This window comes from Carassius carassius, chromosome 24 (assembly GCF_963082965.1).
Source record: "Carassius carassius chromosome 24, fCarCar2.1, whole genome shotgun sequence".
NCBI classification, from domain to species: domain Eukaryota; kingdom Metazoa; phylum Chordata; class Actinopteri; order Cypriniformes; family Cyprinidae; genus Carassius; species Carassius carassius.
Window position 1 is genome coordinate 21,675,558 of NC_081778.1, and position 69,841 is coordinate 21,745,398.

At 37.7% G+C, this 69,841-nt stretch overlaps 7 protein-coding genes across 11 annotated transcripts in view; 6 read left to right on the top strand and 1 right to left on the bottom strand.

The window, feature by feature from the left end:
* Nucleotides 1-557: 557 nt before the first annotated feature.
* On the top strand, nt 558-8,611 carry LOC132103671 (transmembrane channel-like protein 7). Its single transcript, XM_059508768.1, has 16 exons — nt 558-687; nt 2,007-2,181; nt 2,400-2,542; nt 2,765-2,929; nt 3,567-3,652; nt 4,244-4,389; nt 4,480-4,627; nt 5,244-5,402; nt 5,651-5,805; nt 6,097-6,223; nt 6,860-6,957; nt 7,039-7,222; nt 7,311-7,441; nt 7,560-7,715; nt 7,946-8,024; nt 8,287-8,611. Exons 1-16 carry the CDS (start codon nt 645-647, stop codon nt 8,467-8,469), a joined length of 2,178 nt encoding a protein of 725 aa, XP_059364751.1. The 5' UTR covers nt 558-644; the 3' UTR covers nt 8,470-8,611.
* A 604-nt stretch (nt 8,612-9,215) lies between these two features.
* LOC132103177 (leukocyte receptor cluster member 1 homolog) lies at nt 9,216-12,173 on the top strand. The gene is made up of 4 exons (XM_059508063.1): nt 9,216-9,639; nt 9,929-10,120; nt 10,241-10,542; nt 11,577-12,173. Exons 1-4 carry the CDS (start codon nt 9,508-9,510, stop codon nt 11,788-11,790), a joined length of 840 nt encoding a protein of 279 aa, XP_059364046.1. The 5' UTR covers nt 9,216-9,507; the 3' UTR covers nt 11,791-12,173.
* A 587-nt stretch (nt 12,174-12,760) lies between these two features.
* LOC132103176 (uncharacterized) lies at nt 12,761-30,155 on the top strand. Of its 2 annotated transcripts, none has more exons than XM_059508062.1 (16): nt 12,761-13,637; nt 15,600-15,733; nt 15,901-16,045; nt 16,177-16,247; nt 16,630-16,748; nt 17,212-17,299; nt 17,714-17,862; nt 17,992-18,076; nt 18,516-18,637; nt 18,954-19,103; nt 20,770-27,133; nt 27,208-27,371; nt 27,669-27,802; nt 28,145-28,482; nt 28,579-28,657; nt 28,789-30,155. In XM_059508062.1, the coding sequence occupies exons 1-16, from the start codon at nt 13,550-13,552 to the stop codon at nt 28,914-28,916; spliced, it is 8,358 nt and encodes a 2,785-aa protein (XP_059364045.1). In that variant the 5' UTR covers nt 12,761-13,549; the 3' UTR covers nt 28,917-30,155. The 2 variants fall into 2 exon arrangements, with proteins under 2 accessions (XP_059364045.1, XP_059364044.1); XM_059508061.1 differs by having other exon boundaries at nt 12,762-13,637; nt 27,666-27,802.
* A 666-nt stretch (nt 30,156-30,821) lies between these two features.
* prpf31 (PRP31 pre-mRNA processing factor 31 homolog (yeast)) lies at nt 30,822-36,444 on the top strand. 2 transcript variants are annotated; one of them, XM_059508064.1, is made up of 14 exons: nt 30,822-30,963; nt 31,068-31,280; nt 32,373-32,433; nt 32,523-32,606; nt 32,717-32,814; nt 32,996-33,102; nt 33,346-33,515; nt 33,774-33,931; nt 34,024-34,113; nt 34,254-34,381; nt 35,044-35,116; nt 35,215-35,343; nt 35,677-35,775; nt 35,987-36,444. In XM_059508064.1, the coding sequence occupies exons 2-14, from the start codon at nt 31,068-31,070 to the stop codon at nt 36,104-36,106; spliced, it is 1,530 nt and encodes a 509-aa protein (XP_059364047.1). In that variant the 5' UTR covers nt 30,822-30,963; the 3' UTR covers nt 36,107-36,444. The 2 variants fall into 2 exon arrangements, with proteins under 2 accessions (XP_059364047.1, XP_059364048.1); XM_059508065.1 differs by lacking the exon at nt 35,677-35,775.
* A 3,432-nt stretch (nt 36,445-39,876) lies between these two features.
* LOC132103179 (CCR4-NOT transcription complex subunit 3-like) lies at nt 39,877-49,326 on the bottom strand. Of its 2 annotated transcripts, none has more exons than XM_059508067.1 (18): nt 49,169-49,326; nt 48,478-48,538; nt 48,304-48,371; nt 48,133-48,207; nt 47,787-47,876; nt 47,454-47,582; nt 47,266-47,361; nt 46,861-47,074; nt 46,641-46,768; nt 46,419-46,469; nt 45,191-46,118; nt 44,270-44,375; nt 44,026-44,167; nt 43,769-43,868; nt 43,340-43,517; nt 43,063-43,195; nt 42,852-42,977; nt 39,877-41,228 (listed from the first exon to the last, which is right to left on the bottom strand). In XM_059508067.1, exons 2-18 carry the CDS (start codon nt 48,500-48,502, stop codon nt 41,130-41,132), a joined length of 2,688 nt encoding a protein of 895 aa, XP_059364050.1. In that variant the 5' UTR covers nt 48,503-48,538; nt 49,169-49,326; the 3' UTR covers nt 39,877-41,129. The 2 variants fall into 2 exon arrangements, with proteins under 2 accessions (XP_059364050.1, XP_059364049.1); XM_059508066.1 differs by having other exon boundaries at nt 46,861-47,080.
* A 3,281-nt stretch (nt 49,327-52,607) lies between these two features.
* Nucleotides 52,608-62,372, top strand: LOC132103180 (sphingosine kinase 2-like). 2 transcript variants are annotated; one of them, XM_059508069.1, is made up of 7 exons: nt 54,032-54,165; nt 54,845-54,919; nt 55,066-55,215; nt 55,334-55,428; nt 59,465-59,580; nt 60,114-61,818; nt 61,907-62,372. In XM_059508069.1, the coding sequence occupies exons 3-7, from the start codon at nt 55,080-55,082 to the stop codon at nt 61,967-61,969; spliced, it is 2,115 nt and encodes a 704-aa protein (XP_059364052.1). In that variant the 5' UTR covers nt 54,032-54,165; nt 54,845-54,919; nt 55,066-55,079; the 3' UTR covers nt 61,970-62,372. The 2 variants fall into 2 exon arrangements, with proteins under 2 accessions (XP_059364051.1, XP_059364052.1); XM_059508068.1 differs by lacking the exon at nt 54,845-54,919 and having other exon boundaries at nt 52,608-54,165.
* A 5,613-nt stretch (nt 62,373-67,985) lies between these two features.
* LOC132103181 (G-protein coupled receptor family C group 6 member A-like) overlaps nt 67,986-69,841 on the top strand; it is a 4,236-nt gene continuing 2,380 nt past the window's right edge. The window contains exons 1-3 of the mRNA XM_059508070.1: nt 67,986-68,266; nt 68,668-68,965; nt 69,290-69,841. The exon at nt 69,290-69,841 is cut by the window's right edge and continues 204 nt beyond it. Of these exons, the coding sequence (XP_059364053.1) occupies nt 68,058-68,266; nt 68,668-68,965; nt 69,290-69,841 (1,059 nt within the window). The 5' untranslated portion in view covers nt 67,986-68,057. The remainder of the gene's footprint in view (nt 68,267-68,667; nt 68,966-69,289) is intronic.

Sequence of the window (69,841 nt, forward strand, 5' to 3'; positions counted from 1 at the left end):
TTTAATGTATAACGTAGCCTACCAACTGTTTCGTTTTCGCTCTTTTTTTCAACCCCATTTTAGTTAATGTTTTATAAGTTGCACTGAGAGATGGACGTTTTTAGTTTTTAATTATCTTGTTTATTAACAATGTGTGATAGTTATAAGATTTGATAGTCTGTTAATATAAAGAATGGCTCATGCAGCAAGGTTATGCCCCTTGTCTCCATGACAACACTTTTAACAGGCAATAAACCACAGGAAGACGCTGACCAAAGCTCATAACAAACTAGAATTTTTATTCAACAAATAAACTTCGTTCTTCAATTATTCATCATTTAAACTGTGACAACGAATTAAGTAAATCTGATATCGGTGCACAGAGAAAGAAAAATGCTTTAAAGATATTCACGCATGGTAACAGGATCTATCAATAGGTTGCCTGTGAAGCTTGTGTTTTGGTGGTAATATGTACAAGGAAGTGTTTCCAAAGTTTATTTCCATGAGACTCAAAGTTCAGATGACAGAGTCCTGACACACCTGTGTTCTTATACGTCAGTATAAATTCGTCTTATCTGCACTACTGACAGCTGCGGCTTCCGGACTGTGCTTTTTGTCTTTTTGTTTGTTATATGTGGAATCCACGCTGATTGTACCCGTTTCTGATGGAGCTGAGAGAATTCAACAATCAAGTCCATCCATCTCCAGGTAAGACAGTGTGAATGTGTGTATAACTGAATTAATGTTGTACATGTGTAAGGGGGGTTAGCTGGCAATTATTCCCAAGTAGGAGAACTTCAAATGTTTGTCTACATCTATACACTTTTTACATTTTATTTACAGTCAAATAACTGGAAAATCATAGGCTCTTATAAGACATTATGTTGGTGACACTATATTTGACAGTTCCATAACCGCTGTAAACTGTCAATAATTTTACCATCCTGTATATTATGTTAATATACTGTATTGAGTTTATGTTTCTTGCTGTAAAATGTATTGAAAGTAACACTACAGTGAAATAATAATTTAATCTTTTGAATAATCTTAAAAAATGTGATTTACACACATTTAAGATTTACATTTAAGATCTGTATGGTCTTGTAACATTTATTACACTGAATAGTGAAAATCTAACAGAAATTATAACTGACCCTAGTTTCACCCCTTTTCAGTGTTAAGTCTAGGGGTAAAGTCTATGCTATTTTAGAAGTGTTAAGGAGAACTGATAGGGATATGTACTGTGTATAGGACTTGGCTATATATAGAAATGTAGTGCATATCAGAGCTGATGGGAAATGCTGCTCCATTTTGTTCTCAGTCCCAGTTTTAAACACAACCATTACTGTACTTGACTATAATGTCTCCCAGTACAGTTAACTGTCAGTATTATTCTTTCTTTGCAATATATAGTTTTACATTTAAATTTACATTACCATTACATTTAGTCATTTAGCAGACGCTTTTATCCAAAGCGACTTACAAATGAGGACAATGGAAGCAATCAAAAACAACAAAACAGCAATGATATACAAGTGCTGTAAGAAGTCTCAGTTAGTTTAAACACAGAATACATAGCAAGGGCTTTTAAATAATATAATAAATAAAAAGAAAACAGATGATATAGAAAAAGAATAGAGCAAGCTAGTGTTAAAGGTCTTTTTTATAATTTATTTTAATAAATGAAAAGAAAATGGATAGAATACAAAAAGATTAGAAAGGTGATTAGATTATTAATTTTTTTTTAAGATTAGAATTAGAATAGTGAGTGCTAAAGTTAGAGGGGCAAATAAAGATGGAAGAGATGTGTATTAAGCTGATTCTTGAAGATGGCTAATGACTGCTTGGATTGAGTTGGGCAGGTCATTCCACAGGAGGGAACATTTAATTTAAAAGTCCGTAAAAGTGACAGTGCTTCTTTGGGATGGCACAATCAAGTGGCGTTCACTTGCAGAAATATTTTAACATGCTAACTTTTGTAATTGTGATTGCTTTGAAATACATCTGCTTTCTCTCAATGCCCACAGACTACCCTAGTCCTTACAGTTCCCAGCATTCATTGAGGTTGCGGACAGGGCCAGCCCAAGACACAAGTGCGGTTCAGTTTGATTGGTCCTCCCCACCTGAAGATGCTGAAGACTCTAATGAACCTCAAAATCTCCGAGAGCTGCCGCTGCACATGAGTCTGAAGAGAGCAGTATGGTATACCTGCAATATTGTATTACATACGTGCACCAGTGTCAACTTTTACATTTTTACATTACCAAAATTTAGCTAGGGATACACTTGAATTGAAGAAAAACTATTTTTCCTCTGTTCTAACTCCAGCTCCTTAAAGTTTCAGACAGAAGTATATATTAAAACTTTTAATTTTAGAAAGTTCATTCATAATAGGGCTTGTTTTCGCTGTCTTCTTCCAGGCAGGTGCAAAAGATGAAAGTTCCAGTTGTTTCTAGGTCTTGGAACATCAAACGATCAAAGACATTTCATCGTTTCTGTGAGGTTGCCATATATATTCTCAGCTATTTTGTTCTGTGGAAGAGGGGAATCCAAAGGATAGGAGGTGATGAAAATATGAATTAATTTACAAAAATGAGAAATACTGCTCTCATTTGCACATACATGTGATTTTTTTTCAGCTAAAATAAAATAATCTGAGTAAAGACGCCAAGAAAGAGATCAAATTTAGGCCATCTAGTGGAGCTGGAAGAAACAAGATAATAAAAAAAATAAAACAAAGATGGGTTTAATATTTGATTTCCTTCATCCACTTGTTTTCTTGTAGGTCACTTTGGCGGAGGAGTCCAATCCTATTTCTTGTTCCTGAGATTTCTTGTCATTCTCAACTTCCTGTCCTCCTTGTTAATCGCAGCATTTGTCCTCATTCCCAGCATTGTGTTTCGCTCCATGAAATTCAACTCCACCATTGCTCTCACAGTCAATCTAACCGGTAGAAACACAGTCTTTCTGGTATTCAACACAACAAAAATTTATCATGCTTGATTACATCTTATGAGAACTTTCTAACTGGTTATCGGATAACAGTATACAGTATTTATAAAAGCAACAAGGCCAGTCTGACAAGTTTAGGTATATTAAATTCAAAAACAATATGTCATGTCAAGTTTAAAATAATTAGTTTAAAATCCATTATAATAACTAATCTTTTCAAAGAAAACCTTATCACTTTATAAACAGGTTAACTGTTGTATCTTTAACCGACTAAAATGGGTCTATACTTCCCTGTTCTGTTCTGTTTTCATAGTGCAATGTTTCCTGCAATTAGTAATAATAAGGGTTGCTGGGATTCTTCCTAATTTTACTTACCCTTTACTACTAATATGATTGGATTTAGGGTAAAACACTATTAGCAATTAACCCTCTTTGTTGAAATATACTATTCACAATATGCATACAAAAATATATTTGTAAAAAGAAACAAAAATTGTTAGTAAGTACATATTATTACATTTTAAGAAAAATGTGCTTTGAATGTTCATTGTTTTTTAATTAACTAAATTAAGTTCACTTTAATGGTACTGTTTATTTTTTTATGTTCAGTCAAATGTATTTATTTATTTAAACAGGCGTTGAGACATGCTTGCATTATGATCCAAAACCTGATGCCCTGATGGTGTTTTACACATACTTTCTGGACCTGGTCTCAGGAACGGTATGGACACACATTCAGGTTTTTTTTTATTGTTTCCTGAAAACATAATCTCTGACTACTGTTCAAAGGTTTGGGGTTGGTAAGATTTTTTGTTTAAGTGTTTGAATTTATGCTCACAAACACAGCTTTTATTTGATAAAAATACAATAAAACAGTAATATTGTGAAATTGTTGCAGTTTGAAATATTTTTTTTCTATTTTAATGTTTTATTTTATATATATATATATATATATATATATATATATATATATATATATATATGTGTGTGTGTGTGTGTGTGTGTGTGTGTGTGTGTGTAATGCATTTGTGATGGAAAAGCTGAATTTTCAGCAGCCTTTACTCCAGTCTTTAGTTTGGGCAGCTGGCAGGGCAGCTTTTCAATTTAAACCTACAACTTTGTAATTTAAACTTTGAATTAAAATAACTGAGAGACAACAAGGCAAATAGAATGAGAATTAAAGTAAATGTGAAGCAAGGTATGTGTTTCTTAAGGTATAATTTTACTTATTTGTGAGCCTGAAATAATAATAAAAAAATAAAAACAAAAATGGTGAATGATCTTTATTCATCACAATTATCTTTTTGTTTAGGGTTTTATGGAGTATTCATACCTGTTTTATGGATATTATAATAATTCAATGATTGAGAGTAATGGATTCTCTTACAACATCCCTCTGGCCTATCTGTTGACGGCAGCGTTCTACTTCCTCTTCTGCTTGATTTGTTTGATTATTAGGTGAATCTTGTCAGCTTTGTCACATTTTCTCCCAACATATTGAAAACACATTGCTGATGTATTTAGTTAACATCTCTGATTGACCAACAGAATGGGCGGCACGGCTCGTCTTGTCGTAGTGACGGGTGGAGGAGCAGTAGGGGGTTACAGTATGCTGGTGTTTACAGGATGGGATCATGGTCTCCAAGGAGATCGTACAACAAAACTTAAACAAAACAATCTTCGCCACAGATTACAGGTCTGTGTATTGCAAACAATAATTGTCTTCAGGTATTTTATATGAACATACTGTGAGTAATTGTGTTGGGGAAACTTAAACATTTGCTTATGGAAAAGAAATCTTTAAAGGAATGGTTTACCCAAAAAAAAAAAAAAAAGAGTGAGAGAGAGCAATATGTTTAAATCAAGTAAAATTTACAGATGAATACAGTCCAAAATAGTTCTAAACAAATATGTCAGTGGATTTTGATGTGAGGTGATAACAGGGCTTGGAATTTTCCACTTGAGGAAGTGTTATTATGGATTATGGACTGGTATTTGGCCAGAAGCAATGGTTCTCTTTTTTTGTTTTTTTTACAAACACGGTAACTTACATCAATTGATAGACTGGAGTTGTGCCAGTTAATTGTTAATTACTGAGATGTTTTCATCAGCTCTTTGAACTGTCAGTCTGATAGCATCCATTCATTGCAGAGCATCCATTGCTGAGCAAGTGATATAAAGATTACATTTTCATCGCATTTTCATTTTTTGGTGAACTATTCCTTTACAAGGAACTGCTAGTGCAGTATAATGTTTATCATTTTTACTTTTTTCTCTCTTTCTCCCTCTCTCGCTGTGTCTGTCACACCTAGGTGGATCTAGAAGAGGAAAGGCTTAAAAAAAAGGCTGCCTCCTTAACTTTGGGCCAAACAGTGTCTCTCTATGCACTACGTGTTTTCCTTAACCTAGTAGTCTTAATACTCATCGGTGCAGCTTTCTATGGCATTGCAGAGGCAACTCAATTCAGCCAGGTTAGCTAAAAAAAAACCCCAAGAAATGTATCTAAAACTAAATAATATCATAACAATTTACGTAAATCCCATATTGCCTTTGGCCATTAAATTCAGATTAACAAATTAGGTCTGTGTGCTGTTTTTTTTAAAACGAAAGTTTAAAAATAAAGTAAAAATCAGTTTTTATTAATTTAGTTGAGGTTCTGTTCACCCTGTCTAGCTTTGATTTACAATAATTAATTGGATAAAATCTCTCTTTCTCTCAGTCTAGGAAAACAACAGGCTTTGTGGGGCTGCTGTTGCAATACTTACCCTCCATGGTGATAACAGCAAGCAATTTTGTGGTCCCATTGCTGTGTGACAAGATAGCATTACTGGAAAAGTATTCTCCAAGTACCACTGTTATCCTGGCCTTATTGAGGTTCGATCAACGCTCACACCCACACAGAATAAAGATATCAAAGAAGACAAGAGCAGATAGATGAAGAGCAATACTCGTTTAGCCTTGGATCAATCCTCAATTTCTATTGTGACCCTCATTAAATAGCTTTCAAAGTGAATGCTTTCAAAGTGAATGCTTTCAAATGAAGCGCCATCATTTTCTCTAAATACTCACACATTGTCTATTCAACCACTGCTCTCTTACATTTGGTCTTTGTCATTATTCTTCTGCTTGCTGAATTTTAGTAATTCTTTGTATTGGTCATTGTAGGGCAGTTTTCCTGCGTTTGGTGAGTTTGGGTGTTTTGCTGTACACTCTGTGGGAGCAGATTACCTGTAAGGGAGAAATCAAAAGTGAAAACTGCAAACCCTGTAATTATTATTACGACCAATATAAGGTAAGCAACTAAGATATGCTCTCATTCCTAAATTGGTCAGATACTCTACCATTTTTGGGTTCCATAAGATTTTTTAAATGTTTTTTTTTTAAAGTCTCTTATGCTTACCAAGGCTGTAAATACAGTAAAAACAGTAATATTTTAATATTTTTTAGAATTTAAAATAACAGTTTTCTATTTTAATATATATATTTTTTAATTTAATGTATTCCTTTGATGATAAAACTGAATTTCCAGCAGCCACTTCTCCTGTCTTCAGTGTTACACAATCCTTCAGAAATCATTCTAATATGCTGATTTGATGCTCAAAAACATTTCTTGATACTAATGTTTGCAGCTTAATGTTTTGGTGGAAATCTATTTTTTTTTTCAGGATTCTTTGATCAATAGGAAGTTCAAAAGATTTATTTGAAATAGAAATCTTTGCAACAATGTAAATTGCTTAACTGTTGCATTTGATTGATTAAGGCATTCTAATGCATGAATAAAAAATAAAATCCCAAACTTATGAATGATATACTGATTGTTTTACTATAGATGTGTTACAGTTTAATGCCTAAATAATCTCAAAAAGGTCCCTTTTTCAATTTTATTTATTTATTTTTTACTTTAAATCTCTTTCTTACAACCATGTAGTGCTGGGAGACACGGGTTGGACAGGAAATGTATAAACTAACTCTTTTTGACTTCCTGATCACCATCACTACACTAATCCTGGTAGAATTCCCACGCAGGTCTGTTTGCACATTTGTGTATTGGGTCATATGTTCTTATATTAAAAATGTAAGTCTATAACATTTTTTTTCCATGTTCAGGATCGTGGTTGATCATTGCTCATGTAAACTAACTCAATGGGTGGGACGGCAGGAGTTTTTGGTTGCCCCGAATGTTCTTGCTCTAGTTTACAGTCAAACAGTAGTTTGGACTGGAGCTCTTTTCTGTCCATTGCTGCCATTCATCAACACCGTCAAATTCATCTTCTTTTTTTACTGCAAAAAGGTACCACGACCACGCCTTTCTCAGACACACACATCTACATTTGCAATTAATTGCAATTGCTAATTTTCTTTCTGTTTGCTTGTGTCAGATAACTCTCTTCCAGAACTGTCAACCAGCAACAAGAAACTTCCGATCCACCACCTCCAATTTCTTCTTCCTGTTGGTTCTGCTCTTTGGATGGATGTTGTCCAGTGTGGTTCTCCTTTACAGTTTGGCTAAGTGAGTGAGGCCTGTCACTTTCCATGTTGTAGCACATTGTTTTTATTGACAGAATATTTCTGTATAATCATGTATATGTCAAGTGTTATGTAGACCTTCTCTCTCCTTTTTTTGGTAGGATCCATCCGTCTTATGGCTGTGGGCCTTTCCGCTTTTACCCAGCAATGTGGGAAGTTGTACCAGAAGCTGTTGATATGCTAAGCAGCACCAGTAAAGAATTCCTGTTTTATATCGGCTCCCAGAAATGCTCTATACCACTCTTCATCTTTTCCTGGTCAGTATAAACCACTTTGGTTCAGTTCAGGATTACTTTATGGTTTCATGTAAAACTTTAATCAACATGCATTCAAGTACCATATTTAATATTTCCATAAACGTAATTTGTCTAAAAACATTGATATTCTTATAATGAGTTATAGATTGCTTAAGAGATAATGATGCGCAAGTAATATATTGCTGCAGGATTCGGACTGATTTTACATGTATTTGATATTTAATATACAGTGTGCTCCTGTGCTATGTGTACGCTTTAACATCTGTCCATGGGAAAAGTGTAGCACTGCTGAAATCACAGTGTAAACTGGTAAGTTCTTAGTTATTAGCAATCCAATTCACAGACTAGAATGGTTTTGCATATTTAAATTGTGTAATTGTACGATATACAAATATTTAATTACAGTGAATGTCCTTTGTATACCTTTTAAGCACAGAAAAAAGTGTTTGTGGTTTGAATATTATAGAAATATCACTAAAGGTATCACTAAATCTTTCTTGTTTCCAATTTATCCTCTGACTGGAGCCATTATTAATCTGTCCTTTAATCCATATTTATCTGGGTTTAACAGGAACAGCGTGACAAGCAGTTCCTGGTTAGACAAATTGAAGAGTTAAATGCCACAATGCAGAACTTACACCGTGAACCACAGCAGCCCCTGAGAGAGACTGAGCCCTTCTACCACACATCAACACAGTGGAATCAATATAACAATTATGCATTTGACCCCAATGAAGACCCAAAACCATATTAAGACTAGTATAAGTTTATACTAGAATTCTGAAAACTGTGCACTCCATTGTTTTACAGAAATACAACCAATGATATTTTCTCACCATTCAAAGATTTAGGGTCAGAAATATTTTTTTTAAGGAGATTAATACTTTTATTCAGTAAGGATGAGACATGAGACAAAATAAAGACATTTTTAATGTTACAAAAGATTATATTTCAGTGTTCTCTATTAATCAAAGAATATATATATATATATATATATATATATATGACTTTTTTTTACTGCATATTTGATCAATACAATGTAGCCTTGTAAGCATAACAGTCTTCTTTATCGAAATAAATGCATGTTCATGAGCCAGTGTACCTATTAAATATTTTATAACTTCTGTGATGCATAATGTACACTATGCATAGCATCCCATGATTTATTTTGCTGCACCTACTAAAGCATAAAGTAATATTTATTTATTGAAGTCTTTGTTAACCATTAAACCATAACACAAAAAAGTAAAAGACCATTACAACGTATTTTGTTGTGCATTCTTTACAGCATTTTCAAAGAGGAATAATTAAAATACATTATCAGTATAAATTGCTGAGCGTTATAATATTCAAGTATTACATAAATTATGAAAATTGTTTTCCCGGCAAACAAAAGGCTGTCGTTGAGGGTTTTAGCCGCGCCCTCATGTGGTAGCCTACATGTAGAACATGACTATTCACTGCGTCACAAAGGTTTTACGTGTGACGTTGTCACGCCACGGCAACTTCCGGTATTTCCTAATTTTTTTTCCACCTGTACCGTCGAGTTGGTATATATTTTTTTCGAAAGCTGTTTTGTTGTGAATATTCAGTATGGATGAAACCGATTTAAATTTACTAAGGGATTCATTGGCGAGTTTAAAGTTCCTTGCGTAGTAAGTCGACGAGTCTGTTTCGTGCCATTTAAACTAAACTGTGGCCTCATTTATTGGATCTTGTATGTGGTCTGACGAACTTGCTACGAGACTAGAACTACATTAGTCTGCTTCACTGCTCTCTTAACTATTACATAATGAACATTTTGCCCAAAAAGAGCTGGCATGTGCGCAATAAGGACAACATAGCGCGCGTGCGCCTCGACGAGGCTCAAGCAGCAGAGGAACAACGCGAGATTCAGCGGCGAGTGGAACGCGCAGAGCAAGAGGTAACCATAGCAACCCAGCATCCTTCCACTGTTTCTAGTCCATTTACTACATTCTCATCCCCTCCTGTACTCAGTGACTCCGACATTACGTGTCGAATTTGACCTCACAGCATTACTTTAAAATAAATTAAATGTGTATTTTGTCTTTGTTTGCATCGCATGTGCCATAAATGGAATGCACGCTTAAAAATGTGTATTCTGTCTACAATATCTAAATGTCACCTTATTACCTTGAATTTTGAGCTTAATGTTGATTTCTGATCTATTCATCTTTCACATGATCCCTCAGGCTCGAACCGAGTATTTGAGAAAGAAATCTCAAGCAGCCCTTCAGCAGACAGGGAAAGGAACAGAGGATGGAGAGACGGTAGAGGCAAGCCGAGGGGCCCGAGAGATAGAACATCTAAATCTGTTTCCTCTAGAGGACTCCTCTGAAAAGAAAGGAAATGCAGAATACCTCAAAGAGAAGAAGGAAGAGAAGGTGTGACAAAAAGACACTAAAACACATCCTTACCTACAATTTTAAGATTTGATGTATTTTTTTGTATATTGCACATAGATGGCTCAAAACTGTAATTATTTTTGTGATATTTTGTTTTAGGAGAAGCAGGAACGTGCTATTGGTCTTTTAGTGTCTTTAGGTCCAGCTCCTGGAACAGAAGCAACTCCCTGGTACATGAAATGTGGAAAAGAACAGGAAGACGATAAAGAAAAGAAAGAGAAAGGCAACAACAAGCCAAGAACCATAACTGAAGAGGAGAAAGAAAAGAAAGACAGGAATCTAAAAGACAGTTTGGATCCTCTTAAAGAAATGAAGAAAGCACTGGCAGTGAAGCACGGGAAGGAGAGAAAGCATAAGAACAAGGAGAAGAAATACAGAGGAGAGAAGAGGAGTGGAGAGAGGTGTGAAATAAATTTTCTATTTCTGTCAATGCCGCTAAAGCCTCTTCCCTGGCTACACAACAATTTAGTCTTACTTCAGATGTCAGAACATTCACTGAGTGGTTTCTTGAAAGTGAAAATGTGACCATGATTATTTGCAATCAGTAAGAATTTGATGTATAGATGTTTATGTATAGGTGAAAAAAAGTCTCTTGTGCTCACCAAAGCTGCATATATTTGATGAAAAAATATATAGTAAAATAACTTTTTTATAATGTATATTTCAAAATGTCATTTATTACTATTATGGTAAAGCTGAATTTTCAGCAGCCACCAATCTTCAGTGTCACATGATTCTTTAGACACTATTCTAATATACTGATTTTATGCTTAAGAATTTTTTTTTGCTGGCGCCAATAACCTTGTGGGCAGTGTGCCTACATATAACGCTGTTGCGCTTTGGGCATCCTGAGTATGAGCCCCGACTCACGGCTCTTTCCTGATTCCCTTCACCTCTCTCTCTCCCACTTTGTTTCCTGTCTACTGACCTATCATAATGAAGACAGAAAAAAAATCTTTAAAAAAAATATCAATGTTGAAAACAGTTGTGCTGCTTAATATTTTTGTGGAAACTATCATACATTTTTTGCAGGATTAGTTGATGAATCAAAAGAACAGCATTTGTTTTTTTAAATAGAAACGTTTTTTAACAATATGAATGTCTTACTTTCACTTGAATTTAATGCATTCTTGCTGAGTAAAAGTATAAATCTTGCTGATCCAAATCTTTTAAATATATGCATTTATAATTGGTGTGTTTTTGCCTTCAGATATCTTCCTGATGTCAGGTTTAAATAACTTAAACACTTTTTCTGTTGTGTAATGCAGTCTAGAATTACAAACAAATGCAAAAGTATTATATAAACTACACTCGGAGTATTGTTCCCCTTGCAAACTTGTTCAGATATGCATGAGTAGATGCCCACTGCAATAGTAACTTGTGTACATTTGTCAACCTTTTCATCCTAAAATAATTTCTCTTCCTCTCATGACAGTTCAGTTGAGAGATTACGGGCTGAACGACTGCAGAGAGAAGCGGAGGAGAAGAAAAGGACACAGGCTTTACTGGATCAGAGGAGCGGAGGCGGGAAAGAAAAAGAGCAAGAGCGAGAGATGGGGGATAGAGACAGACCATACAACAGTGCTTACTTTCCTGAATTGGCACGGAAAAGGCAAAGGAGAGACCGAGATCAGTGTGGCTTTTATTAGCTTACAAAGGCATTGATTCAATAAGTCTAGAAACTGCAGAACTGTTTTGTTGTCGGACAAGAAATTAGCCACATGCAAAGTGTGAAGAGCATTTAAAATGACTGATTACTAATGTACCTAAAAGCCATCGATCTGGCCTCTGCAACACTTTTATTGGCATCAGATGTCTTGGAAAAAATGGTCAAACAAGAAATCCTCCTTTTTGTTTGTGCTCACAGCACAAGAGTGATTATAAAAATGTAATCTTATGATTTGTAGGATATGAAGGTTTTCCTGAACAATTCTAAGGCATCAGCATTAAAACGTCATTTAAGCCATTATTCTGAGACAAAGAACATTTTCTTTCTGCTGCTGAAATTGGAGTCCATAAACTATTTTGTTCCACTCTTGTGTAAAGACTTCATTAATACCCCATTATCGCATTGCTGGGATAAGCAGCAAAATGTCATTTTATAATTTCTATCTAAAGCAAACTTTGAAACCTTAATATAGGTTTTTAAAATCGCTATTTTATACTGTTTCAGTTTGTTTGTTGTTACATTAATATTCAGGGAAGCTAGCATGTCAATCAATCAACCAACTCTGATGTGAAGCGATTAAATTTTGTTTTTATGTGACCGTTTAGAGGCAGGTTTATCTGAGATTATACCACAATGATATGTATTTGTAAAAATGTCACATAATATGTGCGGAGACGCTAAGTACAGTGAAGAAAAGATGTATAGACTATTTAGCAGAATATACAATTTTGTGCAATATGTATCAGTCACATATTGTGGAAATGCCATCTAAAGCTGCCACTAGAAATACTTCTTATGCCATTTGTCGCTATTGTTTATCCTTGGTGGTTCTTATTATAAAGTGCAATAATTTTGTGAATTAATTCATATGCACTTTTTTTATTCCAAGATAATATGTTTTTGTAAAAAAAATAAATAAATAAAACCGACTGCTTGGAGGATGATATTATAAAAGTAGTTGGTATTTAAGGCATTTAATTGTATTTAAGGCACCTTTAACCTTTCTGGTGAAAACATTTGGCCTTTTCCAGATACAGACAGAGATTTGCATGTCATTAACTGGAAGGCTTCAACTGCGCGCTCCGTGTACCTGTCCTCCCAAACGGATCATGTCACCGCTCGTGGAGGTGCTCTGATTTAGGGGGATTTTGATGCAGTGATAGCCAAAGCAAAATTTAGGGGGATTTTGATGCAATGATACCCAAAGCAAAGACACGGGGGCGTTGACGTTCTCTCCAGTCTCACAAACAAATGCTTTTGTTGGCCCACAGCAGGTACCTGAGCGAAAAGCATGGTGTAATCGTTCGATTGCGAGGCAACGTCTACCTACGAAAATCGACGCGAGGCGCGTGCAGCTCCTCAGGGATCATAGCGCAAGCTCGGTTGCGTCTGACGTAGAGGGGTTTCTTGGAAGAAAACATAGCTGGACCACTCACATGATACTGACACAATATATAGGATCGGATATAGAACCAATAGAATGACTTCACTGGTATTTTCTGCCCGTTTTCGACCGATGGGACTCGATGAGCGTGGAATAGTAGTAACAGCGCGCTGAGGATGCGGATCGTGGGATTAAGCTGACACAAAAGAGCGTGCACACCGTGTTTAATTGCGGATTAATCGAGAGGATCGTCTTTACACAACAAGGGGACGCTTCTTTATTAGCGGGGAGCCAGACGCGCGGCGGGGAACGTTGACCGCGTCGCTCGGATGGTGGTTCCGTGGACCGCGCGACTATGTCACTGCAGTGCTGGGTGATTGTTCTGCTTGGGCTAATGTCGTACTTCAACCCGGAGAGAGCACTGGGAGCCCCACAGAAGGAAGGTGAGCGTGTCGTTTAGACGGCGTTATTGATGCGCATAATGTGACAGTCTGATTGGAATATTTTATATATCTCGATGGGGTAAATCATGTGTGGCGACGCTAATTATTATTTCATAATTCAATAATATCTATTAGATCTAGTTTCATATTGGCACTATATATTGAGCCCAGTAGATCCCGCACTGATGATAATAAAGGTGTCTGGCTGGTATTCTGGTACGCATGTTTGATTCTTCATTGTGGGCCTAAAAAACATCTCTCCTCTATGTTATTTTACCTATGGGGCTGGGGTAAATCATAGTTTGTACATAACGCAGTTTTTCCTGTTTGTACCTATTTTAGCTGTCCGCAGATCTGCATCACACGCGGCGTTTTATTATGTCGGATGTTTTATTCCGCGCGTTATTTTAGCAGTAGCATGAACACAATGTGCCAACAGGGCCGTGTGTTTATTTGTGTGTTCTCGTATGCAGTATGGATAACCATATGGTCAAAGAAGGGAACTGCGCACAGGTCCGTGTCTGCCAAACTCTGGCCACTGTCCCTCGAACAATAAAAGGTTATCAGATGAATAATATTACCCTTCATTTATTTTCACTGCTACCTGCTCAGTAGCCTATACATTTCCATATAGATAAAGTAGACTAATTCCGCAGGGTGATTCTTGAAATCAAAACGCGTGACTATTAATTGCAAACGTGGCATTTGTGGTTGTGATTTGTAATATGCATTTACGCTTTTAACTTTTTTTACTACTAGCCTATGCATTGATCTTTAGCAACACAAATAATGTTCGAGTGTTCTGACATCATGTGATATTTTGAAATTATAAAGCTGTACTATTCTCCATTAAACGAGAGCAAGATAGGTTCCTGACTTTTGAGATATCTATTACTTTTTTATTTGTAAAAAATAAATATAAAAATCATAATTATGTGTTATAATTATTAATATTATATAATGTATATGTAATTTTCCTGAAAATACCTTCTAAAGGTTTAAATGGGCACAACCTCAAATAACCTGCACCGTTTTCACACAACAGGCCATAATGACTGCTTGTGACTCTTTTTAAACAGCCTTGCCCAGCTTCAACCAGGTCCTTGCTGTCAGTCCTTATGTGTCCAAAAATGTCTTTGCGGTGCCTATGCTATTTTAGGAAAACCATGGCCCATGGCCTCTAGAAGTTACATTAATTATTGCGAATGAAAAAAGCTAATAAAAGCGAAATAAAAGGGAGGTGAAGATTCTCTAGCAATGGCATGTGTGCTAACATTGATCAATAAACAATGAGGTTTCAAATCAATTGAATACAATTTAGTACTGGATTGTCTTAGCAATCACAATGCCAAAGGAATTTAACCTCCTTGCCCTCCTCCCCACCTTCTCTTCTCCACAGATGGCTCTCCTAAAACAAATGGCCCAATTGAGGTACAAAATCAAGTATGGCACCTTTCCTTTTGACCCAGCAACCCTGCAGAAACAAGAATCTTTTTCAATAATCCAGTCCCTTCCCTTAAAAAAGGCCCACCCCCAAACAAAACTCCAAAAACCTTCCCTTCTTCTTCAATAGTGACGAGTACCATAAATGTCTTGTATGATGACTCTCTGTTTTCTGTCCTTTGCTTCCCTTAAACTTTAACTCTCAAACCCCTCCCGAAACCCATTCTGAAGGTGATCTATTATGAGTTCCTCTGCTTTTCTCTGTACTTTCTCCCCTTGTGCAATGAAAACACTTCATTGGATTCCTGTGCTATTTTCTGAATGTAACGCTGCCCTTTTCAGATTTTCCCTGTTAGGAATATTTACAAGTTATCTTTAACTCTATCTATCTATCTATCTATCTATCTATCTATCTATCTATCTATCTATCTATCTATCTATCCATCTATCCATCTATCCATCCCTTCGTATTTTTAAGACTGCATATGTAAAACTCTGCCCTCTTTTTTTTCCCCTCAGTCTCTCTGTCCCGGGACAGCTCTCTCTCTCCTCCCCCTTATGTGATTATTCTCATCTCCTGCTCTGGGCTGGTCTCTTTTGTTCTGTTGCTTCTCACCTGCCTTTGCTGTAAGAGAGGAGGTGTGGGATTCAATGTAAGTCCCTTTAGTGTGTATTTTTTTACATGTAGGTGTATGTGAATTTTGCATAACGTGGGTGTTACTAATATGAATCAGCATGAAACATATGTTTTCTTGTTCATCTGATGGTGGTTAAATATCTTCTTTTTTTATATATTCCCTCCTCCACCTTTCTCTTTCAGGAGTTTGATAATGCTGAAGGGGAAGAATGCTCTGGGGCGTCCAGCCCTGTTCCTGAGGACAGTTTGTCCTCCTGTCCATCACTGCCGGAGGTCTACACTCTTCCACTGCGGGATAAGAACTGCCCCATTCTACCGACTGGCACAGGTAAACCCATTTACTAAGGGAAATATGCACATCAAACTCCATAACATGTTCATAAGTGACAAGTAAATTGTCAATGTACAGTTATATATATATTATAACTCTCTTTAACACAGTCTTATTGAAACCCACAGATACCTCCCAATGTTTCCGAAGGCACACTCTCAACTACCTGCAAGAGATTGGAAATGGCTGGTTTGGGAAGGTAAACAAAAGATTTCTAATCTCAGGAACAGCTTGAATTGTAACTAACACTAATGGAAACCTATGTTGGTGGGGGTTCCCAAGAAATTGTAAAGGTGTAATATTATAATTTCTTATAGTTTCAGGTAAACATAAAACCGGAAGAAAGTAATTTGTATATTATGTATATGCACTTGAAACTGATGTTTCTGAATCAGTGTCTCAGAGTGTAAATATCGGTGAAATTGATCATTCTACACAAGCAAGTATTATTATTATTAAATATTACACTTAAAATATGATTTTTATGACTTTCTCTTTCTTTTCGTCTTTTTCATTTGTACAGATATAGCATAGTAAACTTTTTTTTTCTCTGGTATAACTGTTTGATCTGTCTCTGGTAGGTGATACTGGCTGAAGTGCTGTGTGACTACAGCTCCTATCAGGCTGTGGTGAAGGAGCTGAGGGTCAGTGCTAGTCCTCTGGAGCAGAGGAAGTTCCTGGCAGAGTCCGAGCCATACAGGTCAGAAAGACTGGGTCGCTCTGGCTGGCATCATGTCTTGCTGATTGTTGTATTTCCTAGTTAGTCCATGCTTTTTTAAAATTACAGTAGTGAAAATGAAATGAAAATTTCTGCTGCTTTTTATTGAGGCTATATTTCCCCACTTATCTAGCAATCAGATTGCTCACTCAAGCATTGGATTACCTTATTTTTGTGCTCGTTTATTTGCATTACAATGGCTTGTGTTGGCTAGGAAGGTTTCATTTGAACGCTGGGCAAGAATACATAAACACATGATGTGTTTGGGCCCAGATGTGTCCGGGAATGCTAAAAAAATTATAGATCTCTTTATTAGACCAAAGTTTTAGTTTAATTACATTTGCAATCTCCATTTCTCTTCTCCCTCTAACCCTTTATAACTTATGTTTACAAGAACTTTGACATCACAGCTAATATTTATCAATTTGTTTTTCTCATCTCACAGAAGCCTTCAGCATCCAAATATACTGCAGTGTTTGGGCCAATGCAGTGAGAGCGTTCCTTTCCTCCTGGTCATGGAGTTTTGTCAACTGGTGAGAACCAAGATTTGGACATTGAGACCGATTTTAGATAATGTTTTTAAGAGAAAACAATTACTGCCTTGGATGATGTGTTTGTCTCTTATCGGTAGTTCAGGGAAATACAGCTAATGATGTATTCATGAATTACTGCAAATTCAGTTCAGTGAAGCAATTTATGCAAGAATGAATTCATGATGTATTGGATTATATAGTGAATGTGTCTTTTTTTAAAAAATTTTTTTGCAAAAGTATTCTGCATGTTTCATGAACAAGGCCCATTGTGTACTCATTAGACTGAAATAAATGTAAATAAACCAGTGTATTACGCAATCATAAATTGTCTTAATGCTTTTAATTATAAATTTGATCCTATTTTCTGTATCAATTAAATTTCTGGATTTTCAATTTTTGTGTCTTTATCCACAGGGTGACCTGAAGAGGTATTTAAGAGCTCAGATGAAGTCTGATGGGATGACCCCTGACCTGTTAAACAGAGACCTCTTGACCTTACAACGAATGGCATATGAGATCACCTCAGGACTCTTGCATCTCCATGAGAACAATTACATTCACAGGTAAAACTTAGGAAATCTTTAACTTTAAAAGTGTTCAGGATCATGTGACTGACAGATATAAAGCATTTGTAAAAAATGCTTGATCAAAAAATGTTGATACTATTCTTTGTTTGTCTGTGTGTTCTCCAGTGATTTGGCACTGAGGAACTGTCTCCTCACTTCAGATCTTACTGTTCGGATTGGAGACTATGGCCTCTCGCATAATCAGTATAAGGTACTTAAACAATTACTAAACGTCATTCCACTTCACACAGATTTTATAGAACAGGACCTCAATCAGTCGGTATCTTTGGGTTTCTTATAGTATAGAATTTTTTTTTCTGTTCACTATAGATGATTTGTCAGTATTACATTTATTCATTTAGCAGACGCTTTTATCCAAAGCGACTTACAGATGAGGACAGTGGAAGCAATCAAAAACAACAAAAAGAGCAATGATATATAAGTTCTATAACAAGTCTCAGTTAGGTTAACACAGTACACGTAGCATGGGATTTAAATAATACAATAAAAAAAATAAAAATAATTATTAGTATTAAAAACAAATATTTCATATTGCATAATCAGCATATAGATGCATAATGGTTTTAGAGCAGCTTAGCCTCTTTACTAGGAACTTTGATAATGTGGTTTTCCATATTTTACACAAACAGGAGGATTACTATCTAACACCAGACAAACTGTGGATACCTCTCCGCTGGATTGCCCCTGAACTTCTGGAGGAGTTTCGTGGCAATCTGATTGTCACTGATCAAACCAAAACCAGCAATGTGTGGTATGGAAAATTATAGACAAATATGTTTATAATGGAAATGTAAATGGAAAGACCAATAATAGCAGATAAATAAAAAAATAACAGTAATGGACTTTTTTATTATTATTATAAAAACAGTTTAAGGGACTTTGATAAAACAATATGATACAATATAATTAGACTTTAGTAATACTGTATAATATTTTGACTTTATATTCTGAGGAGTCAACTTGTTTCATTTTCAGAATTTTATCCCAGTCTATCTATCACTTGTGCTACGCTTGTTTTTTTTTTCTAAACTTCAACCACTTTTTTCCCTTCATGTGACAACTGACAGGTCTCTGGGTGTTGTGATATGGGAACTGTTTGAATTTGGGGCTCAGCCGCACAGACACCTCAGCGACGATGAGGTTCTCACCTTTGTTATCAGGGAACGACAGATCACTCTGGCTCAACCTCGCCTCAAACTCGGTCATGCAGACTATTGGTCAGTATTTTTAATGGCTTTAATTAGATAAAACACTATCTGAAGAAATAGAGTTCAGTGAGTGTATTTTGTCTAACTGCACTAAAAATGAGAATAAAAAAATAAAATGAGAGAAAAATGAATTTAATCTAAATAAAGTAAAATATGTACAGTCATGGCCAAAGGTTTTGAGAATTACATAAATATTGGAAATTGGAAAAGTTGCTGCTTAAGTTTTTATAATAGCAATTTGCATATTCTCCAGAATGTTATGAAGAGTGATCAGATGAATTGCATGGTCCTTCTTTGCCATGAAAATGAACTTAATCCCAAAAAAACCTTTCCACTGCATTTCATTGCTGTCATTAAAGGACCTGCTGAGATCATTTCAGTAATCGTCTTGTTAACTCAGGTGAGAATGTTGACGAGCACAAGTCTGGAGATCATTATGTCAGGCTGATTGGGTTAGAATGGCAGACTTAGCATGTTAAAAGGAGGGTGATGCTTGAAATCATTGTTCTTCCATTGTTAACCATGGTGACCTGCAAAGAAACGCGTGCAGCCATCATTGCGTTGCATAAAAATGGCTTCCCAGGCAAGGATATTGTGGCTAATAAGATTGGTCCTAAATCAACAATTTATAGGATCATCAAGAACTTCAAGGAAAGAGGTTCAATTCTTGTAAAGAAGGCTTCAGGGCGTCCAAGAAAGTCCAGCAAGCGCCATGATCGTCTCCTAAAGAGGATTCAGCTGCGGGATCGGAGTGCCACCAGTGCAGAGCTTGCTCAGGAATGGCAGCAGGCAGGTGTGAGCGCATCTGCACGCACAGTGAGGCCAAGACTTTTGGAAGATGGCCTGTTGTCAAGAAGGAGAGCAAAGAAGCCACTTCTCTCCAAAAAAAACATCAGGGACAGATTTACCTTCTGCAGAAAGTATAGTGAATGAACTGCTGAGGACTTGGGCAAAGTCATGTTCTCCGATGAAGCCCCTTTCCGATTGTTTGGGTTGTCCTGAGAAGAAAAGGTGAGCGCTACCATCAGTCCTGTGTCATGCCAACAGTAAAGCATCCTGACAGCATTCATGTGTGGGGTTGCTTCTCATCCAAGGGAGTGGGCTCACTCACAATTCTGCCCAAAAACACAGCCATGAATAAAGAATGGTACCAAAACATCCTCCAACAGCAACTTCAAGAACAATGCATTTTCCAGCACGATGGAGCACCGTGCCATAAGGCAAAAGTGATAACTAAGTGGCTCGGGGACCAGAATGTTGAAATTTTGGGTCCATGGCCTGGAAACTCCCCAGATCTTAATCCCATTGAGAACTTGTGGTCAATCCTCAAGAGGCGGGTGGACAAACAAAAACCCACTAATTCTGACAAACTCCAAGAAGTGATTATGAAAGAATGGGTTGCTATCAGTCAGTATTTTGCCCAGAAGTTGATTGAGAGCATGCCCAGTCGAATTGCAGAGGTCCTGAAAAAGAAGGGCCAACACTGCAAATACTGACTCTTTGCATAAATGTCATGTAATTGTCGATAAATTACAACTGAAACAAAGATCTAAAAGCAGTTTAGCAGCAAACTTTTTGAAAACTAATATTTATGTAATTCTCAAAACTTTTGGCCATGACTGTAGTATTTCATGTCACATACTAATATGTGAACTATTTTTGCATGTTTCATTAGGTACGAGGTCATGCAGTCTTGCTGGCTACCCCCATCCCAGCGGCCAACGGTCAACAAAGTCTTCCTCCTTCTCTCCTCTCTCCTTGCCGCAGAACAAGGAAGTCGTAAGAGTGCTAGAAGGGATGATGATGAGGAGGATTATGAGGAAGACAGTGGAGAAGGAAGGAGAGGAGAGAGTGATGAGTCGTTTGAAAGACGTTGGGATGCCCTCCGGCCCCCAGCTTTTCAGTCAGCCGCACACAAACTTCTGAGGGAGAGAGAGTATGGGAGGGAGGATGGCTGCCTCAGAGAAAACAGAAACTCCTTTCCACTTTTGGACCCTGTGGACAATATGATCTCTCCTACATCTGAGCTAGATGACATTCTTACTGTAACAGAGACAAGCAAAGGGTTAAACTTTGAATACTTCTGGGAAAGGGCCCATGGCAGGAGAGGGTACAAACCACTTCCTCCTCCTCAACCAATAACGACACCCAATTCTGGCCACAGACAAACCTTGGACACCCCGACCGTCGTCCCTGTGATCAGTGCCCGCAGCCCTTCACTGGCCAGCGAGTATTACATTCGCCTGGAAGAGCATACTCCCCAGGATAAGTCCCCTAGTCTAGGAAAAGGGCGCTCGTTTAAAAAAAAAAAGGTGTGTTCTGGGGATCTGGAGCTGGTCGAGCTTCAAACAGGGACTACTGGAAAAGACAGGCCAGCTTTCAATCAGCAAGATGGCTTTGTGAGAGGCACCTCTCAGACTGTCAGATCCAGTGAGGTAAAGGTTATGGTTCCAAACACTGGCTTGGTTGAGTTTAGTAAGGAGAGCTGTAACCGAGTGACTGATTACGCTGTTATAAACATTGGAGAAGCAAACCAAAAGTCCCTTGGTCCTCAAACACCGATTCTCCAGCCTAAACCTCGTTCAATGTCCATGTCCTCTGGCAGCCATCTACACTCACGTCCCCTGCCTGTTCCTCCACTAGGTTACGCAAGAACATACGGGTTAGACATCTACCCTGGATCCTCGTTCCCGACAGGTAAAGTTGAGACCTCTGATTCTTTACTAATAAGTTCACTGTCAAAAGTCAATTTTGACCATCTGGGCTTAAATCGCACTCATCAGACACTGCCCCCATCTCCATCACTCTCTCCTTCTATTCCACCATCTTCTGGCAGTCACTCCTTGTTCCTCCCACCTCAGACCTGTCCTCCACCTCTCCCTCCCCACTATAGACTCCAAAAGGGTCAAAATTACTATTCAGAGACATATTCCAGATACAATGTGATGCACTTACAAAGAGACCCACTAAGCTGTGACCATACTGATGAGAGACATGCTGACAGAGGCATGACACGGTCTCAGTCTTTGTATAATTCAAGAGATGGTCCAGAGACATACACTACAGACAATGAGTCCTGCTCCAGAAGGACTAGATCCCAATCCACAGTTTTAAAAATTGAGAGAACATCATCCTCTAGTCCAGAGCTCTCAAAGGTCTATGAAGATGATGATGACAATTCACCTTTCATGTCACCACATAGATCCAGCAGTGGCACAACAATTCAGCACACCAACCTGGCTGATGAACCCGATCCAGCTACGGCTGAGCTTTTCTCAAGGGGAATGAAGCGAACACAATCCCGCCTCGCAACCATCCTGCCGGCCCTATGGAGGGAAGACGCAGTCATGCAACGTGAGCGAGTTGCAGCCGCTAGGAAATCTCCCATACATTTGTTTCTGACTGAGATCTCCAATGACCCTGTGAACATGAAAGATGGAGAAAGCCTATGGGAACAAGAAAGTGATGGAAGGAAAGACAAAGGAATGCAGAGATCCCAGTCTCTTCTCTCAGAACTCGACTCTTCCACACAGGTTTGGGCCTCAGAAAAAAACTCCATGCCTGGGTATGAAGGCAGTACCAAAAAGAGAGATTTGTTCCTTACAGAGATTGAGACATCTGTGTCAGATTGTGAGGATGCATATGATGGCGAAGGTGGCACCCCGGTTTCCAGATTTGGAACTACTCCTCATCCTTTTGCACATCCCTCAGATTTGCCAGTGTATGCAGAAGCTGAGGAGGCTTTTTCATCAGGGTTGAAGAAGTCTCATTTCGGGCTCTCTGAAATATCCATTGAGAGTGTTGAACTGGAGCCGAAGAAAGGGGAAATGACGAGAGAGGAATTTCTGAAGGAGATTCAATCTGCTGAAACATTTCTGACTGAAATTATTACAAGGCAACGCCAAAAGGAAGAGAGTGTATCACCTACTCCATTGTCTCCTGAGTATGAGTCAATATGCATTGACCCAGAATTGTCTCAGACAATACAGTTTGAATCAGAAAAAGAAAGAGCAGGAAAGCCGCCAGGTGACACAAAAGAAGCAATTTATGCTCAAGTCACCAAGCGGGCTAAAAGGAGTGAAATAAAAGTTGCTATGCGTCCAGAAATTCCAGTACTTCAGATTGCATCTGATTTACAAAATCTTGAATCAGCTCAGAAATTAACTCCAGTCAGTCACTTTTCACCTGAAATGGAGCTGGAGAAACATCCCCTTAATGATTTTTCTTCCTCAGAAGTACTGCCTAAAAATGGGCCTCTATCGGAGCAGATATCGCCCATTATAAAAGAGAACCATAATTCTCAAGTGTCTCACAATCAGCATGAATGTGTAAGTGATGGTCCAGTAGAACCCAGAAATATGCATAATGTTAATGGTACACTGAGTTGTGACAAAAATCAAATCACTGATGATACACAAATTGGAAGTGTAGATGAAAATTATTTGAAGAGCATGTTTATGCAGCCAAAAGAACTAACAAAGAAAAACATTCACAGTGTTTCAACTGAAATTGAGGTGATGACATCAAATGCAACATTTGAAAATGTACACAGTGAGAAACTGCCAGAACATCTAAACCAGAGGCCAAATGAATCAACTTTCCTTGATCCTTCACAAAAGAGTAATTCTGCAGGTGGCCCAAGCCCTACAAAGGAGAGGGAATACAATTCAGATGTGAGTCAAGACTGCCCCACAGCCAACTTGCAAATGGAGACATCCTCTAAATCCCTTGAACAAACCGCTTTGCCTGACAAGGACACTAGTTCAAGGACTGGGTGTCATGATAAAGACATGAAAATGGAAAAAGAGCCAATACTTCCAAGTGACTCTTCATTCTCCTTGAATGAATCAAGCACAGATGCATTCTATTCTCCTATGGTTCATGAACCCAACTCTGATCAGTCACTTTCCACCATGACCCCCACAGATTCTCTATTGTCACCTTTGACCTCTAGTTCACTGGACTGCCTCACACCGGGAGATTCCTGGTTGGGTGGAGGAAACAGTGGATGGAGAGCCCTGGGAACTGAAACACCACATCGGGATTCAGCTTACTTCTCTGACAGTGACTGGGAAGGTGGAGAGGGTTTAAGCAGAAGAGGCAACGATGTACTTGGCCCTTCTCGTCCAGGTAGCGTTCAAACAGGAGAGCGAGGAATATTGATGGGAATTGAGGAAAAGATTGAGGATGAAGGACTACTGGAGAATTTAGAAAAGGAAGTGGAGATGAAACAAGATATGCAGGGATTGTGGGGTTTGAATGAGAGAGCTGATGTAGAGAAGGGTTTCAAACAAGGTGTTGTCATTTCAGGAGATTCTCAGAGCGAATGCAATGCTGAGTTTATTGCCAGGTTTTTCTCCAATGGACAGGGTGAGTCAAATAAGGGCGTTCCATTCAGCAACGGCTACCTTCACATCCAAAACTCCTCTTTAGTTAAAAATACTGAGCTGTTCATGTCTCACACATTTTCGAAAGAAAGAATGCTTCACGATTCAGGTGCTACAGATCCTAGACTGCTCGCTGACATGGTCTCAGAGCCTCAAAAACCCATTTCTGGACCAGTTTGTCAACAACAACTCATCGAACATTGTTCATATTTGCAAACAGCGGAAAATAAAGAGGAACGTTGTACATCACCTGAATTCCCAATTGATGAACAGTCATCAGACAAAAGTAAATCCAGGTTATCACAGTTTTACAGCTTTCAATCTGATTATTCGAAATGCATCACCAGCCCTGATATAAACACAGAACTCAGCAATGATGACACCAAATGCGGCTTGAACCAATTCATCTGGTCTGAGGCAAAAGCTGAACAATCTACAGGAGAAGAGAAGGGTAAGCTTGATATCCAAGATGCAGATGCAAATGAACTAGGCTTGAGAAACCTCTCATATTTAGAAGAGTGTGAGGATGAACAGGCAAAGGAGAGGTCTGAGAGTCAGCTAGCTATAGGGGAGCTCTGCTTCACTGTCAAGGAATCCCCCCAAAGTGCTGCAGATGAGAATGCCAGCAGTATGGAGATCTCAAAAGATGAACATTCTGATGAATTCAGCAGAGGTGCCTCAGTGGGTCTTGAACTGAAAGAGAAGGAGTTGTGGAATGCCCTTGAGGAAGATTACAGTACGGAGGTAAATATGAGAGGGGAATTCAGCTGCCAAACATTTAAGCAGGGAGAACTTCACCTTTGGCCTGTAGAAAATGACCAGTGGGCTGCAGCTGAAGCTCAGACACCAGAAGCAGGGCTTGGATCAGAGCTCTTCCCAAATTTTGGAAAAAAGGCCTGGGGGGAGGAGGAACATTTAATGGTGAGTCATGAATTTTGGGAATCTGAAGCAAATGATGAACTTGCAGATAGTGAGTCACATCCCTCTACTCAGAGAATATGTGAAGATGCATTTAATGACGAGAAGCTAGGACGGGCTGATTATCCACCACATGAGATCCTTTCTAGTGGGGCAAAGGAAACTCCGCAGGCACTTGTAGAAAGGCTCGACTTTCAGCAAGAGGAGAACATGGAAAATCCAGACATGGAAAATAGAACACCAGAGTGCTATTCTAGCAATATAAAGATGGAAGCTGAGAATCTGGAGAATCCAGAACTGGAGGCACCTGTACAACACAGACCTGTTGAGGTGGTGATTGATATCCAGACATGTTTACAAAATTATGTGGGAGGTGAATTGTTTGGGGACAAAGATAATAAAGAGTTTGATAGTCACGAAAACATAGTGGGTGTAAGAGGTTGTATTACTCACTCTTCCTCATTTTCTATTACAAATGCTTCAACTGATGAGTTGAAACCTCTACAATGTCACAAAGAATCTCTTTCTACTCATAATAACAATGTACAAATGGACCAAACCGAAGCCACACAGACACCCAAAACTGAAGCAAGCAAAACGTTGGTTGCAGCCCTTGAAGACCATCAAACCTGCACAATAGATATGTCAAACTCAACCACTGACTTAGGTGATAGTTCTCACATCATTTCACTGTATCCAGAGTGTCTCAGTACAGAAACTATTAGACGTAATGTTGACTGTCCTGCCACAATCAGTGATGTATTTTTTGAGAAAGGAAGATCAGATTCTCCATCTTGCCCAAATCTCACCATTAGCACTGATCCAGAGCCATGTAAGATTCATAGTAGCAACGTTCAGTGTTCAGCCCCTGCACTAATTTCAATGGAGCTTTCTGAATGTGCTGCTTCCCCATGTGCAGGAGTGGGTAAGTGCCAAGGCCCAAGTACGTTCCCGAATACAGTACACCACATAAAAATCAAGACCAGTTCAAGTCCGTTCTGTGCTGCAGATCAAACATCTAATAAAGGACATGAAGAGCTGTCTGACTCTTCTGATGATGTTAACTGTTTAGATCAGTCTTTTGAAGAACTTGCCACCAGTACCACCACACACAGCAAAGGTATCACCGCAAACCTGGGAGAAAAACTGCACACATCTCTCGTAAAAGAAAACCACATTCACCCAGAATCAAAGGCTGTGGATGACAAAAATAGCCTGTTCAAGAATGTAGCCCATCCACCTCTCTCCCAGTGTTCGCTGAACTCCATCCCTGAGTTGTTGATCTCTGATTGGAAGGACATGGATGAGGAGCCTCTAGAGGATTTTGAAAAACTGGAGCAACTGTGCTGCATTTCTGGAGATGAAGAGACCCTTGGAGATCTGTTTTTAGGAAACTTAGATCTGCTTGAATCTTTGAAGAGAAATCCAGAGCAAAGAACTAGTGCTGCTGGTGGCATAATAAATCATCATGACTCAGCAGATGCAGAGAGGAAGATTAGAGTAGAGCTAAAAGAGGAAGTTGACGGGATATCGAAAAGTACCACGGTTGTCTTGCAACAGTCAGAGCAATATGAAAACATTTCTCCAAATTTCCCTGGAGAAGCTCAGCAGTCAGTGGAAAAGAGAACGGGGCAGCTCGTGCCAACATCTCTCTCACCATGCAATTCTGCAGATGGTTCCAAAGGGCAGAGGTCTCTTTCAAAAATACAGGCAAAAAATGGACTGATGATGCAGGTGAGTAAAAACTACTATGACCTGTACTCTATTGATGCTCTGCTATTTCTGAAATTTTCTTTGTCTTTTTTTAGGTTTGTGAGGAAAGACTCCAGTACTCTCTCAGTGAAAATGTTAAAGCTAATGTCCTGTGGGGATCTGCAGTTAGTGACAGTGTGATTCTGCACCCTTGGGGAGCCTCTAGCACTTCATCCTCTGAAGAAAATGTTGCAAACAAAGATTTCCAAGAAAATGAGAGGTGTGGTTATGCTCCAGAAATACTACGAAAATAGATGAAGTGATGAATAAAACAGCAATATTCTAAGAGAGAGATAATATATCTATTTAATACTATTTTAAGAGTAATAATATAATATCCCTTATATTCTAAATTTAATAAATATGAACCTGTAGAGAATGTGATGTCATCTTGGCATTTAATGTAACCACAGTCTTTGCCTTTAAATCAATTTTAACTGAATGCATTTCTTGGTTAAAGAAGGTAAAAAAATAAATAAACAGACTTCATCTTAGTGTAAATGATTTATCTTAGCAGTAAAGAGGAGACCCCACCCTCCTCTCCTTCTGTGCCTGTGAGTGAATCTGCTGAAGCAAAGACAGAAGGAATTACTGTGCTTGAACAGCCTGAGGTTACACCTTCACTGCTAGCTGCAAATCAAGCTATGAAAGGTACTGTGAACACTCATAAAATAAAACCAAAGAACTTGAAAAAGTTGATATTTTAAAGATTATTCTATTTTAATTGAACAATTTGGCTAATTATCCAGTTTTTATCACATTAGTCTCTGAATCATAATGAGGGGTTGATAGTTGAAATTCCAAACAGAAAAAAAATGGCCAGTATATAATTGATATATTATGTAAATACTTTTATAACAGTCTCTCTCTCTTTATATCTATATATATATATATATCTATATATATATATATATATACACACACACATATATAACACCATTTTCTTCTATGTTTATCTTTCATCTCTTCATCTGTACCATCATTTCATTTCAGCTAAGCAGGCCCGTCTCTCCTTATCCCTCCCTCCGCTCGCTCTTTCTCTTCCTCTCTCACCAAATGCCAAAGGAGGAGGATTCTGGGAAGGGGGAGAGCACAGAGGGGGAAGGAGGAGGATTGCTTCAACAGGTAGCGATCCAGATGAAGATGATGAAGAGGAACAGGAGGATGAGTCTCCCAGGCGCGTCATCGTTGTCACAGAAACAGATGTTGACAAGAGAGTGGGTTTGCGCAGCTTGCTGAAATCACCAAAGGAACCCGTGGACAAAGAGAACCGTGACCGTGGGAGGAATGTGTCATTTTTTGATGATGTCACAGTCTATCTTTTTGATCAGGTATATCAAGGGTATTGTTTATACAGAAAAGTGCCTTCAGTTGCAATTTCACATGTTTAAACATCATCTGGTTTGTTACTTCTCTCTATCTGCCAGGAAACTCCAACCAATGAACTGAGCTCTGGATCTAATAGTTCATCTCCCCAAGGAAAGCCCCCCAACACTGATGGTTTTGGTAAGTGTATTCAGCAGAAGATATGATCATTTTGGCCTTATTTGCAAAGAGCAAATGCAAAACCTGTGATTGTACAAACTTCTAAGGTCACATTTTTTGTCTTCTGTCCTGATTAATGGCTTTTTTTTCAGGATCAGGCAACCACAAGGCATCAAAAAGTAAAGACCATGTAGTGAAGGCAAGATCTCCAACTGGAGTAACTTCCGGCTCATCATCAAGGTTTACAGTGAGCCCTGCCAATGACCCACATTTAGTGTGACATACTACAGTTCCCATGAACACCTGGACAGATTGTACGCCCCTGGAGTGAATGAGTGGCCCCCATTGTCATCGGTAACTATGACGACTCCTGGAGGTTATTTTTTTAACTGCAAGAAAAAGAAGGACTCCCGTTTCAAAAGGCTGGAGGCAGTCCAGGTTTTACTCACTGCACCATTTGTAGTGGTTGATCCACACATAGAAAGTACCTTCCAAACAGCCAAAATCCTTGGAGTTATGTAAAATCTGACATGTACTTTTCGGCTATGCAATGGGAGTCTTATTATGTACCAGCTTAACTGTTCTATTTTCATGGCTTCTTGAGGTATGTTTGTATTTTACTCCCTTTGAATGAAGGGGAGCACTTTCTTTGACCAGTACCTGTCTAGTTGTGAGCTTAGAAATATCGACATGGTAAATTTGTTCTCATTGCAGTCAGACGTTCTTGTAGTTTGTGGTTGAGGAGAAAATCATCTTTTTCCAAATCACAGCAGTGCAGTTCTCATTTAGCATTTGTACAAACTAAATATTAAATTGCAACAGAATACAAACTCATTTTGAAAACATTTATTTTAAATGTATTCTTAGAATGCACGAAAAAACACAACTGCAACTGACTGTCATGTTTAATACTGTATTTTTTATTGCAAATGTTATTTATTTCTGTATCTAATTTCTTTGTTTATTTATTCTGCATTTGTTTTTTATTTTTAATATTTGTTTGTTTGTTGGCCTAAGTTACTTCAGAAGTTTATGTATATTGTATATTTAGTTTGTATCAAATTATTTTCAATTCATGTTATTTTCCATTTAATCCTAACAAACATATCTTTGCATAGGTACAAAGACTTTGAAATGTTTCCTCTAATTTAGCTATTTCTAGATGTCAGTCTGTATCTAGTTGTCATAGGATGTGTCTCTACACAGGTGTTATTTTCTAATAATGTATTTAACATTAGCCCTTACTTTATTTCGAAGCAGTAATTATTGCTTGGCATGGAAAAAGAGAAATTAGCATACATAACTACTAATTGACTTATTTATTCATTTTTAGTTTTTATCTTATCGTTCATGCAAATGTCTGACTGAGGTAGTCCAGATCATAACATCACGTTCAGCATCTGTTTCATTTAGAGGATTCATATTATTCTGTAAGAAGCTGAAGGAGTGAAAATAACATGGAAACTGTGGAACATTTATTGAACTGTTTGATGAAAATAAATTGTTCTGTCTTATAATATCTTCTGTTCAACATTTTACTTTACTAACATTGTTTTGCATTATTTTAGTGCATTTTTCCACAATACAGCTTTACCTGGCATAAAATGAAGTAGAACTCCTTAGCGAAATCCATAATACTTTACACTGTCCCATGAAGCATAAATCCCATGTTTATTTTAGTTTGACCTAATATCTACTAGAAATTTAGTAGTAAAGGTTGGTCAAAAGTATTTAAAAACAATAAATTTTAAAAGATTGTTATTATTATTTAAATAGTATTGGCTTTGTCACATGCAACCCTTACCTTATATTTTCCGAATTGAAATAAAAAAAAGTTACAGACAAAAAGGATATATACAAAAATTGTGGCATTTATTTTATGCCATGATAACAAAAATATAATATTTTCTGTTTCGTTCAAACTTTGCACAAACTGAATTCTTAACCATGTTCATCCCTTCAATATTAGTTTAATGCATGCAGTCTATGGTTTAATGTTTATTGCTTGAAAATTGCGTGGTTACACACATTTTTACAATTCCCAGTGTTGCCTTTTGTGTGCAAAAACGACATTTGATTAATTAATACCATACCATAAGCAAATTATTATTATTTTTTCATGTGTGCGTTCCATAGACTGTAAAAAACATAGACAGTAAAAAAGGGGGTGTTCCTGAACACATTTCCCATAAGCCTTTGCTGTAAAACATGACGCATTTAACCTGCGACTTCAGCATTGGTTGGTACTGTGCGTTAGTGTATCGTTGCATGTTGTTGGGTATTGTTATTTTTTATTGAAGTGAGAAGAAAAGAGGCGCTCTGGAAATGTAAGTTTAATCACATTTAACCTGAAAACTATTTTAAAAACCTCGTTCAGCAAATCAACGGTGTTTTGATGTAATTCGCGTGTATTTGCTCGCTCTGTTCGTAGATGTCTCTGGCAGACGAATTGCTTGCCGACTTGGAGGAGGCAGGAGAAGAAGAGGACGGGCTGTATCCCGCTGGAGAAGGGGCTGAGAGTGATGGGGAACCCGGGGAGAATCAAGCCGATGGGGGTCTGGAGGACATACCGGAGGAGATGGAGGTGGATTACAGTGGGACGGAGAGCGTCACATCCATAGCAAAACTACGACACAGCAAGCCAGTGAGTTTTTGACTTCATTATCTCTGAATGGATTGTAATAAGTACCGTCTCCCTTAACCCTTGTGGGGTCTTCGGTCATTTCTGACCGGAATATCTTACATTTTAAATTTTTAAAAATCACAGCTTCATCGGAATGACATGAAATGTGGTGACGTTTATGACATTTCGGGTGTGAATACACAAAAAAATTGAGAGAATGATTCGAACAGTCTAAGTGGGCGTAAAAAAAAAATAGTAACAGTCAAGGTCTTCCGGCCATGAATGGGAAATAGACAAAAACACAACAATTCAGAGAATATTTATGTACACAATCTACAAATCGATCACAAAACTGTGAAAAAAGTGCACAGTAGTGAAGGCATGACACTATTAAACATCAAGAGTCTGATATTGACACATCCAATCACACACAGATGCACACACACACACACACATAATTACACATAGACACCTATGAACTACTGTGTCTGTAACACAGAGCGAAGTTTTGAGAATGTGAAATTCATTCAATAATTTAGTCATAATGCAGAAAAATCTAACAGCAGTTAAGCTATGACCCTCTAAATCATCTCGCACGCAAGCACACACAAACACAAAAGAACATGCGCGTGCGTACACACAAACACACCTATGACCTGCTGTCTGTAAAACAACAATGAGAAGCAAGCACTGCCTCTTAGGTTTGTCAGTGCACTTAGAAACTCAGCCTTGGTCCTTTGCACCATTCCTGTTATTTGAGCTTGTTTTTGTTATTGATGTTTCATTTTGATTACTATTCCTTCCTTTTGTTAGGTCATTGACATTTTACAATAATAGACATGTTCATTGCAAAATGTTTACATAAACTGTTATATTTGAATGAATTGCATTTTTTTTATTAAATTCTAAAGCAAAAAATGTTAAATGATTACTTGTGTTCTCTTTCTAACATTATGTTCAGGTTTGATTGTAATCATACTGGGGGGTAAAAAAGTTACATTTCAGGTGTCCGGTCACTTTTGACTGTGAAGACCCTGAGTGTGACTCCCAAATGAGGGCCGCACAAGGTTAAACGTTACACTAACTTATTGCAAACTTCTCGACTTTGTACAGTTTTCTGAAATCATGGATAAAATCGGTCATTATGTTGGAAATCAACGTAAAAATTCAGAAGGTGAGTAACATCCATCTAATTTTTCCGAAATGTGTGTAAATATAAATTTTCCATATATAACATGTTTTTTTTTCCCCCACTCTCTTCAGTGTCTGGACCTGTTGAAGCAGACCCTGAGTACAGACTCATCGTCGCTGCCAACAATCTCACAGTGGAAATTGACAATGAACTCAGTGAGTTTAATATTATATTATATATAATATTTTATATGCAAACTATTTGTCAAATTACAAGATTTGTATATCACTTATCAAGCACTATAACATTGTCATTTCCCCATCAGATATCATTCACAAGTTTGTCCGTGACAAGTACTCCAAAAGGTTTCCTGAACTGGAGTCTCTGGTGCCAAACGCATTAGACTATATCAGAACTGTTAAGGTATGAAGATTAATTTGAAAAATATGATGGTCTGAGCACTTTTGAGTAGCCTATTCATGCGAAATGTTACCTTCATATGATTTACATCATCTGATCATTTGTTTTTTTTTTTTATTAATGAGAATTGAAGATAAATTCTCATGTGTGTGTTATATAAGTTAATGTGTTTGTGTGTCTTCAGGAGCTGGGCAACAGTCTAGAGAAATGCAAAAATAATGAGACCCTCCAGCAGATCCTGACTAATGCTACTATCATGGTGGTCAGTGTCACAGCCTCGACCACACAAGGGTGAGCGAGCAGATTTATTTGGTTTGATTACAGGAAGAGATCCTTGTTTTTGTTTTTTTGTTCAAGTCTTATGTTTAAAGGTTTGGAGCTAGTGGGATTTTTGTTTTTGAAATAAATGAAATGAACGGACCTTCAGACCATCATCAGAGACCTTCAAAAATATTACAAATCAGATCAACCCCAACATTTGAACAGCAATACAATTTTGCTTGGTTTTCTGATTAAATGGTTGGGTTTTGGCAGAACGATGCTTGGTGATGATGAGCTTCAGCGACTGGAGGAGGCATGTGACATGGCCCTTGAGCTCAACCAATCAAAACACAGGATCTATGAATATGTGGAATCCAGGATGTCATTTATTGCTCCAAATCTTTCAATAATTGTCGGAGCTTCAACTGCTGCCAAGATTATGGGTGAGAACAAGACTGCTGAATTAAAAGGACAATTACCCAAAAATTACAGTTCTGTTATTTACATGTTCCAAACTCGCATGACTGTGAGACACAAAAGGTTTTAAAAAATATATATATATATATATATATATATTTATATTTTTGTTTGGGTGAAATATTCACTTATGCCTGATGATCACAATAAAATTAGGTGCTACTGTAAAGATCCTTTCATTTTGTTTCCCTTACAACATGTAACCCCCCTCCCCATCATTTCAGGTGTTGCTGGGGGGCTGACTAACCTGTCCAAGATGCCTGCGTGTAATCTGATGTTGCTTGGAGCTCAACGGAGGACTCTGTCTGGATTCAGCAGCACATCCCTGCTCCCCCACACAGGCTACATCTACCACTGTGACGTAGTGCAGTCTCTGCCTCCAGTGAGCAGCAACCTTTTTGCTTTCACTTATTTTTCCTTGCTTTAATTTGATCATTTTGATTCAGAATATCATGAGTTTTTCTCTGTTTCCAGGATCTGAGGAGAAAAGCAGCTCGTCTGGTTGCAGCTAAATGCACTCTGGCTGCCCGTGTGGACAGTTTTCATGAGAGTGCAGTTGGCAAGGTCAGTGGTTTCATCATGCTCTACACCACTGTATGGTTTAGAGTTCACTCACTTCAGATGATAAAGTTAGACTGTATTTGCTGTTAAAAATCTTTAGAAGCACTATAGTACTTTGCCTTGATTAACTTGTTTATACACAGGTTGGCTATGACTTGAAGGAAGAGATCGAGCGAAAGTTTGATAAATGGCAGGAGCCCCCACCAGTCAAGCAGGTGAAGCCTCTTCCAGCTCCCCTAGACGGACAGAGAAAGAAGAGAGGAGGAAGAAGGTGAGGCCTGTAGAGGGTGGGAATCATGGGTCCTTGTCAATCTAATGAAGCATGCCACAAACTTCCATTTCATGAATCATTTCATAATTTTTTTTTGTAACAGAAATTGTTTTTGAAATTATTTTAAAACAAATAAATAAGGGGAAGTACATAAAACAAAAAAAATACATATAATTTTTTTTTGTTGTAATTTTTGTTGTATTATATATTCACTCATTCTTATTAATTCATTTTGTATTTCATCTAAAAAAAAGCAGAACAAATTGCATTGACTATTCAATATTGACAAGCAAAAAAAATAAAAAATAAAATAAAAGGGAAGTACAAAAAATATCCATTTTTGTTTATATTACGTAATTAATTCTTAAATGACTTTGACTATTTCAGAATTTGCATTTAGATATTGACAATTAAGCAAAATAAATTAGAAAGGTGTAAGCACACACAATAAAAAAAATAATGAAAAAATAATTTTTTTGAATCGACAAATAAAATTAGTGAAATTTGAACACATGGAATTGTATGTGAAATTTTGAAGTAGAAAGACTGAAATAGTATTTTCTTGTAAAACCTACTGCAATCATTTTTGTTTTGATGACTTTGAAAAAAAATGTGTTTTTACATTGCATTAACTTGCCATTCTTTTTTTTTTATACTCTCAGGTATCGTAAGATGAAAGAGAGGCTGGGTCTGACAGAAATCAGAAAACATGCCAACAGAATGACATTTGCAGAGGTTAGTTGACCTCTGTCAGTATTGCTCCATAAGCATGGCTTTTTGTTTTTAATTGCATAGATTAATTCAGATTATAAACTGTCTGTCTCCCCTGTAAGATCGAGGATGATGCTTATCAGGAGGATCTGGGCTTCAGTCTTGGTCAACTGGGAAAGTCTGGTAGCGGCAGGGTCAGACAAGCTCAGGTCAACAACTCCACCAAGGCCAGAATATCCAAGTCCTTACAGGTATGCTTGCTTACTGTAGCATGAGTGATATGAAAGTATTCTAATATGCTGATTTGATGCTCAAGCAACATTTCTTATCAGTGTGGAAAACGGTTATGGAAACCTTGTTTTTTTATATTTCAGGATTATTTGAGGAATAGGAAGTATAAAATAACAATTTATTTGAAATATAACTTTTATCAGTCTTTTAAAAATTAAAAAAAAAAGCATGAATTTCTTTAAAAACTGACCCGAAACTTCTGAACAGTAATGTAAATTTGATCAATATAATTATTTTGCATTGCTAAATAATGAGTATTTCCATATGGTCTTATGACTGTTTTGTTACTGTAGCGAACCCTGCAGAAGCAGAGCATGACGTACGGTGGGAAGTCCACTGTCAGAGACCGATCTTCTGGAACCAGCTCCAGTGTGGCCTTCACTCCTTTACAGGTACACAATCTTATTTGAAAATGGATTATTTTTGCCATTCTTTTCCTGCCTCCAGGGTGCAGAGGTTACAGCCTTCATGTGCAGATTGTTTTCTCGTGTTCCAGTACAGTTGATTTCTGTTTGGTTCCCTTGCTGAATCACTGACTGACAGCTGTGGTTTGTTTGGTTGATTTGTTAGTTAACAGTCTGTGCACTGTCTTGTCTCTTTCAGGGGCTGGAGATTGTGAACCCACAGGCTGCAGAGAAGAAGGTGGCTGAAGCCAATCAGAAATATTTTTCCAACATGGCCGAGTTCCTCAAGGTTAAGCACGAGAAGGAGGATAAAGTGTGAGGCATTGTGTCAGACGAAAGAAACCACATAAATCGACAGCCATGGTCTGATTCACACTTCAGCTGTTAATTTATACTCTATCACACACCCACACAGATGGACTTGTGTGGGAATAGTGACATTATGAGGACAGCACCAGGACACATGGCTTGAAATCCTCTTTCTGTTCAGAGATGAAGAGGGAGAGGATTTTGGTTTTTGTTAATTTTGATCTTTTAAAACGTATACAAAGGAATTGTGTGTTGTCTGTATATATATATAACGAAGAGTAAATGCCAGTTTTTTAATTTCAGTAACTTTAGACAACACTTTGAATAAAGTTGTTCATCTAGCACACATTCATTGTCTCCAGTCCTTTTTCATTTTAGTTCAAAGCTGCCTGTTATTTTCTCTGTGTGATGCATGCTTTGTCTCTGAGGATTTCATATAGTTTAGGTTGGTATGCATGCTTGAACAGAATGTATTTGACTGCAAGCATTTCAATAACTTTCATATCAGAGAAGACCCGATCTTGTCACATTTTTGAAATGCTTTCATGAAATTAAGATCTTAAAACGACATATGCAAAATTAAAGGACATAATATGCTCAAATAAAAAGGACTTAAAATAAAAATGTTCCTCAAGTAAATGTTTTCTGGTTGTCACCTGAATTGCTTTCCACTCTTTGTATTGTAGGATGGATTGTGGCAATAAATTATTGCAAAACAAAGGTATTTTAACTAAGAAAATTATGTATTTAAGGAAATTCTGGTGTCACTTTTATCCTGTTATGCCACACTTCATCGTTACGTAATATATTTTAAATGAATTCTAATAATTATGTGATATTTTCACAGCGATAGACTAAGGATCACCATATCTTGGTGGATTTCTTTTAATGAGAATCACATTCAAGATGAATTGACAGGAAGTGGTGCACTGCTCATTTTTAAATCACAAAATGAAAAATAATGATCAAGATATGATCTTTTTAATAATATGCTTTATTATACACCTTTTGTTAGTCAATTGCAGACTTGTCTATTATTATGTCAGTATGCAAACTTAATTGCATGTTTGACTCTTGCCTCTGGTAATCAATCTTGTAGTGTTCTCACATGATATAAAATTAAACTCAAAAATATTTTTGATCCATTTAATGTGTTTACTTGGCAGGGGTAATGAACAGTTAGACCAGTGGTTTTCAACCTGTGGTCCGCGGCCCCCTAGTGGGTCGCGGTGGTATTGCAGGTGGGCCGCCAATTCTTTTCTGTTCATTTCAAGTCCATTCTAGGGCTGTGCGATTAAAAGAAATCGTCATAAAATCACGATTTGAGCGTGCGCGATTTCTAAATCGCTTTATAGCACGATTTTCCGCGGCCCTGACCTCCCGTAGTATGCTATCTGATCCAATCAGAATGAATTGCGCCTAGCGCGAGAACAGAACAGACTGGGCATATGCCTAACTCCAGGTTCACACACTGTCTGTGATGCGCCTTTTTTCTGAGCCCATGTTAACGGATCAGAGCGTTCACACTGCACGCGGCAAAAGGCTAGAAATAAAAACGTGCGAAAATAATTAAAATCTAACACATGAGCATAGAGAGAATTGTGAGTGCACAGGACGCAGTTTAAGTGAGAGGAGACACGTTTTAAGTAGGCTACGTACACTTTCCGCGCAGATAAAGCTTTTTGATAAAGCTCTAATTGGTTTTCTTTTGGAAATATGTTTCAAATTAATCCTGAATGCATTTATGACTGTAAAAGCATATCGGTGTGTGTCACAATCGCAAAATTGATCAAAGAAATCGCGATAGTTTTTTTTGTCCATATCGCACAGCCCTAGTTCATTCAATAAATAGGCTACAGTTAACAATCTAGCTTCTGAGTAACTTAGTTATTAACCCAACAATAGCGGGGTCAGTTAATTTTTTTGAAGTGGGCCGCGCAAACGTGTGTGGTTGTGTGGGCCGCGAGTTGAAAAAGGTTGGGAACCACTGAGTTAGACTATTGTTTGCTCAGTCCGGTTGCAACTGCTGGATGTATATTATCATTTACATATGCATATTTGTATTGGTTATATACATATATACACACACATATATATATATATATATATATATATATATATATATATATATATATATATATATATATATATAGGTGCTGGTCATGTAAATAGAATATCAACAAAAAGTTGATTTCACACATTCCATTCAAAAAGAAACTTGTATTATTCATTCATTACACACAGACTGATATATTTCAAATGTTTATTTCTTTTAATTTTGATGATTGTAACTGGCAACTAAGAAAAATTCCAAATTCAATATCTCAGAAAGTTAGAATATTTTGAAAAGGTTCAATATTGAAGACACCTGGTGCCACACTTTAACCAGCTAATTAACTCAAAACACCTGCAAAGTCTTTAAATGGTCTCTCAGTCTAGTGCTGTAGGCTACACAATCATGGGGAAGACTGCTGACTTGACAGTTGTCCAAAAGACGACCATTGACACCTTGCACAAGGAGGGCAAGACCCAAAAGGTCATTGCAAAAGAGGCTGGCTGTTCACAGAGCTCTGTATCCAAGCACATTAATAGAGAGGCGAAGGGAAGGAAAAGATGTGGTAGAAAAAAAAGTGTACAAGCAATAAGGATAACCGCACCCTGAAGAAGATTGTGAAACAAAACCCATTGAAAAATGTGGGGGAGATTCACAGAGAGTGGACTGCAGCTGGAGTCAGTGCTTCAAGAACCACTACGCACAGACGTATGCAAGACATGGGTTTCAGCTGTCGCATTCCTTGAGTCAAGCCACTCTTGAACAACAGATGACGTCAGAAGCGTCTCACTTCAAAAAGGACTGGACTGCTGCTGAGTGGTCCAAAGTTATGTTCTCTGATGAAAGTAAATTTTGCATTTCTTTTGGAAATCAGGGTCCCAGAGTCTGGAGGAAGAGAGGAGAGGCCACAGTCAGTGGTTTGGGGTGCCATTTCATCTGCTGGTGTTGGTCCACTGTGTTTTCTGAGGTCCTAGGTCAACGCTGCCGTATACCAGGATGTTTTAGAACACGTCATGCTTCCTGCTGCTGACCAACTTTATGGAGATGCAGATTTCATTTACCAACAGGACTTGGCACCTGCACACAGTGCCAAAGCTACCAGTTCCTGGTATAAGAACCATGGTATCCCTGTTCTTAATTGGCCAGTAAACTCGCCTGAACTTAATCCCATAGAATACCTATGGGGTGTTGTGAAAAAGAAGATATGATATGCCAGACCCAAGGTTGCAGAAGAGCTGAAGGCCACTATCAGAGCAACCTTGGCTCTCATAACACCTGAGCAGTGCCACAGACTGATCGACTCCATGCCACGCTGCATTGCTGCAGTAATTCAGGCAAAAGAAGCCCCAACTAAGTATTGAGTGCTGTACATGCTCATACCTTTCATGTTCATACTTTTCAGTAGGCCAAGATTTGTAAAAATTCTTTCTTTGTATTGGTCTGAAGTTATATTCTAATTTTCTGAGATACTGAATTTGGGATTTTTCTTAGTTGTCAGTTATAATCATCAAAATTTAAAGAAATAAACATTTGAAATATATCAGTCTGTAATGAATATAATACACAATTTTCACTTTTTGAATGGAATTAGTGAAATCAACTTTTTGATGATATATATATATATATATATATATATATATATATATATATATATATATATATATATAGATCCACACTTGCTCACTGTATATATGGTCTTGTTTTTGGAGACAACAAGAACACTGATATGGCATCACAAAAGTATTTTATTGAAATTTTACAACTCTGTTTTTTTGTTTCCTCCCAACCTACGACGCGACATCACAATCGCATGCTGTCCTGTCCATGTCAAAAAAGGCAAGGATGATGGTGTTTATCACTGGAGAGACAAATGCAATCAGCTGCCCTGTGCATCAAAAATACTTTATCTCATCACATTTATCTCATTTTGTGTGTTGGTCGAGCCCGTCGTTCTCCCCAAACAATAGAGAAAACTGAAATGAATGGAAACTCACGTGGGATTGTGTCATGTGGGGTCAGTGTGGGGTGTTCGAAAAAGCTTTGCCTAATACATGTAGTAACAGGACAATGATAATTTATTTTTGTTTTGGGAAACTGTGCAGCAGAGCATGTAAGAATAATTTTGAGATGTGACTTCAATAATAACTAGGACAGTTCGGGGAAGGCTTTTGCTTTACATGCATTTTTACACAACAAAAATATTCAGCAATGGACAACCTAAAGGACACTGAAAGAAAGAAAAATAAGGTTTTTAACTTTTACATATTTTACTCTGTCTTTTTATTAGATATTTTTTGAAGTGAGATCACTCATGCCATGTTTAACAGACAAATAATCACACGCCACTCTGAAGGCTGACAACTTCAACCCACCTTGCTTGGTAACATATGTAAGATAGATGCTACAGAACATTACCCTATCAACGCCATCTTTTTTTGTGGTCGAGGAAACCACATTTAGGTAATGATAAAGGTAGGGAGGTCGAGAGGAATTCAATTGCATAGCAATTTAATGGTCGACACGTTATCTCGCAAGGCAGTCACAGTGCCTCAACACTCCCAGAGGGGCTCAATGAACTAAGAACAACCAATCGATGCATTAGACTTGGGATCTCGCATAGTGCCGGTACATCATAGTCAGTATATGTCATCAAAGAGGATAAGACTCGCTAATGCAGCACTCCACCAAACACAAACTATGAGCAAAAATGTTCCGACTGTGGCAAAACCGAATTGTTTCCTTTCATTTCTGTTTGACTAGGTGGGGTTTTCAGTTAGAACAGAAATGAAGGGCATAAAGACTCAACGTTAATGGAGGTTCAAATGTTTGTATGTAAACAGGCACTCGACCCCCTGCTCTCTCTCTCTTTTAAAGAAAAAGGCCATCATCACATCCAACTTTAACCACGACATAGAGTTCATCTCGGAATGTTAACAGCAGCGTTTTCTCTGTCGTAGCGATAGCTCTCTCTCTCCATCAGTCACTGCAGGTCTCTATCCTCCAGGTATCTGTACTCAAAGGTAAATCCTTCCTTTTTTCTCTGGCCCCACTTTTCATAGTCAAAGTAAATGTACGTGCCCTACAGACAGAAAGAGAATATATTCATTAAAACGGAGTTTTGAAATTTCAAGCATATTATTACATCACAGAAAACAGGGCTCTCAAAATGGTACAGTTTGTAGGATATGCAAATGTGTTCATTTGTATATTTATTAAACTGTAAAAACATTATAGAAATATTTTTTTAAAGAAATTAATACTGTTATTTAGCAAGGATGCATTCTATTGAAATTGCAAATTCAAGCAACAGTAAAGACATTATAACGTTTAAAACAACATTAAGAAATGTTTCTCAAACATCAAATCTGCATATCAGAAATGATTTCTAAAGAATATGTGACACTGAAGACTGGAGTAATGGCTCTACAGAGATGAGTGGAGTACGCAAAAACTGTAAAGTAAAAGTACTTATAGAAATATTTACTCAAGTAAAACTAAAAGTACTAGTCCGAATAGTTAGTCTTCAGTGTCACATAATCCTTCAGAAATCATTCCAATATGTTGATTTAGTATCAATGATGTTCTTTTTAGCTTTCTATTCAAAGAATCCTAAACAAAAATATTAAGCAGAAAAACTGTCCAGCACTTCTAATAAATCAATATATTATAAATATTTTTTGAAGGATCATCATGACTCTGGATCATGAAAACTGAAGTACCAGATGATGAAAATTCTGATTTGCATCACTGAATGAAATTATATTTTAAAGTATATTCATTATGTATATGTATAAATAATCTCTGACACTGAGATGAGTGAAAACTCCTCACATGACCACTAAGTCACCGAACATCTTAACATAACCAACCAAATGCACATTGACAGATCTTCTTCCTTCTGTTCTGCAAAATGTAAACAAATTTATATTTCTGCAAGCATAAATATTGTGGAAATCTAGGCAAAGGCATTCCTCCTGGAACAGAGCTAATGCAGGTTTGGAGGGTATTCATTTCATACTCTGTGACAGCTTATTTAATGTAAAAATAATATTTTAATACATTTTATACATACAACAAACTGGTAATGTCATAGTGGTATCGTGTACTGTAATCAAATGTAGCCTAAGTTATACCTGTTGAACTGTAGACGACAACACGCTGTGTTCATCTAATAAAGATCTTCATAGCTAGCAAACAACAGCCTTTGCAGATTTACTTTCAACTGACTGTAGATCCAAAGCAAAGTCTTCAACGCTCTTGGTGTGCATAAACTTTCTGTTAAAACTCTAAGTAAGAGCCGCTTCAGACAGCTCAGCATGTGCATTAAGGAACTGAACGAATCATTCAAACTGATTCACGAACCAATTCACTGGTTTACCAACTGGTTTGATCAAGCCTTTGAACAGAATTGACTCAAAATAATTAATTATTTGTGAATGGACATCGCTCATTGCCCAGGGAAAAAAGTATATATACACGTGTAAAATAAATTATAAATAAATTATATATATATATAAATAAATTATATATATATATAAATAAATTATATATATATATATATATATATATATATATATATATATATACACACACACATACACATCTGGTTTTGTTATGCAACTACATGGAGCATTAGAAAATTAAACTCAGTTTGCCATATTTATTTTCAGTGTTGAGCATGAAAACTGTAGTGGGTTTGTACCTGTTCGAACTCATCAGTGATGGTCTTGGGTTCCTCGTGCCGTTGGAACCACATCATGTATTTGGTGTGGAACCTCCACGATTGCTTCTTCAGCGCTTTAGCCGACAAGTATTGCGCCTTTGTGCCCTGAGGTAAAATGCCAACCAAGAGAAACATTTGGAAGACTGCAACATCCAACACATGTGCTTATTTAAAAGCAACAAACACAGACCTCCAGGTAGTAGAAAATGAAGAAGAGCGTTTCAGTGGACAATCTCTGGTAGAACTCAATAGAGTCCGAATGATGTGGGGGAACCTGGTGGTGGAATGGCGGTGTAGGACAGGGGTTTCTCATCAGATACTGCCTACAAACGGACAAAAAAAAAAAAAGACTCATGTCAGGCCCACATCTTCAGCTTGAGGAGCAGCTTCTTCCAGTTGAATGTCTTCACAAGGAAATAAAAACACTCATTTTACTTGGTGTTTAGACTAGATAGCATATTGTGTACCTGATTCTCTCTGAATCGGACGGGTGGGGCATGTGCGTCCATGTTGACTCCTGCATTGCCTGTTGGTAAAGCTGCTCTTTACTTAGGGGGGTGGGACCTAGCGGACATGCCCCTAAAGTTGGCGGCAGGTTGACCTCTGAAACGGAAGGCTGAGGGGCCGTTGTGGGTCCAGGTGGGGCTGAGTACAGATTTAAAAGAAAGACATTTTTAGAGTTTGTGAAGATTATACCAGCCTGTACCTTACGTAACATATAATCTGGCACATTAAACTGCAGTCTAGCTGTTAGACCGGGTGGGCTGTGGTTGAGTCATTTTAATCATAAGCTTGAAGGATACTGAGGCGAGATGACTGACTGTACTTCAAATAACCATGTATGCCAGTTAAATAGGTACTGAAAATGAGTGGTTTTAACTATTTCTGTAAGGTACCTCGATCTGGGAGGTGTAGTGATGAAATCTCTCCATCCAGTGTCAATCCCAGGGCAGCCCGCTCTGCCATAGCTTTCAAAGAGCTTGGTGGTTCAGGAGCCTGCGAGAGACCAAATGGAATTACATAGGAAACAGCACTATTAAAATCGATTTTATTGCATTTGAAGGAAATTCCTTTTGAGAAATGTAAAGCTGAAGTGAGTGAATTGTGTGCCATTGACAGTCTGAATCTAGTCTAATCGGGATAAAAAACACACCTTGATGGCTTCTGTGTTGAGTGTGTAGGAGTGTGGGCCATTTAGCAGACTCCCACCACCAGGTGTGTTGTCAGTGAAGGAGGGTGATGGGGAGGAGGGGGGTAGAGTGATAGAACTCAATAAACTGGGGCCATTATCCAGACTATAATACAGAGGAAGTTGGAGAGAGAACAACAGCAACAATCAATCAATCATATTACTGTTATGTTAGCTACAACTCAAAGATATGCAGATGCACACTCACATTTGATTGGTTGATGAGCTCGAGGATGAGGAATGGCTGTTTTGTGATTGGCTGGCACTGCTAAGTGAGGAGTCTGGTGTGTTGTCTGCAACCACAGCACTGTAACCTGTATGTAGAAAAATAAGGATCAATTTAAACCAATAATAATAATAAATTATAACATTTTAAAAGGGATGAGAAAAAGATAAACAAGAGATATAATAAATGTTATAAAAACAAACAAAAATAAAAATAAATAATTATTACTATTATTATAACAATAATAATCATAAAAGGCAATAATTTAAAAGATTCATAATATTGAAAAAATATATTTAAAAAATTATGAATTATATTACTAATAACAATAATAATTATTGAAATAAAATACTAAAAAACAACAATTAAACAGAACAATAACAATTAAAGAAATAAAAGTTAAAATAATGATTATTTTAAATAAATTATAAAAAGCTAATGATAATTATAATAGATCTTTATAAGGAGAAATTTATAATAATAATAAAAGGTTTTAATAGCTTTATAAAGAGATGAAAGAAAATACAACCATTATCTTCAGCTAAACATTTATTCCTACTCATAAAATCAAAACTAAAAATTAGAAATTGGTAAATACAGTGTATAAGTACCGTATTTTTTGGACTATAAGTCGCACTGGACTGTAAGTTGCGTATATTTAGAACCAAGAGAAAACATTACCACCTACAGCCGCGAGAGGGCGCTCTATGTTTTCAGTGGTATGCTACAGGAGCACTGAGCAGCATGAGCACTGAGCAGCATAGAGCGCCCTCTTGCGGCTGTAGACGGTAATGTTTTCTCTTTGTTCATGTCAAATTAATTTTGATAAGTTGCACCTGACTATAAGTCGCAGGACTTATAGTCCGGAAAATCGGTAATGGCCAGATAAAAAAAAAAACTCACTGGTTGCTCCATTTTGTTTGAGGCCGCTAGGGGGTCTTGCAGGCGCTACGTTTGTCCCCACTCCTGCACTTGCCACAGAACTGCTTCCATTTCCACCCAACCCACTCTCTCCAGTTCCTCCTCCAGGTGCTGTGCCCACATGGCTCACAGGTATCTGTGCAGACCCCTGGAGAGCCGTCTGCCCTGGTACCAGGTTTAGAATCCCTCCGGTAAGAGAACCATGACCCGGACTGGACCCTAGCAAGCTCATACTAACCCCTGTCCCCGTGCCATTACTTGTTGCGCCCGTGTTTGTTCCCCCTGCACCTCCGCTCGGTATAGACATGCCAGAACTACCACTGCTGCTCCCCACTGGACCACTGGAGGCACTACCTGCTGTTCCTCCAGCAGCTGCCTGGGCATAGGGAGCAGGGTTAGAGCCTGAGAGAAGCGCTGCCATGGTGTTGAGAGAACCAGACATGCCTGCCATGCCCAGACCTGGCATCTGAGCCCCACTACTGCTGCTGGTCACTGTCACGCTCCCCTTCACAAGGCCCAAACCCAGTCTAGAGCCCTCAACCCCAAGAACAGATGAGGCCTGGGACTGGGAATTGGAAGTTACTGGGCCAGGTGTGCTGGAACTAGGCAGAGAGGCAGTGGTGGAGGCAGGTAACGTGGGGTGGCTAGGAGGACTAGGTGTGTTGTTGGAGGGTGTAGATGTCGAGGAGAGTTTGACCTGTGCTTGCTGCTGAGACTGAGGAACATGCTGCTGCACTGCGCTGCTAAAGCTTCCCAGCAGACTGCTGCTCCCAGAGATCGCTGTGCAGCCACCAACAACAGTAGCCACAGAAACCAGCGAACAGGAGGAGGAGGAGGAGGAGGAGGAGGAGCCTGAGGAGGCGGATGACGAGAACGACGAGAGAGATGGGTTGCCATTCTTCACAGGAGACTGATCAGAGCAAGAAAGCCATTAGGTTAGAAACACATCTTTTTCATTAAGCATACATGTGATTTAAAGGGATTGTTTACTTAAAATAGCCATTTTAAAAGGAAACAAAAGCTCCAAAAAGTGGTTCATATAACTTGGGAGGATTTTATCTTTTTATATTAAGTCATCTGAAGTCATATGATTACTTTTATAATGTTTTTGCACCCTTCTTTAAGTTTGAAAGCTTCAGTTTCCATTCACTGAAATAAAGTCATACAGGTATGGAACAACCTTTAACTGACACTGATGCTGAGGTCTCACCTGACAGACTTCACTGTCTGTAGATCGACCTCTCTTTTCCTCCGAAATCTCCTGAGTAAAACATTCACACACAATATATAGTAAGACAATTAATTCTGTGACCTAAGGTCAATAAAAGGTATGAAAAAGCGCATGATGGGTGGTTCTGTGTCATACAAAAATGACCGAGATCCTATGCAGACTAGACTGAGACAAGAGGAAGAATGCGAGAAAATGGTTTACCATTTGGCCTGTTGCAGGAGATGGAGGGATGGGGGAAGAGGAAGTGGTGGAGGTCGGTGTGCTGCTGGACGGAAGGAACATCTCATCTTCAATATGGCCCTGAGGAGACGTTGCAATCAAAGTTGTTGCTAGAGAGAAAGAGAATTTTAGAAATGCGACCCATCTTGACAAAGCCATATCAATTAAAAAAAACTTCCATCCCACGCACACACAAACTTACGTATTTCCTCCAAATCCAGATCATCATAGATGAACTCATTCTCTTCAAAGTCTGGGTCTTGTGAAGAGTCAATATAATATTCCACATCATCTTTGATCTTATGGATAGCGTCAACCTGGATCGAATCATTATCCAACATCCTCAAGATGGTCTCTAGCATAAGAATGTGGTGCCGGTGTCTTTCGATTAACCTCTTTAGCTCTTCAATCCGATCCTGCTTCTAAAAACAAACACAATAAACAGCTTTCTATAGGACAGAAATGTGTGAGAAGCTGAGAACAATCTGAGGTCTTAAACAGTGAGGCTTCACATAATAGTGATTACATATATAGGAAAGCAAATCTATAATAAAATAAGAAAAGCATTGGAAAGAAAGGGGGGAAATGGAAAAAGTGTAATGCCGACCTCTTTGTCTCCTTTCTTCTTCCGTGTTTGAACAGAGAGGGACTCAACTTCACTCTCAAACTGGTCCACCTGCATGTTCAAAGTGTCTATTGTGTTCTGCGAGAGAGAGAAATCATGTCATTAGTGCACTACTTGCATCCTGTTCAAAGTTTTTCTACCCCCAATGTTATCCATGAGCCCTCTTGTACCGTGAGCCACTGTTCTGTTTCTTCCTTCTCTTTCTGTGCCGGGTCCACTTTCTGAGCCAAGCCCAGCCCCTCTTTAGAGTAGGCTTTTGTCTTGGTTTCTCTTTCAACAACCTTAAATCGCTCCATTTGCTGAGCAGAAAGAGACAGTTATCCAGGTTAAGCAGTGCAATCTTGACATTAAACGGGAGAAATATATCTAAGAATTCATGAGACAAAATTTAAATGTTAAGCCAATGCACTGATATTTTTATCAAAAGTACAAAAGTATTTTGCACACTGTTTTAAGTGCATTCAAATAAAATAGCATTGAGGAATCAGGCAAAACCCTTGTACCGTTTCAATAAGCTTCCGGTTCTCCACTAGCTGCCGTTTGTCTTTGATCTCATTGGACGCCACCCATGTCTTAATCTGGTCGCGTAGCCGCTAAGAAGAAAAACAGGTGAGAACAATTATACTGATTGCGAACACATTTTTCTCTTGTTTCTAAAGAAAGTGTAAAATAATTCATTCTACGCAACAGCTAGTTTCACTTCTCTAAATTCATTGCCCAAGAGGTGATCCAAAAGTGCTAACACTTAGTCCAACAGCAAGAAATGCTTCTCTGGTTGTAATTAATCCATGTTCACACGATTCCAGAAAGCCTTAAAAGAAGCTAAATATAGAATGAGCACATCCTCACCTGGAGCTTTTTTATCTCTTTCTTGAGATCGGCTTCATATTTTTCCTTCTGATTGGCATTGGCTGCATTATGAAGCTGAGAATGAAATGGATTATTAAAATACAACAACAGGTGCATGATTCCTTTAACTTTTTGAATTACACATTGGCTTTTAAGTTGTTAACGTCTCACCTTTTTCCAAATGTCTTCAAATTGTTCGACGCCTTCAGCAACTTTTTTCAAACATCGATCTATTTCACCTGGTTGTGTGAAGCATATGAAGATCATATGATGATTTAGAAAACCTCTCAAAAGAAACTTCTGCATATATGCAACTGGCAGGGGAGAGTAGAGATATTCTCTTACCTTGTAGTTTTCTCTTATCAGCCATGGCTTCGCTATGATACTGTCTTCATACCTTCTGTCACTGCAAGGCACATCAGAGAGACAGGTAACTTATACCGTATTCAGTGTGAGGCAGATGGTAAGTGTTTCTACTGCTCCTGAGACAGATCTCATCTCTATAGAAAAGGCTGATATCATAACACCATGCTTGATTAATTTGCCTAAACCCACAAAACAATTAACTACTGACTTCAAAGTTACATTTTAATCGAGTTCTTTCCAGGTCAACAAATAAACGCAACTGTCACCTTTGCAATCCCCCTAAATAAGAGAAAATATGAAGAATTTTGATGACAGGAGGCCTTGATCGTCCTCATAATTTAAATCACTTGGACGGTAACGCCAACACAACCACAGCGCGTTCACGCAGATTTACGCAGGCTCTGATCACTGAGCACTAGCCACCAAGATGCTAACGTGTTAGATTAGCGTTATTTCATCGCCATACCTCATCTACACTCATAATATGTAACCCTAGCAGTATATATAGACAGTATAATGTATATTTATGCAGTTATCATGGATTAAGCTGCTCTTGTTGAGATGTCGAGCAGCGCTGACGGCTAACGCACTGCTAGCACACACATAGTTTTTCCAACAGAAGGTGTGGGGGATTTAAACTCTTGAAATTGAATGCACAGTCGTCGTATACCTTTTTCAAACGTGTGTAATATTCGTCAGTATCTCTATGTGACAGCCACGACCAATATATCCGCCAAATCCTTGTTTCAAATTTGGTAATGTTTTTAGCTCGTCAGTCCCCCTTCTGTTCAGTAGTACATTAAAGATGGACGGCAGACTCCGCCCACCGCTCGCTACTGAAGGTCCCGCCTCGCGTCTTTTTTTCGTTCTTGTGATTCATTAAAAATGTCTGTCAATCATTTCTCAAGTTGTGACCATTTCCGCAGTGGGTGAAAGGTTATATTTACGGAAAAGACCATTCTCTTTACAAAAATCGACTTCTCCTGGGCCTAACAACATTTTTATTTATTTGTAATGACTGTACTAGTTTGTATAGGAAAATGTAATACCTGAAAAATGTGTTTTTATAAAGGAATTGATTGAGGGAGAGTGTGTAATAATAATGACATTTTATTTGATTAGATTTATTTCAGATTTGATTTTTAATTGCAAAATATCAATAACCGAAAAACACAATAATTTAGATATGGGGCCTATTCCTATGGGAATTTTCAATAGCTACTATAATCATACATGATAATCATGATTTACCTTCTTGACTGAATCAATTTCTCTTTTTTTTTTGTGTTCCTTGACTTAATATGACCAAATTAGAAATAATTATAATGATAAAAATAGACAATGTTATTATCCATTTTTATCCAAATTATCCATAATTTCTTATCAGAACAATATATTTTCTAACATAAACGTGAATCTTTTTATTTTAAATAAATATATGAGTAAAATTAGCTCTCTTTAACATTAATTCATAATTTTACCCAATCAGATAAGTACATATTTCTTTTTCTCTTTGTGAAACCTTGAACCAAATTACTCCAAATCTTTAGAATAGTATTGACATCTTGATTGTTCATGTTTCTTAAACTATTTTTATAACATATATGCTATACTTATATAAATGATCTCATTAAATATATAAATGACCATTTCTATGATGAATGTTTTATTAAGCATTTAATTTAATTTCATTCCCCATCTCTGAATGCAGATATATAACCTCTGCATTCAACCTATAACCTTTTCACAGCTTCATTATAAAATAAATAAAACAGTATACAGGTAAAGTATCAAGGTCTTTTAACAAAACATGATCAAAAATATGTTCTGCCCTTAAGGTTCTCGGCCTTTTTCTATTCTTTAAATACGATTTGTTTTATATGTATGTGAGTTAGCTTCAGTGCTGTGAATAATTTTACAGAACAAAACTAAACATTAACTGCAAATAACTGTATTGTCAAAATAAAATTAAATGTTGAATATCTCTCTCACCAATGATCAAACAGAAAATAAAAGTAGCAAACAAGCTCTTCAACAACGCGCAAAAGCTTGTTTTATCAATGATAAGGGCTGGCCACACAGACTGTATTTGATGATTGTACGTTTAACACGTCAATCATCCTGTTGTCTCCGCCCACAGCGTCGATAGTCTTCCTGAAACCGCTCGTGCCTCCCTCCTCTACAGCTCAGGAAACCTGGATAACTCGCCGGGGGTGGGGGGGCAAAAAACAAACAGGTAAATCCTGTATTAATCTCTCTTTGTCGTTTATTGTTATTATTACTATAGTCATTTATTTCCGTAAGACACATAAAAGTTTCTAGTTCTCCCTATTTGGTGAACAATTTAAACAGAAGCGGATCCGTTTTCAGTTTGATGTCTCGAGCTCCTGTCAGCTTGGCAATTTAAATGACACTAGCCACATGTTTGCTGAATACTATGTTGTCTTCATCGATAAAACAGAATTTTGTCTTTACCAGCTTTACGATTTTAATTCCACCGTTAAAAAGAAAGTCCACTCATATTCATGTGATATGCTAGTTTCTTGTGTTGGCCTGACATCAGCTAAGTAAGTTGTGTTTATATGTGAGTTTGGCTCTGAGTTGCTAAGAAACTGCAGTTGCACTTATTATTTTTCTTGCCATTCGTTTCTATGATGGTTTAAAATCACATTTTGCCTTTTGGTACAAGATATCATAGATGCTATTTGTTTCTGCATTCACTTTTATGATCATACATCATAAACTCACAAATGTCACTAGATGAGCTGCCTTTTGCATGTAAAACCCTGATTAAATGCAAGTACACTCAGATGATAAAAGCCTGATTTCCCACTTGTAACACTTAAATGAATTTGTGACTGTGACAGCTGACTTAACACCTGTTACGTTCTGAGACGCTTTGTAATTGTATAAAGTTATTTGATTTGAAATGTGACAGCTTTGCATTTTACCTGTGCTCACCTGGCAACATTGTATTTTTTATTTCATAACGACTCACCTAAAGAAAGATAAATGCAACTGTGAGCAAAGGTCATTAGTGCTATTATTTTATAATCTGTGAGGTCGCAACTGACTAACTATAGTCAAAGCCTTTGAAATTGCTTTGGCTTATCTGAATAGGTCTTGAAACTATCATATCATTTGATGCAAAACAAAAAACAAAACAAAAATTGCATTAAAAGTCTTGGTGATGAAAGGGTCAAAGCATGGACACATGTGTGAGAACCCAGATAGCCAACAGAGCTCCTTTTGGCTCCTGAAAGGTAAAGCTTGAGACAGCCTGAGAGAGGAATGTACTTTTGGTCTACTGTGGGTTTTGATTACTTGACAGTGTCGCCGGCGAACTTTTCAGGGACACATGAGGACAAAGTGGACAAGTTTATTTAAGTTTTTAACAATTATTAAGACTTCTGCATTGATTTAGCATAAGTCTTAACAAGCAGAAAAATAAAGTACATGATAAGAGTATATCTGCATTTTCATGAAATTCCAAAACAAAGTCTGCAGATGTTGATCTACAGCTTAAACATCATACACAGACATCCATTTCATCCTAGATATTTACAGACGGTGTCGATAAATTAGGCCTCTCAGTTGCAGGCATTTCCTGTCAGCCTATGCTCATACTATGAGAGCTTAATCTGTTGAATCTGTCGTCAGTTCACATTTCAAACATTCCTGTTCTCCACTGAGTAGAAATTGCGATTACATCTCAACTGTAGTTTTCATTCATGGTCCTGGTGTTGCGTTTCAGGCTCAATTGCGGAATTTACATTATGTAGTGTCATCCAAGATTGATGCAGGACAGGTGTAATTCCAACCCAGACTGTCTGCTAAAAAGTTAGCTTTTTTTGCCATTACAGGAATACATTACATTTTGAAACATATTAATATAAAAAGTTATTTTAAGTTGTATTAAGAGACTTCTTTCAAGAAAAAAAACATTTGGAAGGTAGTACATCTTCCTTAATAAAAGGTCCTCAACTTCTATTTAGAATAATATATTGTTGTTCATGTTCTTAGGGTTCATATATATTGCTTTGTAGGATGTAGAATATCACATTTAACTTCGAAAGGTAATCTTTCTCTTTTTGTCTTCAGGTTTACCATGCCATGAGACCCTGTCCCTGTCCTACTCTTTCTGTATTCTGTGTTTTATTTAATTCCTATTTTGAGGACCATCTTGCAAGGGTTGAAGAACAGAATTCAGCATTTGTGGATATCAAATCCTGGATTTCCTGGCATTTTTTTTATTTTTATTGGTTGAACAATAACACATGATTTCTCCGCACTACTACAGTCTCTGACACTATTTTAAACCAAAACCAGAAGTGACATCCCTGTTCATCTCTATCACTTCCTAAATCTTGTTGTTTTTGGAGAGGAACTGTATTTTTAGTCAACCACCTTGATAAGGTTTCATTTGATACTTCTCAAACAATATCCTCGGCTGGGCCATTACGTCTGCTCTCTGTGCGTGTTTGTCACTGAACATTTATAAGGTTATTATAACCTTAGTGTGTGTTTATTTTTAGTCATTTGTAAGTTTGCTGACCTTAAGACAATGCACTGTTATTTGAAATTGTGCTTCCTATTTTATTTAAACAATTTGTAAGAATGGAAAATTGTTGAATTAGTAACTGAAGGAATTCTATTTAATGGTTATTTATGTAGATGCATACACAGTACCATTTAAGCTTGACAAAACCTTGCCTTTTTTCATATTGTGACATTTTTCCTGTGCAGTCAGTCAAAAAGAGAAAAGCAAATAATCTGACATCTTAATCTTGTACATCTTCGTTTTTAAAACAAAACTGTCATTTTTCATACTAGCAATACTAAATGGGAAATCTCTTTCTTGTATTGTGTTTTTGATTAGATGATCCTAAGAGGATTTAGCATTGTTTTCAAGCAAAATGCACTGATGGAAAGGATTTAACACTATCAGGGATAGAAAAGCCTGCTGAAGTTTTTTGTGTTTTGAAAAGACACCTGTTGAAACACTGTAATCATTTGTAATTTTTAAGTTTAACTCAGTTTACATAAAAGCCCATTATTTGGGCTTAAACCTAACTCATTTCAGAACAACTAGTGCATCCATCCAGAAAGTAATCTCTACAAATCAGAGGAAAGAACCCTACATGGGGCATTCAAGCTGTATAGTCCAAACATACTTTCCCCATCCCAGTGGCACTACCTTTTGAGCCCAGACGTTCAACATGCGCACCCCAGGCCCAGAGAGCCCCTCTACGACTGAGGAGGCTCTGCTGCATGGACAGTTCGGCGGTTGGAGCAGCGGAGGAGGAAGTGGAAGTAACAGCAACAGCTGCCCCAACAGCCCTGGAGGTGTTTCTTTGCCTTCCAGCCCCGCCTCCACCAACTATGCCCTGACCCTCACACCAACTCATATCCATGTCCAGCGGTTGTCTCCACGTGTTGGGAAGCAGTCCAGGCTGATCCTGCCACTGGCGGAACTGACCGGATGCAGCTGCTCGCCGGCCCCTCCTTTGCTGGTGCTTTACTGGTACCCTCCGGGACGTCGCCGGAAAGGTGTCTCTAGACACAGACAGGTGAGGGCATACTTGGCAGAGAGCAGAGTTGAGGTGGAGAAATGGAACACTGCCATACAGAGCCTTCTGAGGGGGATGGATGTCAACTCCACTACAGGTGGGTGTCAGGGTTTGATCATTCAAACATGCTTTGTCTCAGATATGTCTATGCTTTTGTTAGTGGGAAATGTTTAATGTACCCCCTTAGTGTCTTCACTAAAGAGAAAAAATGCATCCAGATGCTGCTAATTCTTCAAGACATCTGAGTCAGTGCTGTTGCGTTAATGTTGTGTCATTAGTTTGATGCCACTTTGATTTATTCTATAGTGAGCTAAATTTATGTTAGTAAGAATCATGTCTGTCTGCATTTATTTTTGTAAGAGTGTTTTTGCTAGTTTGTGTTAGGTGTGCAGATCTGGAGTCAGTATAGTGGTTCTAATGGTGTGAAAATATAAATACACACCATTTATTTATATTTTCATCCGTTCAATTATGCTGGTTGGTAAAACTTGGATGTTTATAGATAACATTAAAGCAACAATGAAACAAATGTTTGCAATCAGCTGTTTAAACAAGAAAAAACAATGGTACTTTGCTACTTTTATAGGTAAAGTTGTGAAAGATGGGAAAGTCTTGCCTCAGTTAATTCCAAAATACATGAGTCAACCATCAGAAAAGGACAGCACAAATTTGACCCACATGGGAAGTTTAGGAAGAAGTTTTGATTATAACAAAATGCCAGCTAACATCTAGTTTAAGATCTTGACTGTACAGTATATTCACTGTTTTCTGGATAGATGTGACCTATCCCAATTTCCAATCTTAAAAAGATAATGAATTGCTCTCACATGCCATCAAGTTGAACCATTAATGTTAGAAACTCTGTGATTGTTTTATTTTGTTGAATAAAATATGGAATTTGTTATTCGGATAGTTTAGGATGTGGCTAAGTGTTGTTTTCAGCCTTAAAATGAAGTCCTTATCCTCACTTGCTTGTTTTTGCTCTCTTATTGAGCAGCATTTTGTAAAAGCATGTTGCCCCGTCCCCGTCGACTGATGCTGCTGGTCAATCCATTCAGTGGCCGGGGTCAGGCAATGCAATGGTGTCAAACTCACATACTTCCAATGATAAGAGAAGCCAATATCAGCTACAACCTCATACAGACAGGTAAGAATAATATACACAATCACACTCATACAGCTGCAAATGGTTCAGACCAACAGTCCTAAGAATTTGATTGATTACATTGAATGGATGTGATGTATGTGGTTTTGTTGTTGAACAGAGCGTCAGAATCATGCACGTGAGCTGATCAAAGAGATCTTGCTACCAGAATGGGATGGAATTGTCATTGTTTCTGGAGATGGACTCTTGCACGAGGTAAATATAACAATCTTGATTGCTTTGTCACATGTATTTAATTAACTTATTACAAAGCCTATATAGTACTTTTTGCAGGAAATTTGTTTGGTAAATTTCTTGGATCATCTGTGTAATTTATTAAAAGGGTAAAGCATGTTAAACGGCTCTTATCAGTAGCTGAAGATAGGCAAGGCAAAGGCAAGGCAAGTTTATTTATATAGCACATTTCGTACACAATGGTAATTCAAAGTGCTTTACATAAAAGAAAGTAAAATAGTAATGAAGAAAAATAATAACAAGAATAAAACAAGCAATTTTAAAACTTTTAAAATTATTAAAACTGTACTTATTTCAAATGAATTTAAAACAGTTAGAAAATGATTTTACATAAAATTAAAAAAAAACAAAAAAAACAGTGAAAATATATATTGCAATCAGTTCGGACATTGCACAGTGCTCATTCAATAAATGCACAGCTAAACAGATGAGTTTTAAGTCTAGATTTAAATGTGACCAGTGTTTTAGCACATCTGATCTCTTCTGGAAGCTGATTCCAACTGCTGGTGGCATGGTAACTAAAGGAGGACTCCCCTTGTTTTGTGTGAACCCTTGGTATTTCTAACTGACTCGATCCTAATGATCTGAGTGCTCTGTTAGGTTTATATTCAGTGAGCATATCTGCAATATATTTCGGTCCTAGGTCATTTAGTGACTTATATACGAGTAAAAGTACTTTAAAATCAATCCTAAATGTAACTGGAAGCCAGTGTAAGGACCTGAGGTCTGGTGTGATATGCTCAGATTTTCTGGTTCTAGTCAGAATCCTGGCAGCAGCGTTCTGGATGAGCTGCAGCTGTCTAATGGTCTTTTTGGGAAGGCCGGTGAGGAGCCCATTACAATAGTCCACCCTGTTGGTGATGAAGGCATGAACAAGTTTCTCCAAGTCTTGGCTGGAAACAAAAGATCTAATTCTTGCAATGTTTTTTAAATGATAGTATGCTGATTTAGTTACTGCTTTGACATGACTATTGAAACTAAGGTCTGTCTCCAGAATCACACCAAGATTCCTGACTTGATTTTTAGTTGTTTGACCCCTAGAGTTAAGGTATGCATTCACCTTGAACACTTCATCTTTGTTTCCAAATGCAATGACTTCAGTTTTTTCCTTGTTTAACTGAAGAAAGTTCTGGCACATCCAACTATTAATTTCCTCAATGCATTGGCAGAGAGAGTCAATTGGGCTGTAGTCATTTGGAGATAAGGCTAGGTAAATCTGGGTATCATCAGCATAGCTGTGATAGGCAATTTGGTTCTTTCTCATTATTTGACTTATGGGAAGCATATACAGGCTAAACAAGAGCGGTGCAAGAATTGACCCTTGTGGGACTCCGCATGTCATGGACGTCCACTTAGACTTATGCTCTCCTAGACTCACATAATAGCCTCTCCCTTCTAAGTATGACCTGAACCATTTGAGTACCATCCCAGAAAGCCCGACCCAGTTTTTTCCAGTCTCTCTAGTAGTATGTTATGATCGACAGTGTCAAACGCAGCACTGAGATCTAGCAATACCAGCACCGATATTTTGCCAGAGTCACAATTTAAGCGAATATCATTTATTATCTTAATGAGTGCTGTCTCTGTGCTGTGATGCGGTCGAAAACCAGATTGAAAATTGTCCAGGTATCCATTTGAGTTTAAGTATTTGTTCAGCTGATTTAAAACGACCTTTTCTATAATTTTACCTTTAAAAGGAATCTGTCTGACCTCTGCATTACTTGAGGATGTGCTAATCGCCTTCCTGATATTGATGATCTTCTCAGAAAAGAAGGATGCAAACTCATTGCATTTGCTGTCTGAGAGCATTTCACTGGGAATCTGACTTGGGGGGGTTTGTCAGTCTCTCAACAGTGGCAAAAAGAGTACGAGTGTTATTTAAGTTACTGTTTATAAGGTTTGAGAAGAAATTCTGTCTAGCTGTGGCTAGTTTCACATTAAAAGCATGAAGTCTGTCTTTGTAGATGCTATAGTGAATTTCAAGTTTTGTCTTCCGCCACATCCGCTCTGCTTTTCTGCATTGTCTTTTCATAGTCTGAACTGCTGTTGATCTTCTCCAAACTGATTTCTGTCTGTTTGTTTTCTTACTGATTATTATTATTGGAGCAATATCATCAATAACATTCTTAACTTTTGAGTTGAATGAATCAAGGAGAGTATCAACAGAGTCTGCAGAAATGCTTGGTGTTAAAGATATAGCCTCCATAAATAGTACACTTGTGTTCTCGTTAATGCATCTCCTTCTGACAGAGACCGATCTAGATTCAGTTGTAGCAGACATCAAAATATCAAAGAAAATACAGAAGTGATCAGATAGTGCTATGTCCTTAATAACAATGGATGAAATGTTTAGACCCCTACTGATGATTAAGTCTAGAGTGTGTCCACCTTTGTGTGTGGGTCCATGCACATGCTGAGTCAAGTCAAAAGTGTTTAGAATCATTTCTTTTGTAGTTTTGTTTTCTGAATTATCTATGTGAATATTAAAATCCCCTGCATTAGCAAAACAGTCAAACTCTGAGCAAATTGATAACATAACATTGATAACATTTCTGTGACCTCTTCAACAAAGGCTGGAGAGTATTTTGGAGGCCTGTAAATAATAATAAACAGAATGCGTGGAGCACCTTTCAGCACAATCCCTAGATATTCAAAAGACAAGTACTGACCAAATGACACTTGCTTGCATTGATAGACATCTTTAAATATAGCAGCTACACCCCCACCTCTCCTAACAGTCCTGCAGACACTCATGTAAGTGAAGTTAGGAGGGGCTGCTTCATTAAGGACTGTTGCATTGCAGCTGTCTTCAAGCCATGTTTCGTTTAGAAACATAAAATCCAGATTGTTTGTGGTTATAAAGTCATTGATTAGAAATGATTTATTTTTTAGTGAGAGAATGTTTAAAGATGCTAACTTGATGGCTGTGCTTTGTGTCTTTACATCAATTTTAGTTTGATGCATAATAGGCCGCAGATTGGATGAGTTTGCCCTTCGGCTTGAGATGGCCTTAGACTTTCTATCACGTGATAAAACTGAAATAGAGAAAGCTACAGGCACACTGGGTTCCCGCTTGTTCAGTAGGCATTTGTGAATGTTGCTGTTATTATAGCGGGGACCCAACACATATCACTGAGAGCTGCTATCAGTTGTTTTTGGTTCACCTTCAGCAGATAGAGGGTTTGGGCCCTGGCATTGTGGCAGTGGTCGAAGAGCTCTCGCAGGAGCAGGGACCACAGGCTTTGGTGGTTTTGGGGCCTGCTGTTTTTTTTGTGATATCTGCGGGCTATGGCCAAATAAGATATGGCCAAATAAGTGAAAATATTTAATAACTGTACGAGCAGAGGATGTTTAGAACATTCTAAAAGTTTGATTTCTTAATTACCTGACTGATCTACCACTTTAATTTACTTTACTTATCCATTTTGTGGAAAATTGTCTTTGGCTTCACAGTACATCACAGACAACATATGTATACACATAGGAAAGCATGCAATACACAATAATTTATGAAAAATAAATCGGTCACTTGCTTTTAAAATTTTGACAGCATTGGGCACGAAAAATGACTGATAAACTGATAACACTTTAGATTATGGAACACATATTCACTATTAACTAAAAGTTTTCCCTCAATAAACTCCAAGGTAGGTGCTTATTAAGTTTAGGTATGGGGTAGGTTGAAGGGATCTAAAATATGGTCATGCAGAATAAGGCATTATAAGTACTAATAAACAGCCAGTATGCTAGTAATAATAGTAAGCAAGTAGTTAGAAATGGTCCTTAAAATAAAGTGTTATCAATTGACTTTTAAAGCCTAATGTCTCTACGTCTTATCTATTATCTTACTTGCTTCATTCACAACCTTGGACATCTTGACTCTAAAAAATCTGAATATTTTCTACAAAATTTGTATAGACTATTTCAAGTATATTCTATGTAAAAATAAGATGATTTACATATTATTTACATATTCATCTGTGTGTTCTCTTTGCAGGTGATAAATGGCCTTATGGAAAGGCCAGACTGGGAACAAGCAATAAAAACTCCAGTGGGAATCCTTCCTTGTGGCTCTGGAAATGCACTCGCTGGTTCCATCAACCACTGTGCAGGGTACGAAGTGTGCTTGAGCTCACCTGGGACACATTGTGTGAAAAGCTCCAGTTCTTCAAAGAACCTCCCTTATTTTTAAAGGAACACTTCACCCCAAAATTTAAATTGTCATGATTTTCTCACCTACATTTCAAACACATATATTGTTATTTTTTTCTGTCAGCTCGCATTGTACAGGAAATAAATATCTGAAAATTTGTATATGGAAAAACAACAGCATTGTGTTCCCTCTGTAGAGATAAATTACATTTTAAAATCTTTGTTTCATTGTAAAAAAAAACTTGCCTTTTCTGTTATTAAGATGAGTTTCATACATTTCTCAAGGGCTGTTTGCTGTAGTGTAGATGTACTGATTGCAATGTACCTACTTTTACACTCAGGCAAGATCCATGTAATGCCGAGGTGATGATTCATGGCAGTATTTAAATACTTTTTTGAGTCATGTTTTAAGTATGGATAGTAAATTAAGTTGTTTTTTTGTTGTTGTTGTTTTTTTCATCATGAATATTTATATTTTCCTGTCTGTCTCTCAGATATGACATGTGCCTTCGGGAGCCTCTCCTTCTCAACTGCTGTTTTCTGCTGTGCCGGGGTGGGGTTAAACCAATGGACTTGGTGTCTGTTACAACCAGCCCATGCACTTCATCCACATCCAATCAGAATGGGCCCCCACCTGCTCCCAGGAGGCTTTTCTCTTTCCTTTCAGTGGCTTGGGGTTTTGTGTCCGATGTGGACATAGAGAGTGAGCGCTACAGAGGGCTGGGCTCAGCACGGTTTACACTGGGAACACTAGTGAGACTGGCGTCTCTGCGCTCCTATAAGGGCCGTCTTTCCTACCTTCCACCTGCTATGGTCAACCCATCCCCCGATGCCCCACCTCAGCTGCCCCAAAGGCCACTTTCACGTAGCATTACTGAAGGCTTGGCGGGATTTTGTCGCACTCCCATTCACCGCACCTGTTCAGACATGGGCCTGAGTGAACAAAGAAGTCTCTGTAAGGGAGATGGGGAGAGAGAGCGGGAAAGGCAGGAGAGAGAGCGGGAGAGGGAGAGGAGGAGAGAGAGGGCAAGAGGGGTTGGGGTAGTGAGAGTTAGCAGTCTCGCAGAAGACAGAGAGAGAGAGGTGGAAGCAGAAGAGAAGATGGAGGAGACGTCAGGGACCAGCTCGGAATCAGACGAAAGGGAAGAGTGTGACAGCATAGCCAGTAATAATGGGAACAGGGAAGAAGAGAATAAACCGGGTGGGGATGAGATCGACAGAGAAGACTTGATGAAAGTGAGAGATGAGGTAAACGAGTGCAATGAGTGTTATCAAACGACTCCACCTGAGATGAAACACATGCAATGTAAAAACTCGGCCCCTTCTAGCCAGATAATTAACGCCTTTTTCAGCCAGCCAATCGGTGCAGACACTGACCAAGACATGGAGCTGGCAGGCTATGGCAAGGAGGATGAAGACATAAATGGCACCTACTTTCAACGAGAGGCGTTTCCACTTGACAAATCTCGTGAGCGAGCCCTCACCATCTCATCTTCTCCGTTCCGTCAGTCTCCTTTCAAAGCTTTTAAATCTAAAATTTTGGACCAGAACCAGAACCCATCACGGCCTCGGCCCCTTTCTCTTCTCCACCAATTGCATTCAAACTCTCTCCCTCCGAAATTTTCATCCCTTTCTCTGTCCCTCTCCCCGACCCCTCCTTCATCTCCATCTTGTGCCTCTCCTCACTCTTCTTATCTTGCGCCACGTCCCAACACACCCAGCTCGTCTTCCCCATCACCTTCTTTTAATTCACCGACCCCTTCCTTCAACTTTGACCTTGCAGAGCCTGCAGGACCCCTGAAGAACCGCCCTCACATGACATCCTCCATCAACCTGCCAGAAGATGATCTGCTACCTCCTCTGGACCAACCTCTTCCTACAAGTGACTGGGTCACTATTGAGGGTGATTTTGTCCTGGTTCTTGCCATCTATCAGACCCACCTGGGAGCAGATCTTTTTGCTGCGCCTCAGGCTCAATTTGATGATGGATTGATCCATTTGACATTTGTGCGGGCTGGTATCTCACGGGCAACACTACTAAGACTGTTCCTAGCAATGGAGAGAGGAGCCCATTTGTCTGTTAGCTCTCCCTACGTTAGTCATATTTCTGCTCGGGCGTTCCGCCTTCAGCCGCTTTCACCGCGAGGAACCCTCACTGTAGATGGAGAGGTAGTGCCCTATGGGCCACTGCAGGCTCAGGTGAGCTTCGCATATATATCTATATATATATAGATAATATGAAAGCTTTCTATTTTAACATGCCTGATTGTACCTTCTATTGTCACAGGTTCATCCCTCCATGGCCCGTTTGATTGTTGGGGACTCTGGAATAAAGATTAGAAGATTCTGACCTGTTTGGATTTGAACAGGCAGGGATTAGTTTGGCTCTTTGAATTATATAATATTTAGTCATCCGCATATTGTAGGGTGGGGGTGGGGAGAGAGACAGAAAGCAAGCAGTTGCTATTAGGGATGTAATGATTCTCTTAACTCACGATTTGATTTGATTCAAGATTTCTTTTCTTTTTTTACAAAATAAGATTTAAGAAAAATTATAAATTAAATGTGTCCTTTTATTATTGCTTGAACAAAATGCTGCACATTTCTTTGTGAAATTGAAATATTACTATAATAATATACTAATATAGCACTTGCATATTATTGATCGCTTGTTGGATTTGATTGCTTCTAGTGTCCTCATTTGTTAGTCACTTTGGATAAAAGTGTCTGCTAAATGAAAAATTTTTATATTATGTAAATGTAAATAAAAAAAACTAAAACTGTTTTAAAATTTTAGAACAAGCCCCAAATCAAACAAGTAACACCAAGAAAATAAATCTCTTCATATTAAACAAAATAAGGCTTTGTCTGTGCTTTTTCCATTTAAAATGAGAGGCAACCACTGCATTTTAATCATGATCCAAACAAAGATGCTGCATACATGCAACATGAGCAGTTTTTAATCTAAATTAGATTGTAGAATTACAAAATTTGAAGCAAAAACAATGGTTTGACTTCAGTTTTCTGAAACTATACAAATATTTTTGAGAACACAGTTGAGAACAATCCTTAAAGTTAGGTATTAAAAAAATCCTGAAACCAAAAAATGTATTGATTGAAAAAGAAAAAAAAATCCCATTGTTTTTACCTTTTCGTGTCTATTATTGTCATTTATGTTTTAGTAAAACTGAGTCCTAGAGGACATTGCATAATTTTTTTTTTCTTATGCTCTGAACAATGTAATTACATGGAAAAATGCTAAATTCACAAAGCTTTTTATTTCTGGTTCTCACAGAGGCAAAATGAGCATAAAAAATACCATCTAAACTTTTCTAAAGACAGTAAGTTCCCCTCAGACATGCATTCATATAAACTTCTACCCCTAAATGAATTGCGATTTTGTTTAGCATCTCAACCGATTTGAATAGTCACATATTTGAATCAATTTTCAACCGGCTTGCGGTTAATTGTTACATCCATAGTTGCAATCACTGCTTTTACTGGGATTAACTAAGGGATTGCTTATTCAAGCTGCATATGAAAGGAGTATTTTTTTTAATTTAAGGAAGGGATGAAAACTTGGACGACTGTAGGATTATACTTGGATTCCCTACACTATAGTTTGAGAGTGAACACTAAAATGTCTACATAAGAGAAAACGGCAAAACTGAATGTGTCCAAGTGGTGTATACAGGTCCTTCTCAAATAATTAGCATATTGTGATAAAGTTCATTATTTTCCATAATGTAATGGTGGAAATTAAACTTTCATATATTTTAGATTCATTGCACTCCAACTGAAATATTTCAGGTCTTTTATTGTTTTAATACTGATTATTTTGGCATACAGCTCATGAAAACCCAAAATTCCCATCTCAAAAAATTAGCATATCATGAAAAGGTTCTCTAAACGAGCTATTAACCTAATCATCTGAATCAACTAATTAACTCTAAACACCTGCAAAAGATTCCTGAGGCTTTTAAAAACTCCCAGCCTGGTTCATTACTCAAAACCGCAATCATGGGTAAGACTGCCGACCTGACTGCTGTCCAGAAGGCCATCATTGACACCCTCAAGCGAGAGGGTAAGACAGAAAGAAATTTCTGAACGAATAGGCTGTTCCCAGAGTGCTGTATCAAGGCACCTCAGTGGGAAGTCTGTGGGAAGGAAAAAGTGTGGCAAAAAACGCTGCACAACGAGAAGAGGTGACCGGACCCTGAGGAAGATTGTGGAGAAGGACCAATTCCAGACCTTGGGGGACCTGCGGAAGCAGTGGACTGAGTCTGGAGTAGAAACATCCAGAGCCACCGTGCACAGGCGTGTGCAGGAAATGGGCTACAGAGAAGCAGCACTGGACTGTTGCTCAGTGGTCCAAAGTACTTTTTTCGGATGAAAGCAAATTTTGCATGTCATTCGGAAATCAAGGTGCCACAGTCTGGAGGAAGACTGGGGAGAAGGAAATGCCAAAATGCCTGAAGTCCAGTGTCAAGTACCCACAGTCAGTGATGGTCTGGTGCCATGTCAGCTCCTGGTGTTGGTCCACTGTGTTTTATCAAGGGCAGGGTCAATGCAGCTAGTTATCAGGAGATTTTGGAGCACTTCATGCTTCCATCTGCTGAAAAGCTTTATGGAGATGAAGATTTCGTTTTTCAGCACGACCTGGCACCTGCTCACAGTACCAAAACCACTGGTAAATGGTTTACTGACCATGGTATTACTGTGCTCAATTGGCCTGCCAACTCTCCTGACCTGAACCCCATAGAGAATCTGTGGGATATTGTGAAGAGAAAGTTGAGAGATGCAAGACCCAACACTCTGGATGAGCTTAAGGCCGCTATCGAAGCATCCTGGGCCTCCATAACACCTCAGCAGTGCCACAGGCTGATTGCCTCCATGCCACGCCGCACTGAAGCAGTCATTTCTGCAAAAGGACCAAGTATTGAGTGCATAACTGAACATAATTATTTGAAGGTTGACCTTTTTTTGTATTAAAAACACTTTTCTTTTATTGGTCGGATGAAATATGCTAATTTTTTGAGATAGGAATTTTGGGTTTTCATGAGCTGTATGCCAAAATCATCAGTATTAAAACAATAAAATACCTGAAATATTTCAGTTGGTGTGCAATGAATCTAAAATATATGAAAGTTTAATTTTTATCATTACATTATGGAAAATAATGAACTTTATCACAATATGCAAATTTTTTGAGAAGGACTTGTACATTTTAATATAATTTGATTCACAGCTGTGCCTCTGCCTTATTTTAAAGTGGAAAAAAATGACAGTCAGTCACGAACAACAATAGCCAGCTTTTAGGTTGTCATGCCGACATCCAAATATGGCTCCAAACGTTTTGCAAAATAGGTATCCCTGGAATGCACCCCCCTCCTTTTTATTTACATACTGGTTTAGTATCACTTGCTCTGAAACCTCAATAATTTTGTAGATTGAGAACAGTTAAATGAGGGATGTTATATTGAATATTGCATTGCTAGTTTGTGTAAGAAACGCATGTGATGATGATGATGATGATTATATTGAGTAACTAGCTACGTGCATTGCAGTGAACACCGAAATAATGCTAGGAAAACTTCCAGTTCAGCATTTTTCTTCCCCCAAGTAATATTGTATCACGGTCTTGACATAATCCAAACTTGGATAAGGTTTGCTCATTTTTATTCCTAATGAATGAAGGAAGAACTGGAAGTTATCGATCAACTAATGCACTTTTAACTCCCTTTACTGAAAGATTCATCTGTTAAATATTAGGCAAAGACTATTTCATAGTGATCAACAACTTACTTGATAACATTTTAGACTATTTATCTCATTTGTAAGACTGATTCACTATAGTCAAATGTATTTTTCTGCTTTCTAAGAGAACAGGCCTTTGGAAAGTCCAGCTGTGGAGCTGATTAAGATTGTAATGAAGTCTTTCCAGTGCTTTTAATTTTACCTAAATATTTATTAGAAAAATGCACTATTTACGTTTCTTTTGTCCTTTTCATTTTCCAAATTTTCCTCTCTTTTGTGAATTTACAATGATTATCAAATAATAATTAAATCCATTAACTTGACTGGTGTTTCTAAACAAACAGCTGTTTCTGTCTAGTGCAATCATTTCAGCTTCTGTTGATCAGCGCTGTCCTCACATCTTAAGTGTCCAGCTGGTATGTAAGTCTAGTCATTTTATTTGCAAGTCTGGAAACTCAAAATGATTTTGCAATCAGATGGCCAGGTATTTGTTTTTGTTTTTCATTCCCTATATTTACTTCCTCCTTATCTCCATGCTTTGTACCAGATCTTTAGAGATCTAATAAATTTGTAATAAAGCTGCTGTCCATCTTGAAAATGGCAGTTTAAGATGTCTCTTCATTCTACGATGCTTGTATTAAGATTGTAAGAATATAATATTAAACATATATACATTATTTACAGTTTCTAGGTCTGGTATGGTTATGGTTTAATTTCAGATAAAGTTCTATGAAACCTTTAATTTGTGCCTCCAGTCTTTGACCTTCTGTAGGCTTTCCAAGCTAGGAAAAATAACTGTACAATAGAGCTATTACAAACACTGAGGATAAAAACTTTGGTCTGGTCTGATTCAACAAATCTCAGCTCAGTAATGTTTTTCCTCTTTGATTAGCTCAAAAACAAAAAGGAGCTGGAATTATGAAAAACGTGTCATGTTGTTTAGAGATAGAGACATAATCTCAATTTTAATTAATAAAAAGCTATTATAGAGATGGAAAACAATGCAAGTTCCTCTTAGACAATATGAGTAAGGCACTAGTGGTCTGATAGCCTATGTTTCACTTCTCTCTGTCTCTTTTTGGTTATCAGGTTTTTGGTTATCAGGTTTGCACAACTTTGTAAACAAGGAAGCCAACGTCTCAGACGCTCTTCCTCTTTTTCTTTCAGCTCTTCATCCTTCTCTTCACAGTATACCCCACACCACCCACTTTAAACTTTTTATGATAACGACCAACTGGCTGTACATTACACAGCTGCTTAGATAAATATTGAAACATCATCTGAGATGTAATTATTTGAGCTTTCTTGTAGATTACACTATAAAGCTTTCACCTAGAAAAAAAAGTCCATTACAATTTGTTGGAAACAATTAGCCTAGTTACAAGATAAACACTATAATATATAATTATTATTAATCTGCAAACCAATCCGCTTCGATCTATAGGCATAGAACTTATTTAGCCTGATTGTAACGTCTTCTTCGTTTGTCTATTCCAGCTTTTTTTTCATGTTCTTCCGAACCATATTTTCGTTTTCTTCGTTTAACAAATGTATGGACGCTCAAGAGTGTCCAGTTAAACTTTTTATTTTGGGTTAAAGTCTTGAAACCTGTGATTATTACCGCGGAGTGATACGAGAGACTTGAAAGTAGCACCGGTTCCTTGACCAACGGTGACTCTGAAAAAACTGCAGTTGACCAATAAGCCATTGAGAGACATTATTTAAAAAAAAATTAAGCATAAAATCATACTATGGAATTATCTGTGCATAGTATTGATGAAAATATGTGAAGTTTGAAGCTTAACATGTGCACTCTCACCACAAGGTGGCGTAAACAAACCATTTGCACAGCGCTTCGTGGTGATTCCTTAGAGATGAATGGTTAATATTGCTGCATTTCTTAACACTTCACTTTGTCATTGATCAGCATAAATTAGATCAGTGTAATTTTAGTATCCTACTAAAATAAATACCATATAGCATCTAAAAGCGATAATATTATAGTTTTAATTAATATTTAGAATTTAGCCTATATTGTTTTTTTATTTTATTTTCCATTTTAAGTTTACATGGTGTCCTTACCTTAGTAATTTAGTTTTTTTTTAACCTAATATTTCTATACACATATCTATAGTATCTAGCTATATCTATAAAATAACCTCTGTATATAGTTCTATAAAGACATTTTATTTCAGCTTTAGTTTAACTACATCAAATCAAAATGAAAGAAAATACTAGATGTTTCCTTTGCAACTAGCTGAAAAAAAATATTATGATTATTTTTTTTTTCTGTGTTTGTGTTGCTGCGTTTTCTGTGTTTGAATGCTTATGTCAAGTAAGTAAAAACATTTTTATGGTTTCAGTTTTAGTTAATTATAATATCCCTGGTACAGATGATTTTCGTTTCTGTATACACATCACCAAATGTATATTAAGAAACAACTGGTGACCTTGACTGTTCTTTTGTTAAGGCAATTTTTGGCATCGGATATGTTTCACCTGTTTTACAGGAAGATTTATCCAAGTCTGGAGGGTGGGGGAGGAACCTAAAAAAAGTGTGGGAGGTGTGTGTTTTACTTTCATATGAGTATTATAAGCCGTATGTGAATTATAAACAAAGATGTGTGAGAGCACACCTGTCAGTCGTCCAGGTGAACTCAGGGAAACAGTCTAAAGCAGTGATGGCTGGTTTGAATTTGACCTTCTTACTCATGTTGTCCCTGCTGGTAGGGGTCACAGAAGCTTCACTACCACAATTCAGCCACCAAGGAGCCATGGCCCATGGAGACATCATCATTGGAGGTCTTTTCCCCATCCACGAGGCGGTGGAGACAGTGAACAATACTGGCTTAGACAGCTCCTCTACTCCTCAGCGTCCAAACTGCAGCAGGTGAGAGTTCATTGTGAAGAATAGTCATGAAGGTTTTTTTTTTGTTTGTTTTTTTGTCATTGGATAATTTAGTGAATTTATTCATGTTGGATATTAAATATTTGTTAATTGGTCATTTACGGGCACTACAGTAACATTTCGATTTGCAGGGTAAAAAAATATCATTTTTATTATTTTTTTAAAAAGTTACAGTTAGATTCAAAATTGGGGCAGAAGGGCTTCAGTGACATATTGCTGGTGTTTTAATATTTAATTTAATAACTATAATTTATTACTTAATAGTTATTATATTTATAGTTATTAATAGTTATAATTACTGAATTAAATGCAAATTTTTATTTATCATATAACCTTTAGGTAATTATTTAGTATTGTTCTTAAGTCTTATTGTGTCTCTCTAGATTCTACACAAAAGGTCTAAATCAGGCTCTAGCTATGATTCATGCTGTGGAAATGGCAAACAGATCACCCATGTTGAGCAGTTTGAACATTACTCTTGGATATCGCATCTATGACACATGTTCTGATGTCACGACTGCACTTTGGGCCGTCCGAGATCTCACACAGCCTTTCTCAGACTGTGACTCACCAACAAACTCTTCTCAACCGGTCCAGCCGATAATGGCAGTAATTGGGCCCTCTTCTTCTGAGATCTCCATCGCAGTTGCCAGGGAACTCAACCTTCAGTTTATTCCACAGGTAAGTTCTCCATGAAGTAATTCTTAAAAATAAATGTTCCAAAAAGCGTGGTTTTGCAGCAATGCCATAGAATAATAATTTTTGGTTCCTCAAAGAACCTTTCTTTAAACAGTTCTTAAAGAACCATTTCTTTTCCTTTGTGTGAAGAACATTTTAACAGAACCTTTGTTCCACTATAAAGATTGTTTTGTCCAATGGATTTCAAAGATTTCATGAATTTTAGAGTTTTTTCATGGAGCTATAGATGGCAATAAAAAACCTTAATTTTTGAGAGATTGTAATGAATGCCACCTTTTAATTGCTGCCTGTTCATCTGTTGTGCAGATAAGTTATGCATCTACAGCTACAATTCTGAGTGACAAAAGTCGTTTCCCTGCTTTCATGAGGACTGTCCCCAATGATGAGTACCAAACCCATGCCATGGTACAACTTCTGAAGGACAATAAATGGACCTGGGTTGGCATTATCATTACAGATGGAGACTATGGGCGTTCTGCTATGGAAAGTTTTGTTAAGCACACTGAAACCGAGGGAATTTGTGTGGCCTTTAAGGCAATCCTACCAGACTCACTAGGAGATGAACAAAAATTAAACATCCAAATCAACAAGACTGTGGACATCATTGAAAAAAATACCAAGGTTAATGTGGTGATCTCATTTGCTAAAGCATCTCAAATGAAGTTGCTATTTCAGGGCCTGCATAGGAATGTTTCTAACAAGATATGGGTGGCCAGTGATAACTGGTCAACAGCTAAACATATTCTGAAAGACGTAAACCTCTCAGATATAGGGAATGTATTGGGCTTCACCTTCAAGAGTGGAAATGTTACAACTTTTCATCAATACCTAAAGGATCTCCAGTTTGAAATTGAAGCT

Coding starts and splice junctions, on each gene's coding strand:
- LOC132103180 (XM_059508068.1), top strand. CDS start 53,718: ATGCGCACCCCAGGCCCAGAGAGCCCCTCTACGACTGAGGAGGCTCTG. Junction 54,166..55,065: donor GGATGTCAACTCCACTACAG/GTGGGTGTCAGG, acceptor CTTATTGAGCAG/CATTTTGTAAAAGCATGTTG. Junction 55,216..55,333: donor CTACAACCTCATACAGACAG/GTAAGAATAATA, acceptor GTTGTTGAACAG/AGCGTCAGAATCATGCACGT.
- LOC132103177 (XM_059508063.1), top strand. CDS start 9,508: ATGAACATTTTGCCCAAAAAGAGCTGGCATGTGCGCAATAAGGACAAC. Junction 9,640..9,928: donor TGGAACGCGCAGAGCAAGAG/GTAACCATAGCA, acceptor ATGATCCCTCAG/GCTCGAACCGAGTATTTGAG. Junction 10,543..11,576: donor GAGAAGAGGAGTGGAGAGAG/GTGTGAAATAAA, acceptor CTCTCATGACAG/TTCAGTTGAGAGATTACGGG.
- LOC132103176 (XM_059508061.1), top strand. CDS start 13,550: ATGTCACTGCAGTGCTGGGTGATTGTTCTGCTTGGGCTAATGTCGTAC. Junction 16,248..16,629: donor GAAATGGCTGGTTTGGGAAG/GTAAACAAAAGA, acceptor TGTCTCTGGTAG/GTGATACTGGCTGAAGTGCT. Junction 17,300..17,713: donor TCATGGAGTTTTGTCAACTG/GTGAGAACCAAG, acceptor CTTTATCCACAG/GGTGACCTGAAGAGGTATTT.
- LOC132103671 (XM_059508768.1), top strand. CDS start 645: ATGGAGCTGAGAGAATTCAACAATCAAGTCCATCCATCTCCAG. Junction 4,628..5,243: donor ATCTTCGCCACAGATTACAG/GTCTGTGTATTG, acceptor TGTCACACCTAG/GTGGATCTAGAAGAGGAAAG. Junction 6,224..6,859: donor ATTATTACGACCAATATAAG/GTAAGCAACTAA, acceptor ACAACCATGTAG/TGCTGGGAGACACGGGTTGG.
- prpf31 (XM_059508064.1), top strand. CDS start 31,068: ATGTCTCTGGCAGACGAATTGCTTGCCGACTTGGAGGAGGCAGGAGAA. Junction 32,434..32,522: donor TCAACGTAAAAATTCAGAAG/GTGAGTAACATC, acceptor CACTCTCTTCAG/TGTCTGGACCTGTTGAAGCA. Junction 34,382..35,043: donor AAGAAGAGAGGAGGAAGAAG/GTGAGGCCTGTA, acceptor TTATACTCTCAG/GTATCGTAAGATGAAAGAGA.
- LOC132103179 (XM_059508066.1), bottom strand. CDS start 48,502: ATGGCTGATAAGAGAAAACTACAAG. Junction 48,372..48,477: donor TGATAAGAGAAAACTACAAG/GTAAGAGAATAT, acceptor TCACACAACCAG/GTGAAATAGATCGATGTTTG. Junction 46,119..46,418: donor CAGACAGTGAAGTCTGTCAG/GTGAGACCTCAG, acceptor TGCTCTGATCAG/TCTCCTGTGAAGAATGGCAA.